This window comes from Rhamphochromis sp. 'chilingali', assembly GCF_963969265.1.
Source record: "Rhamphochromis sp. 'chilingali' genome assembly, chromosome: 4".
Lineage (NCBI taxonomy): Eukaryota > Metazoa > Chordata > Actinopteri > Cichliformes > Cichlidae > Rhamphochromis > Rhamphochromis sp. 'chilingali'.
The window spans coordinates 13,888,558-13,960,646 of record NC_137948.1 but is presented as its reverse complement, the minus strand read 5'-3'; the positions used below and the strand labels follow the sequence as shown (position 1 = coordinate 13,960,646).

Genomic DNA, 72,089 nt, shown 5'->3' with positions numbered 1-72,089 from the left:
GTCAATAAACCTGTGAACCGGAAATCGTGTCATCAGAGTCTTGATGTGGGGAAGGAGTTTAGCTGACGGCCCAACCATAGCAGAGGCAGTACAACTGTGTTCCCAGAATCTTGAACAGCACCTGTAGTTGTTTTTTATTTCTTTATTTTTAGCTGGTTTGCTAGAAATTTACCGGATTTATTACCATGTTCATAATTTTGTAAGCATGGTCTTTGTACTAAGAATTTTGTTTTTTATCAATTATCTCATTTAATTCTAGTTTTGTTTTGCGTATTTTGTTCAGTGTTTCCTGATCTTGGTGGGACGCGTAGGTAGAGCTGGGCGATATGACCCAAAATTCATATCTCGATATTTTTTAGCTGGATGGCGATATACGATATGTACCTCGATTTTTTTTTTTTTTTTAAGCCATAAGGTAAGAACAAAAAGAGAGTTTAGTCAAAGCTGTGTCCCAGATGTCAATCAGGCACTTTTATTAACATATAGCATAGATGTACATGAAGAAATTACTCAAAAATAAATTATTAGCATTTATTAAATAGTAATGCTCCATAAATAAAAGAACGCAATGTTGTTTTTGTGCACAACAAAAAGCTCACAATTGTGCAGTCAAAATGTAAACTAAAAGACGCTGAGCATAATAACAAAGACAGACAGATTTCACGGCTGCTCTGTTCCCAAGTTCTACTGCATGACTGACAGCCTGGAGTTTGAAATCCTCTTTGTAACCGTGTCTCTTAACAGGTGCCATTTATGGTCCTTATATACACACAATACAGTAATATTACCTTGAAGCACAATACTTATTACTCCGCGAGGCTCCATTACGGTAGCCGTAATGCTCCGACAATCCATCAAGCGGTGCGGCTCCGTAGCTCACCAAAGTCGTACTAAAACATTTTTTGACAGATTGCACATAAGGTGCACTGTCGAGTTTTGAGAAAATGAAAGGATTTTAGGTCGTTAGCGTGGTTAGCTCGCTAACACGTCGACGCCGTCCAGCCCCACGCACGGGGCGATCCGCGGTAACTCATTAACGGAGATTTGCCGTGTTCATCTTGTCGTTGCCTGCAGGTGAAGCTATAGGGGAGGGGGAGTTGTGCTCAGTGAAGGAGAGGTGAGGCCCAGTAACGCAGCATAGAGACAAAAATGGACGAAAGAGAGGCAAACTTGCGGCTCCACAAGTATAATTATAACGTAACATAGACTATATCGATATAAACGATATTGTCACATCTTATATCTCGTATGAAAATATATCGATATTTTTTAAAAACTCGATATATCGCCCAGCTCTACGCGTAGGCTTCTTCTAGGGATTTGATGTTTTTTTCTAATTCCAGAATATTTTTGTTTTCTTCTTTCTTTTTATGTGATGAGAAATAAATTATTTTACCTCTCATCACAGCTTTCCCTACTTCCCATAGAACAGAAGCTGATGTTCCGGGAGTGTCATTATAGTCTAAATATGAAGTCCATTCTTTTTTAAAATATTTAATAAAGTCTTCATCTTTAAGTAGTGATGTATCCAGTTTTTACTTGGCATAGTATTATTCTTGTTCATTAGTGTTAAAGATACAGGAGCATGATCGCTGACAGCTATAGGGTGAATTTGCTCTCTTAAAATTAAAATAACTTGATATCCACACAGAGTATTTATTCAACTTATACAGTTACTGATAAAGTTAACATCGTCCACAATATCACTGAAGTGCGGTCCTCTGTGGAAATGCAACAAAGCAATGCTATATGTAACTGAAACAATAGACAAACTGCATGCTCAAGTTATCAAACAGATATTTAAAATGTTCAATCTGAAACTGAGTGACTGCTTAAACCAACATCTCACCTTAAAAGTCACTGCAAGCTGCTGGTTTAAAACTTTATGAGTAAAAAGTAAAAATTAACCAAATTTAGGAACACTCTGATTTATTAAAAAAAAAAAAAATCATCTTTATAGCCACTAGCTTTTATTCATCTCACCTAAGGAACCCTCTTTTGTTTTTCTTTCTTATCTTATTCCATCCACCTATTCTCAGTTTTAATCTGCTCCCCCTCTGTTACAGTTAGTTTATCAACAACTCAACATTTTCTGCATCTATTTGCATGTACTAATTTGTGAAGTAACTGACTAATAGGTAGGGATGGGTATCGAAAACCGGTTCTTGTTGAGAACCAGTTCCCACTGTTTCAGTTCCCTGGAATTGTTTGCCATTTTTGCAAACGATTTCCTTATCGATTCTAGTCGCCCCGAATGACGTCACCACGTTGCTGAGTGTCATTTACCTGGGAGGAAACATGGCGGCTCAAACGCTCAAAAGTTTGGTTATACTTCACGAGAACGGATGACAACAGGGCAACTTGCAATACTTGCAAAGTAGATATTTCATTTAAGGGAGGAAACACTACGAATATGCAAAAAGCATTTGCTCACAAAACACACGATGACCTTAAATGAATATCGTGTTTTTAATTCCGCTCCGGACTCGTGAATCTCAACCCAGCAGCGGTAACGTTTGCACGTCCTCTCCCATTAATGCGGCAGGTAAATAATCAACTAACAGTGCACATTATGTTAGGATAGGCGAATGTCACCGAGCAGTGACTAAGTTTGTGGTAAAAGGCTTGCACCCATTTACCACAGCAGATGCCCCCGATTTTCGGTAAGTGAATGTGTTTAATTGTAGGCAGGGACATTACTGGATATTCTTGTGTAATTGCTACAGAATAATTTATGTTATACTTTGTTATTGCTACAGAAGAATATTTATTTTATTGTTTTACAGTTACACTTTTTTTTCCTGGGGACCCTGTGACACCCCATTGAAGAGCCGTAGGCTGTGGATCTCTTAAGATATCACTGCTGGGTTTGTAAAGCCATGTTACTCCTAAATTTCTATCTTGTTCAAAGAGAAGATATAAAACAAAGTTCTAAGCTAATCGACCTTAGTGTTCTCCTTTTTAAAAAAAGAATCGATAAGAGAATCAATAAAGAATCGAACTGTTAAACAGAATCGAAAATGGAATCGGAATCGTGAAAATCTTATCAATACCCATCCCTACTAATAGGTTAATTAATTAATGAGTTTATTACATTAATGAGTCACTGTCATACATGAATGTATCATTGCCTTTTGTTTTTTTTTATTAATTATCCATAAGGACGAAGAAAAAGAATATTATAAAGTATAGTAAAAAAAAAATCCTGGAGGAACCAGGCAAAAAAAGGAAAAAAGAAAAAGGAAGACAAATAATATAAAATAACCCAAGACCCTGAATAGAGACACAAAAGACATATGCAAACAAATAGACAACAATAAAAAGGGAAAGAAGATCTTAAACTTAACCTTCACCTAGTTTCCCAAATGTGCACCTAAGGGCTCTTAAGGTTCAAACAACAGTTAGCCAGCAGTAATTGTGCCAATTTACTCTAAGACTACTCTAAGATGCCCAATACAAGTCACTAATAGTTTGGCCAAATTCACCATTTTCCCACATTTAATCTGTTAACTACCATGGATTATTAATTATCTTTTTTTTTTAATATTACAGTAACAATAAATTAATGTTTTTTATATACAAAAGAATACTGTTAAACACATACCACAGAGTTTTGATTGTTTTGGTAGCAGCCAGTCCAGTTTCTTGAATAAGACTGTAGCAGACGTTTGCGTGTGCAGTGTGCATCAGTGTGTGTTTGTCTTTGATGGCTTACTTTTATAAGGAACACTTCTATATCCTCATTCTTTCCCTAAAGTATTTTTTTACGTGTTTGATCATTTGCTTACGTGATGTAGACGTTACTTACCGTTGACTGTGCTGATGATGGCATGTTTGGCATGTGTTTTTGCTGTAAATCACTGTAATTCCTTTGCTAATATATGGGATGTGTCTATGTCTCCATTCTTCCCTTAAAGCTCTTTGACATGTTTATTTATTAAACTCATGACATTGGCATAGTTAGAATGTTTTACTTCTGTGAATTAAAAAATAATAAAAAAAAAAACTTCTTTAAGTTTCTTGAAACTTAAAGAAGTCCAGATGCCTTTCTTTCCAAGCTCCTTAGACTACAATGACCTGGATGACTGAGAACCTTCACAGACATCCATCCATCCATCCATCTTCATCCGCTTTATCCGAGGCCGGGTCAAGGGGGCAGCAGCCTAAGCAAAGAGGCCCAGACCTCCCTCTCCCCAGCCACCTCCTCCAGCTTATCCGGGGGAACACCAAGGTGTTCCCAGGCCAGCCGAGAGATATAATCTCTCCAGCGTGTCCTGGGTCTCCCGGTGGGACATGCCTGGAACACCTCACCCAGGAGGCGCCCAGGGGGCATCCTTGTCAGATGCCCGAACCACCTCAACTGGCTCCTTTCGATGTGGAGCAGCAGCGGCTCTACTCTGAGCCCCTCCCGGATGGCCGAACTTCTCACCCTATCTCTAAGGGAGAGGCCAGCCACCCTTCGGAGGAAGGTCATTTCTGCCGATTGTATCCGCGATCTCGTTCTTTCGGTCACTACCCACAGCTCGTGGCCATAGGTGAGGGTAGGGACGTAGATCGACCGGTAAATTGAGAGCTTCGCTTTTACACTCAGCTCCCTCTTCACAATGACGGACCAGTGCAGCGTCTGCATTACTGCAGCTGCAGCCCCAATCTGTCTGTCGATCTCCGGCTCGCTTCTCCCATCACTCGCGAACAAGACCCCGAGATACTTGAACTCCTCCACTTGGGGCAGGAACTCATCCCCGACCCGGAGTGGGCACTCCACCCTTTTCCGGCTGAGAACCATGGCCTCAGATTTGGAGGTGCTGATCCTCATTCCCGCTGCTTCACACTCGGCTGCGAACTGTTCCAGTGCGAGCTGGAGGCCCTCACAGACAACTTGATAAATTAACACTAATGATAGCTATTCTTCTTTTTCTTATTATTTCAGATTATGTTAGATACTCAACATTTAAAAGGTAATCAAATTTGCTATGTTCAGACTGTATGGATACACTTCTACAGGGAGTGCAGAATTATTAGGCAAGTTGTATTTTTGAGGAATAATTTTATTATTGAACAACAACCATGTTCTCAATGAACCCAAAAAACACATTAATATCAAAGCTGAATGTTTTTGGAAGTAGTTTTTAGTTTGTTTTTAGTTTTAGCTATTTTAGGGGGATATCTGTGTGTGCAGGTGACTATTACTGTGCATAATTATTAGGCAACTTAACAAAAAACAAATATATACCCATTTCAATTATTTATTTTTACCAGTGAAACCAATATAACGTCTCCACATTCACAAATATACATTTCTGACATTCAAAAACCAAACAAAAACAAATCAGCGACCAATACAGCCACCTTTCTTTGCAAGGACACTCAAAAGCCTGCCATCCATGGATTCTGTCAGTGTTTTGATCTGTTCACCATCAACATTGCGTGCAGCAGCAACCACAGCCTCCCAGACACTGTTCAGAGAGGTGTACTGTTTTCCCTCCTTGTACATCTCACATTTGATGATGGACCACAGGTTCTCAATGGGGTTCAGATCAGGTGAACAAGGTGGCCATGTCATTAGTTTTTCTTCTTTTATACCCTTTCTTGCCAGCCACGCTGTGGAGTACTTGGACGCGTGTGATGGAGCATTGTCCTGCATGAAAATCATGTTTTTCTTGAAGGATGCAGACTTCTTCCTGTACCACTGCTTGAAGAAGGTGTCTTCCAGAAACTGGCAGTAGGACTGGGAGTTGAGCTTGACTCCATCCTCAACCCGAAAAGGCCCCACAAGCTCATCTTTGATGATACCACCCCAAACCAGTACTCCACCTCCACCTTGCTGGCGTCTGAGTCGGACTGGAGCTCTCTGCCCTTTACCAATCCAGCCACAGGCCCATCCATCTGGCCCATCAAGACTCACTCTCATTTCATCAGTCCATAAAACCTTAGAAAAACCAGTGTTGAGATATTTCTTGGCCCAGTCTTGACATTTCAGCTTGTGTGTCTTGTTCAGTGGTGGTCGTCTTTCAGCCTTTCTTACCTTGGCCATGTCTCTGAGTATTGCACACCTTGTGCTTTTGGGCGCTCCAGTCATGTTGCAGCTCTGAAATATGGCCAAACTGGTGGCAAGTGGCATCTTGGCAGCTGCACGCTTGACTTTTCTCAGTTCGTGGGCAGTTATTTTGCGCCTTGGTTTTTCCACACGCTTCTTGCGACCCTGTTGACTATTTTGAATGAAACGCTTGATTGTTCGATGATCACGCTTCAGAAGCTTTGCAATTTTGAGACTGCTGCATCCCTCTGCAAGATATCTCACTATTTTTGACTTTTCTGAGCCTGTCAAGCCCTTCTTTTGACCCATTTTGCCAAAGGAAAGGACGTTGCCTAATAATTATGCACACCTGATATAGGGTGTTGATGTCATTAGACCACACCCCTTCTCATTACAGAGATGCACATCACCTAATATGCTTAATTGGTAGTAGGCTTTCGAGCCTATACAGCTTGGAGTAAGACAACATGCATGAAGAGGATGATGTGGACAAAATACTCATTTGCCTAATAATTCTGCACTCCCTGTATACGATTTAACTGACAATGGCTTGCAGTGTAAACAAATAGTTTCATAACTGTCATTAGGCCACTAAGGCAGTCAACATGTGGTGGGCTGGCCTCAGCAGAGGGTGTCAAAAGGGTAGAAAACCTAACACCAGAATTTTTACAGTGAAAAACCAGAACCCTGGTTCACTGATACAGCTGTCTCAGGGTCTCCTGGGGACTTTTGCAGTTAACCTCATGATAGTGAAACCTAATGGAGGAATGTAAAAAGAAAAAAATTCTATTCTTCTCCCCTCTGTTCTTTTTCCCTTTTCTGGAATGCAATGGGGAGGTAGAGCTTACAGCCCGATCTGGTGGGGAGGTGTGGGATGCCAGATCAGATGCCCCCCTTCTGGTTCTCCTCTCTCTTGTCTCTTTTCTCTCTTGCTTCTGTCTATCACCTTTTCTATCGCTTTGAAATAGAAAACAAAAGACAAATATAAAAGGAAATTTAAAAAGGAATAAAAGTTTAATAATACTAATAAAAATTGATTAATAAGAATATTTTACATATGCCAGAGACAAACTGCAGAGTCTGATCAACCTCAACAGGGTTATCTTTGGATGAGGGTGTCTAGTGATAATGGCCGAAACACCCTAATGTGTTCCTTTCTGTATTTGTGATTTCTCATGTGAAAGGATGTTAAGGCTAGAACTTGAGTTTAGTTTATGTTTCTCCTAGGTCTTCTGTGTCAGGTCATGGATTTCCTATCTGTGTGTTTCCATGTTGTCAAGCCTGGGTCATGTCTACATCTCTCCTTGTTTCCTATTTTATTTCGAAGAGGTCTTGTGTTCTATGTTTATTGTTTTAGTTTCACGTTCCCCAAGGTGTCATGACGTTCATTTGTGTCAGCTGTTTTCCCATGTGTTTCCACTGCCCCTGATCACCTCCTGTGTGTGTATTTAGTATATGTGTTGTCATTCAGTCGTTGTCAGGAATTCTGTTCTTATCACCCAGTTTTGGTACCTCTTGTCTCAGCTCTCATAGTGTCATAGTTATCGTCATAGCCTCATAGCTATCATGGCAATCTTACTTGTTTCACAGTCTCACACTCTAGTCACTGCTTTGTCACGTATTTGGCTTTGCCCAGCTTATGTTTAGTTTAGTTTCGCCCCACGGGCATCTCACATTGTTTTTGTTTCTTGTGTTTCAGCCCAATAAAGGCTTGCTTTTTGTTTGTTCAAATTCTGTTCTCCTGTGTCTGCTTTCATTTCTTCAACTCACGCTCCATACGGTCTGGCTGTGACACAATGAATCCAAGGTCCACTACTGATGATGCGTCTTTAAAAGTTTTATATTTGAATTAAATATTATAATCTCGATCAGATTTCTAATCTACCTAACCAAGGAATTTAAAAAGAAATTGAAAATAAAAATTGGTAGAATAATTTGTGATAAAAGGCCAAAACACCCTGTGAAGTTTAGGCACACAACTGATGATGCGTCCTGCTTGTAAAGCTTCCGGGCTGCCTTTTCTCATTGCAGCCGCCCCTCAAGACTTTCTCCATTTGATGGAATGCAATATCAGGGATTATAAAATCTAGTCCTTTTATTGAATTTGATTCTATTTTAATTGTGATCAATAAAGTGATCAATGAAATGATTGATGCATCATTAAGTAGGACAGCGTGCGGTAGTGCCATTAAATTAAATTGTTTAGTTGTTCCGAAGTTCAGATAAGAACAAGCATCCAGTAAATTTCTAGGCATCTCAGAAAGTACAGAGAAAAACATGCCGTCAACTTTTATGACTGCATACCATTATAAACTAGTAAGAAAATAGCAGAAAAAACACTCCAATAAAATAACAACCTGTTTGGTAGACTGTTGAACACTGTGGGATTATAATATTATTTTATGCCATGTTAGACCCCTAATTAAAGATTGTGAATTATTATGTGGTTTTAGTTTGCATTATTCTCCTGAATTAGAAGGTGATAACTATTGCATTTGTTAAACTGATTTGCATTACATTAGACTGCTGATTTATTGTGAATGAATGATATTGTTTTATGATGCATTATACTGCTGAGTTATAAGAAATACTGTTCGCAGAAAGTCATTGCCTTATTTGTCTGATTAGAAGAGAACAGAACATACTGGAGTTTTCTGCCCCATCTCAGCAGGAGCAGATAAACAGGGAGCCAAGGTCGTAGCTTAGGCGCCGTGTGAGAGAAAGAATGTGAATGTTTAGGCTTTTATGATTAGGTGGGGGCCACTAGAGGCTATAAGAGGTTGATCAATGCTCCACCATTTTGAGATCTGATGCTGTCTGCGTACGGTGTCCATCTCCCACGCGTGTGATCATTAAAATCATTGTTTGACTCAACCCGGCCGGACCAGTGTTGTTATTGTGGTTTTTCCTCTTGTATCCATCCCCAATATTTGAATCCATAACAACACCTGTACTAAACCACATCACAACAATAAGGTTACTGAGAAAATGGCCTCTAGCAACCATAGGAGTATAAGTCAGGGTGAGAGGAAACAATGTACATAGTATTAAGCTAAATAAGTTAATCATAAAATATTTCACGTTTTATTGTGTTTGAAAACACTGCAGAAACACATGCAGAAAACATGCATATGGCTAAGGTGTGCAAAACCTTCTTTGGCAATTTTTGAAAGGTGCAATTATGAGCAAAACATGCCAACAGAAAAGAAACAATAAGCTTGGAATCACATGTCGTAAAGAACTGACCGTAAAATGTAAAGTAAATACCAGGAAAAAAAGAAGCCATAATCACTGTAAAAAAAGAAATGTATGTATCTTGTGTTTTATGTAAGAAATTTTTACTTTTAATATCTGTTAATGTGTTTGGCCATTAATTTGAGTGAAATTGTATTGTATTGTATTGTATCTTTATTTCAGACATATACAGAAAAAACCAATATATACACAAGTACACATACTTGCATTTACAAATACGAATATATATGTAAATACACACACGTATGTGCTCAGATAAAACAACAAAAAATAAAATAAATAAAATAAAACAAAGTCTAAATGACATGAAATGACAATTATTAGGTCTGAAATGGAGTAGGAAGAAGTATAACATACTTATTAATCCCTACCCCATGCTCAACATTCTATTGAATCCCACTATTCACCTAATTCCCATCATCACTTACCCCACACAATAAACAAGGAGAACATGTATAAACATAGCTACAGTGATAGATATAATTTAGATACAATTTAGTATAGTTATATATACAATGGGTGATCAACTTTATCAGTTTCATATTCTTCCAAAAGCAGTTTTCGAAACATCTTTATAAACTGACTAATGCTTGAACATTGCTGTAGGTCCACAGTACCCCATAAATAGTAACACAAAAGGTTTTAACCTTTGGCCGTGCTTTAAGAGTCTTCAGATTTAATTTTCCCCTCAATTCATAGTCCCCTTCTCTGTCAAAAAAACATCCTCTGTACATTTCCTGGTAACATATTGTATCTGGCTTTGTACATAATTTTTGCAGTTTTATATTTTATGAGATCCATAAACTTCAGAATTTTTAATTTCAAGAACATGATGTTAGTATGGTCTCTAAATCCTGCTTTAGTAATCATCCTGATTGCTTTTTTCTGAATTTTACATAGTGGTTGAAGTGAAGTTTTGTATGTATTTCCCCAGATTTCCACACAGTATTCCAAAAATGGCAATATAAGTGAACAGTAAAGTACCCGGAGTGATTTGGAAGGCAAAAATTTTTTAACTTTACTCAGTACAGAGATGCTTCTTGACAGTTTAGCTTGTATATGCTTTATGTGAGGTTTCCAGCAGATTTTGTTATCTATTATCACACCCAGAAATTTTGTATCAGAAACTTGCTCTACTTCAACATTGTTTATTAACAATTTTGCTCCGGCATCTTTTTTACAATTTCCAAATAACATAAATGTATTTTTTTTTTCAAATTTAGTGATAACGTGTTTCTGTCAAACCATGTTTTCAGTTTAATCATTTCTTGTGTGACAATTTCCAAAAACTGCTGTGAATCCTCTCCAGCACAAAAAATATTTGTATCATCTGCAAATAAAATAAACTGTAATATATCAGATGTTTTACATATATCATTGATGTAGAGGATAAACAGCTTTGGTCCCAATACTGACCCCTGTGGAACTCCGCAAACAATGTCCAGGCACTCTGATTGATATTCACCAATCTTCACAAATTGTTGCCTGTCTCTCAAATAACTCCTGACCCACTCTAGCACCACTCCTCTAATGCCATAGTACTCCAGTTTATCAAGTAATATTTCATGATTAATTGTGTCAAAAGCTTTTTTTAGGTCAATGAAAACACTAACTATGCTTTGTCTTTGATCTATATTGTTGGTGATATTTTCAATTAGTTCCATTAATGCCATAGATGTTGATCTATTTGTTCTGAAACCATACTGACTGTCCATTATTATTTTGTGTTTATCTATAAATTTGTCAAGTCTATTAATGAAAACTTTTTCCAGTATTTTTGAAAATTGTGAAAGTAGAGAAACAGGCCTATAATTTGTGAATTGGTGTCTATCTCCATTTTTAAACAGTGGTATTACTTTAGCTGTTTTCATTTGTGTTGGGAATGCACCAGTTTGTAGAGACAAATTGCAAATGTGTTTTAAGGGTTTGGAGATGCCATCTATCACTTTCTTAACGATTTCCATATCAATGTCATTAGAGTCTGTAGAATTTTTTGTTTGTAATTTCCCAAAAATATCAATGATTTCCTTTTCTTCTACCACCGTTAAAAACATTGAATGAGGATTACAGTCAATGAGTTTAGTTTCTTTCTCTGCAGAATCTGTTATATCAGGAATTGTATCAGCCAAGTCTGGCCCAACACTTACAAATAATTTATTGAACTCATTAACCACATCACTCATGTTAGTAATATTTCTATCATTATTAGCGAAATACGAAGGATAATTTGACTGCCTAGAACCATTTTTAATGATGGTATTTAATGTTTTCCAAATCCCTTTAATATTATTTTTATTCATATTTAATAATTTCTCATAATATTCCTTTTTACATGACCTCAAAATACTAGTTAATTTATTTTTATATTTCTTGTATTTATTTTCAACTTCTGTACTTCTGTTCGTTATAAATTCTCTATATAAGGTATTTTTCTTTTTACATGCATTTTGTAATCCTTTTGTGATCCATGGGCACGCTGCATATTTTTGTTTTTTACTATATTTCTTTACTGGGTAACGACTATCATATAACAGTTTAAATTTTCCTAAAAAAATCTCATAAGCTTTATCAATATTTTTTTCCTTATACAGCATCTCCCATTCTTGCTTAAGTAAATCACTTTTAAATGCATTTATGGACTCCTCTGTTCTCACTCGTTTGTATTTTGTTGTATTTTCCTGTTTGACCTTCCTGTAATTGCTGTTATACACTACAAAAACAGGTAGATGATCACTGATGTCATTAATTAGGAGACCACTTATAGATCTGTTTTCTATTTCATTAGTAAATATATTGTCTATTAAGGTTACTGACTGTGCTGTAATCCTGCTGGGTTTAGTGATCACTGGACAGAGTCCCATGCTATACTTTGTATTAATAAACTCATCTGTCATAGTATGTTTGTTTGGATTTAATAGGTCTATGTTGAAATCCCCACAAATGAACATAACTTTTTGATTTGTCCTAATAAATGTTTTATCTACCCACTCCTTAAATATTTCAATATTAGAACCTGGTGTTCTACATATACAACTTACAATGACATTTTTCTTTTTTTCCATACTAATTTCTATTGTTACTGTGTTGCCCTTAAGGCATTTCTCTGAATAAGTGGGTTCATAAGTTTGAAATAAATAATTCTAAAAAGATTTGCCATTAAAAAATTAATATGTGTTGTTAAAATGAATAATTCATGCTTTACATACGTTTTAGTTAAAAGGAAAATATCGCTAAAATGTATTTCCTGTTCTGGCGGGGCACTTCCGTTTCCGGTCAAGCACTTCCGGTTTTGGTCAAGCGCTCGGTTTTGCTGAGAAACAGGCTCCTCATGCTAAAGGCAGTATGGAGATGTAATCAAATGCCATCTTCTCCGAATTATCAGGGTGGAACGCCGTAAGTTACTTTATATGACAGTTTATATAGATAACTTTGGATATTAATGTATATTTTGCTAACATGAATGTTTTAGTGAGAGTAATGCACTTTATTGATGTAAACATGCTTCTGTCTGTTGAGATGGAGTTTATTTTCTGTCATTTCAGTTTTCACCACATGTTCATGGAGACAATTAAACAAGCTGCAACTAAACTCCAGGGTCTTCATTTGTGGTTTAACTCGGTGTCACCAACATCCTCGTTGAAAACACTACAGTTACACACTCTAAGGCTGCGTTCACACTGCAGGTCTTAATGCTCAATTCCGATTTTTTGATCAAATCCGATTTTTTTGCCTGCTCGTTCACACTACAAATAAAATGCGACAGCAAACGCGCTCTAGTGTGAACGCTCAAAGCGGCCCGCATGCGCAAAAGAAGATGTCACACACAACGCGCTCTGTTTAGACCCAGAGCAACAGTATTGTTTGACTGATGGCCCTTAATATAAAGACTTTGGACTTCACGTTTCCCAATTTTTGCTTTAAGTTATTTTGTTATTTACATAATAATGTAAATAACCTAATAATGATCCTTATTGCTGTTTAAGAGAGGAGCGGTGCTTCAAAGGATAGCTGCAGATTTCTGTCAGAATCTGCAGATTATACAGTACAAATAAAATGTTTACGTTGTCTTCCCAACAGTTTCACTGACATCTACACTGGATGGCCAGGAAGCGTTCACGATGTCTTCTCGGGCGCTTCTCTGGCGCTGATAATTGGCTTCAGTCTTGTGTCGGTGACGTAAAAGGCGGATTTAATGCGACTTGACCGTTCAAACAGCAGTCGCTTTCTAAAACATCGGATATGTATCGGATTCAGTACCATATACGAAAGTGACCCAGATCGGATTTGAAAATATCGGATTTGCGCCGTTCACACTGTCATAGCATGATCGGATATGGGTCGCATAGGGTCAAAAAAATCGGATTTGATGCGCTTTCGCCTGCAGTGTGAACGTAGCCTAATATGTTATCATTTTTTCCCACCACCCTGTATTTTAAATTTTTGTCCACAAACAAAGCCACACCCCCACCATTCTTATTCTTTCTGTTCATAAAATTTAATTCATATCCGTCTATTTCAAAGTCCACTCCTTTCTCCATATTAATCCACGTCTCAGATACTGCAATCACACTGAATGGATGTGCAAATTTGCTTAAATATTCCCTTATTTTGTGAAAATTGGCATATAAACTTCTACTGTTAAAGTGGATTATGGACATTTTGCAGTCAGCCTTGACAGTTTTATTGAATTGTTCTTCAGTATAATAGCAGCAGGTGTTTCTGATGTTAAAAAAGTTCAATTCTGGATCAATGTCCTGCTCTGTGAAGTGTGTATTGTATTCCGTGTTTTGTGGTGAATTTAACTCCAGATTCTCATGATTAGCAATCCTCTGTGATAGCAGTGTATAATTCCCAGATGTTAAATTAATTGATTGTTTCATGATTTAATATGTTGTGCTTTAGCTTCCGTTGTTATCTTCTATTACCTGCTTTGATGGATGTAGATTGTTTGTTCAGCTCCTTGCATTTGTAGTCATGTGACTTGTTAATATTTTTCCAGATCCTGGATGCATTTGATGACCAGCACTTTGGCTTCCTCCGGTGTGCCGTTGAGTTTAATAAATATTTTACAGTTTGCAGTCCAGGTATTTTGAATTTTATCCAGTTTCTTTAGGTGTCGTGCTTTCTTAGCCATGTCAGCGTTGTATTTGGTTAGATGGTCATTCATGTAGACGTTCGATCCCTTTAGTTTTCTCCCCTGCTTCAGCAGTGCATTCTTGTGTTTCCTGTTTACAAATCTTATGATGACAGCTGGTTTATCACTAGCGTTTCTCCTGGGCAAAGGGTGGCATGCCTCGATGTTATTACAGTCCAGGTCGATCCCTTTTGACTGCAAGAAACCAGCTACCTGTTGCTCTGCAGAGCTAACATCCAGTTCTCCATGCTCCTCTTTGCTGTCAGCAGTCACAGCCCGAGCATATGACTGGGGTTTTATTTGTAGCCCTGTGATGATCACATCGTTCATTCTGGTGTATTGCTCCAGGTCCACGACCCTGCTCTCCAGATAGACAATCCGTTTCTGCTTCTCTGCATTCTGATTGCGAAGCGACCTTATCTCCTCGACAATGTCCAGGATATATTTCTGCTGTAGCTTGATAGCTGATGTTTCTTCAGTTAAAAAGTCCAGTGACTTTTTGATGTCCTCAATTTCCTCAGCGGTCGGTGTTCTCTTAGGCCCCATTTAGTTTGCTGTCTCACTTGCTCCGTTCACCGTTGTGGGCGTTTTCCTCGCTGTTGCTGACACTGCAATGTCCAGAGGTTGCCCGATCTCTCCAGTCAATCCAGTCTCAGTTCGGCGCTCTCTCCTGCTGCGGCTCGCCGAGCTCCGGCGCTCTCTCCTGCTGCGCATTTGAGTGAAAATGCCACGACATTGGCATGTGCTGATTTTTCCTGTAAGGATAAGCTGATCTTTTCTGGTAAAATTAAATGAAACTAAAGGAATATAACTAAAAAACAACAAAAAATAACTGAAAACCTGTTCAAATGATGCCTTCTCGTTCAATATCTCTGTGTCTGACCTCACAAATGCACTTCTGGAAGAATGATCAAAAATTCCCACAGACACACCCCTAAACTTTGTGCAAGTGTCACGGACCCGGCTCTGGGGACTCGGGGTCCGTGGGCAGTGGGGACTATGACTGTTGTTGTTGTTGTTGTTGTTATTATTATTATTATTGTTGTTGTTATTATTATTTGGTGTGTTGTCTGCACTGCCCCTGTGCACATCTGTATGTAGGCAGGTGTGTGTGTGTGTTGCCTTTCTTCTGTGGCCAAGTTACAGGCACCTTCAGCCCTGGGGGCGTGGCCTGACTTGAGGGCTGGCCACACCCGAAGTTCTTGCCGCACACCTGCTCCTCATCTGGGCTCATCGGGGGAGCTATTTAGATGAGCGATGGAGCTTCCACCGACGCTGGATTATTGCGTTTGACTACACGTCAATCTTCAAGCATAGTCAAGTGTGAGTGTATGCCCGCTGGGACAAGTGTGTAACGGCTGCCTCTATTGTTTTCCCCTCAGGAGGAGTGTGGGACGAGAAGGAGCAGTGAGCACGGGGAGTGCAGGGACACTGGGGCAGAGAGCACTACACGGGGACTTTTGGGAAGAAGACACTACACGGGAGTCTGGGAAACTGGGGATTTATTGTTGTTTACTTCACCACCTTGTAAATAAACACTGTTGCACTGAATAGTCCGGCGGTTGGGTCCTATTTCCCCATCTCCCCACGTGTCAGGATCAGGAGAGACTCGGAGGCAGACCGTCACTTAAGTTCACAATTTATTTACACACAGACACCAGGTGCGGATATATACAGGTGAGGGGGCACAGGAAGAGGGTCTCCGGGGAACACAGGCACGGGAAGGGGATGGCTATGTACACAATCCTTCACTGAAGCTCAGGTAGCTCGGACTCCGGCTTTTAGCTCACCAAACGGCGGTCCTCAGGCTGGCGAGAAATCTGACACAGGGAGGAAAAACAGGTAAGTTGCGGCACGAAAGAAACTCGGGAAAAAGCTCAGATTGGCGATGACACTGACGAGTGTTACACAATAATCCAGCGAAGAAGCACTCTCAGCAGCCGCCTTAAGAAGTGGATGAGATGATTGTTTGCAGGTGTCCGAGCCAGGGGCTGGAGCCGTCATGACTCCGCCCCGGTAGAGCGCAGTGGGGAAAGAGATGCAGCACAACAAAAACACTTGTAGCCATACAGAGTCAGCCGAGAAGGCACAGGGTCATGACACCACGGTCTGCCAGCCAGACCGTGACAGAATAATCCAGCCATTATGGGCCCAGCGGACTCAAGGACCGTCTCACAGGAGGAATTGCTCGCCCAGCTCTGGAATTACTGTCGGAGCATTATCCAGGCGGCAGACCCACATCAGAGACACATACAGGTCGTATTTTTTGATACTTTCCTGTCTTCAACCACCTTTTCTGTAAGCTTTTTGGACATTAAGAGATTAATTTCGATTATAACCATACTGAGGGCAAGTTCCAGCTTTGAGCTTTTTGGTTTGGGCTGTCCGGGTGAGGCGGATGTGGCGACCTCCCTGGGAGCCCTTGCTGCCTGTTTCTTTTTTCATAGGCAGATAGCTTCCCCACCGTCGCTTGCAGCTCACTTGTTGGACCCTCCATTGTGGGGGAAACAGTTCCCACGCTCTCTGCACCTCACCACATCTCCACTCACCCCCGCGGCATCTGCTGAGTCAGCAGACGAAGGACCGGCAGCTCAAAACCACACAGCTGCTGTCCTGCCCGGCCGGCTGGTGGAACCTTAGTCAGACACCGGCCCCGGCATTGTTTAGGAAGCGACGTTGGCGCCGCCGGCGTGCCTCACCACTGCCAGGTTCCCTGACTTTTCCTCAGCCAATTGTGTCGGAGGTCGATACACCGGCTGGACCCACTCCACCAGCGTCCCATCAGTCTGCAACGAGTGCAGCACTCTCGGCTTCACTATCCACATCACCTACTTTACCATCATCTCCACCGCCTGCGGATGCCGTATCACCATCTTCGCCACCGGCTCAACCATCCGTAGCTGCAGTGCAGCCGGAGGAGCTCGGCGAGCGGGACGAGCCCGCGCCGCCTGCAGAGGAGCTCAGCAAATGGGAGGAGCCCGCGCCGCCTGTAGAGGAGCTCGGTGAGCGGGAGGAGCCCGCGCCGCCTGCAGAGGAGCTCAGCGAGCGGGAGGAGCCCGCGCCGCCTGCAGAGGAGCTCGGCGTGCCGCAGCAGGAGAGAGCGCCGGAGCTCAGCGAGCCTGCACCGCCGCTGAAGGAGGGACCTGCGCTGCCAACTGTGGAGCTCAGCGAGCAGGAGCCCAGTGAGCAGGAGCCAGCGTCGCAGCCGGAGGTACTCGGCGTGCAGGGGGGACCCGCTCAGCCAGAGCCGGAGGTCGGTGTGCAGGATGTACCTCCACGTCCAGCGCGCCCACCACAGCGTCCACGTCCAGCACGTCGGGGATTATGGGCCATTCTACTCCGTCGCTCAACAGAGCTGCAACGCCGCCGCCATCGGACCCGTGGCCGCCTGCCGGAACTGTTGCGACGCCGCCACCACCGGGCCTGTGGCTGCCCGCCGGAGCTGTCACACAGCTGCCACCGGATCCGTGGCCGCCCGCCGGAGCTGCAGCGCCGCCGCCATTGCACCTGTGGCAGGCCGCTTGAAGTATTCTGTTGCTTTCACGGGACCCGAGGTAGGCCACCTGAACTCTTGTGTTATAGTTACTGGCCGCCTGAACTATTTTTCTCCCGCCACAGTTTTGGGGGGTTATTGAACTGTTTTGTGCCTCCGCTGGAGTCGCGGTTGAGCCTCTGGGACTTTTGAGATGGACAGTTTGGTCATATGGGGGTTGGTTTTATTACTATGTGCATATTTGTATTGTACAGCACTTTTGTCTACCAGGTGTGTTTTTAAAGTGTTATTTACATAAATGATGATGATGATCTGGGCAATGATAATTGATTGTTAAAATCCATTTTTATGGTAGTGTTTTAAACACTAAAGTAACTATATAAAAATGCTTTTGTCCGGGTCCTGGGTCGGAGCGACCCAGGGTCCCCGAGCAGTTATGAATTATGTTGTGATATGTATTTGTAATTCTATGCTTCTGTTCGGTGTTCCACTTATTGTATGTGTAGCCGTGTGTGTGTATGTGTGCGTATATATGTGTGTGGATGTCAAGCACCTGCAGGCCTGATGGGCGTGGTCCTGCTAGAGGATTGGCCACGCCTGCTGCTGATCAGGCTCGTCGGGGGAGCTATTTAGGAGACCGATGGAGCTCCCACCGACGCGGGATTATTGCGACACGACATGTCACGGGAGAGCACGGGGATTTATTGTTGTTGGTTTCCATACATTGTAAATAAATGCACTGTTTACACACAGAGCTCCGCGCCTGGGTCCTCCTTCCCTGCATCCTCACGGTTTGCCCTGCCAAACCGTGACAGCTTTAATTGATTTTCTATTCATCATATGTTTGTTTTTTTATGTGCCTCCCATTTCTATACATGGTACGAATATGCAGAAGAGTTGCATTGTTTGGTGTGTGACGTGCAGAACAGATAATATATGTCAGTTGTGGGCAGGGCTGGACTGGGACAAAAAATTGGCCCAGGCATTTTGACTAGAGACTGGCCCCCCCAGGTATTATAGGAAAAGCCATAAAGCCTTTGAATGAAAACAGACGCTGTTGTAAAAGTGATGTACACTGTCTTGTTGGTATATGTATGATTTCCATACATTTTAGGTCAGATAAAAACTTTGGTTGTAATCTTCAGATAATTATTTAATAAAAGCGAGACATTTTAAATGAGAATAAGAACGTATTTATTTGCGCCCCCTTTTCCCTGTTAATGCCCTACCTGGCCCCCTGGCAAAACTTTGCTAGATCCGCCCCTGCACAGTTACCAGCTGTCAGCGTAAAAAAGGATCCTGGTGTTATTTGTCTCTCAGAAACAGTTCATAACTTCCCTTTAACTCATTCCTGTCACCTAAAAGGTAAACCTGTTTGTCCATCACCTGTTCAGCTCTGATGATTCAGTAAGGACATCTCCTGGTTTCATCTTCATGTTTCCCTCTCACCACATATCAAACCGACATCATGACCAGCAGCTTAATAGCTGTGGCTCCAGCAAACATCAGCTGATACTTGAAATTGATATTAAATCAATTCTAAAAACAGCTGATCAAGCTTAAACGTGCAGCTGTTGTTTAACGCGACATCCGCTGGTTTCCTCTTTCTGGCGCAAAGTGGGCGATAAACAAACAAGAGAGAAAAGCTGATCATTGATCAGATTCATGATCATGTTCATTGAAGTAGAAACAGGTGAGGGAGGGGGAAAAATGAGCGAAGAAGAGGCAGCTGACAGCATAAAGACAGAATAACTCAAGCTTTGTGTCTTTTCCATTGTAGCTGAAGTCCGGGACAAACTGTGCTCCTTTTTTAGCTCAATACAAAACGCGTAATATTTTCTCTGAATGCGGGACGATTCCGTCTTTTTACGGGACGGTTGGCAACTCTACTAACAAACCTTATGAATTAAATAAAGTTCACTATCAGTAACATCATAGCACCCACCCAGCTGTATAGAAACTCCGTCATGCTAGCTAGTACGCAGTACGAGTTATTGTAAACTGACTGTAAAAAACAAAACAAAAACTGACAGCACAACAAAAATAAACTCCACCTAAACTTGGTTTATATCTGACCCAGATAGACTGCAGGTCATAACCGGCGGCTGCCTCTGGTCTCTCCTTCTCTTGCCTCCTCTTTCTCTCATCCACCTGCTGTCCTCCACCACTTGCTAATGTTACTGAATCTGTGGAAGCATCGCGATAGCCATCACCAAACAACTGAGTTATTTTTACACACCAGCTAGCATCTGACCAATCCACCACCTTTCATTGTTTATACCGTTACCAGAAAAAAATAAAAAATCATCGGCCCATAAAAACGAAAAATCACCATCGGCCCACCGGGCAAATGCTTGTGGGAAAAAATGTTCAGTAGTAACACATTTCTCTTAAATGCTACAGGAAATAATTCAAACGGCCAGGAATGCAGTTTCAAAAGTGAAACAACAATCTGAACTAGAAGGCTAACCTCACATTTAACCTTTAATTTCAACTATAAAAATGTAGAACTGAACTAATAACCAGAATTATACATATAATAGACATGTATTATCTTATTTAATAGCGAAACCACATCACAACAATAAGGTTACTGGCTGATCTGGGCAATGATAATTGATTGTTCAAATCCATTTTTATGGTAGTGTTTTAAACACTAAAGTAACTATATAAAAATGCTTTAATGGATTTTCTATTCAACATATGCTTTTTTGTGTGCCTCCCATTTCTATTCATGGCACAAATATGCAGAAGAGTTACATTGTTGGGTGTGTGATGTGCAGAACAGATAATATATGTCAGTTGTGGGAAAAAATGTTCAGTAGTAACACATTTCTCATAAATGCTACAGGAAGTAATTAAAACGGCCAGTAATGCAGTTTCAAAAGTGAAACAACAATCTGAACTAGAAGGCTAACCTCACATTTAACCTTTAATTTCAACTAAAAAAATGTAGAACTGAATCAGTAACCAGAATTATTCAATTCAATTCAATTCAATTTTATTTATATAGCGCCAAATCACAACATAAGTCGCCTCAAGGCGCTTCATAGATACAGAGAAAACCCCAACAATCATATGACCCCCTATGAGCAAGCACTTTGGCAACAGTGGGAAGGAAAAACTCCCTTCTAACAGGAAGAAACCTCCGGCAGAACCAGGCTCAGGGAGGGGCGGCCATCTGCTGCGACCGGTTGGGGTGAGAGAAGGAAGACAGGATAAAAGACATGCTGTGGAAGAGAGACAGAGGTTAATAACAGATATGATTCAATGCAGAGAGGTCTGTTAATACATAGTGAGCGAGAAAGGTGACTGGAAAGGAAAAACTCAATGCATCATGGGAATCCCCCGGCAGCCTATGTCTATTGCAGCATAACTAAGGGAGGATTCAGGGTCACCTGGTCCAGCCCTAACTATATGCTTTAGCAAAAAGGAAAGTTTTAAGCCTAATCTTCAAAGTAGAGATTGTGTCTGTCTCCTGAATCCAAACTGGAAGCTGGTTCCACAGAAGAGGGGCCTGAAAACTGAAGGCTCTCCCTCCCATTCTACTTTTAAATACTCTAGTAACAACAAGTAGGCCTGCAGAGCGAGAGCGAAGTGCTCTAATAGGGTGATATGGTACTACAAGGTCATTAAGATAAGATGGGGCCTGATTATTTAAGACCTTGTATGTGAGGAGCAGGATTTTGAATTCAATTCTGGATTTAACAGGAAGCCAATGAAGGGAAGCCAAAACAGGAGAAATATGCTCTCTCTTTCTAGTCCCTGTCAGTACTCTTGCTGCAGCATTTTGGATTAGCTGAAGGCTTTTCAGTGAGTTTTTTGGACATCCTGATAATAATGAATTACAGTAGTCCAGCCTGGAAGTAATAAATGCATGAACTAGTTTTTCAGCGTCACTCTGAGACAGGATATTTCTAATTTTAGAGATGTTGCGCAAATGGAAGAACGCAGTCTTACATATTTGTTTAATATGTGCATTGAAGGACATGTCCTGGTCAAAAATAACTGAAGTCCGGGACAAACTGTGCTCCTTTTTTAGCTCAATACAAAACGCGTAATATTTTCTCTGAATGCGGGACGATTCCGTCTTTTTACGGGACGGTTGGCAACTCTACTAACAAACCTTATGAATTAAATAAAGTTCACTATCAGTAACATGATAGCACCCACCCAGCTGTATAGAAACTCCGTCATGCTAGCTAGTACGCAGTACGAGTTATTGTAAACTGACTGTAAAAAACAAAACAAAAACTGACAGCACAACAAAAATAAACTCCACCTAAACTTGGTTTATATCTGACCCAGATAGACTGCAGGTCATAACCGGCGGCTGCCTCTGGTCTCTCCTTCTCTTGCCTCCCCTTTCTCTCATCCACCTGCTGTCCTCCACCACTTGCTAATGTTACTGAATCTGTGGAAGCATCGCGATAGCCATCACCAAACAACTGAGTTATTTTTACACACCAGCTAGCATCTGACCAATCCACCACCTTTCATTGTTTATACCGTTACCAGAAAAAAATAAAAAATCATCGGCCCATAAAAACGAAAAATCACCATCGGCCCACCGGGCAAATGCTTGTGGGAAAAAATGTTCAGTAGTAACACATTTCTCTTAAATGCTACAGGAAAGCAGCAAACTATTTCTCCAGGCTAAATGATGATCCTCTAAATTTGTGACACGCCATTTCCTCTCCAGATTACGAGTCATCTGCTTTAGGGTACGTGTTTGAGAATTAGACCACGGAGTCAGGTACTTCTGATTAGAGACCTTAGTTTTCACAGGAGCTACAGTATCAGTATTATACATATAATAGACATGTATTATCTTTTACGACAAACAATAACAACCATTATATAATGGTTCCACAGTAAAAAAGAAAAAACAAAAAAGAATGGTATTTGTGATTAACAACAAGTTTTTTTTTTTAAATTTAAAGTAATTTTATTGCTGTGTCTGGTTTTATTACTATGTGCATATTTGTATTGTACAGCACTTTTGTCTACCAGGTGTGTTTTTAAAGTGTTATTTACATAAATGATGATGATGATCTGGGCAATGATAATTGATTGTTAAAATCCATTTTTATGGTAGTGTTTTAAACACTAAAGTAACTATATAAAAATGCTTTTGTCCGGGTCCTGGGTCGGAGCGACCCAGGGTCCCCGAGCAGTTATGAATTATGTTGTGATATGTATTTGTAATTCTATGCTTCTGTTCGGTGTTCCACTTATTGTATGTGTAGCCGTATGTGTGTATGTGTGCGTATATATGTGTGTGGATGTCAAGCACCTGCAGGCCTGATGGGCGTGGTCCTGCTAGAGGATTGGCCATGCCTGCTGCTGATCAGGCTCGTCGGGGGAGCTATTTAGGAGACCGATGGAGCTCCCACCGACGCGGGATTATTGCGACACGACGCGTCACGGGAGAGCACGGGGATTTATTGTTGTTGGTTTCCATACATTGTAAATAAACGCACTGTTTACACACAGAGCTCCGCGCCTGGGTCCTCCTTCCCTGCATCCTCACGGTTTGCCCTGCCAAACCGTGACAGCTTTAATTGATTTTCTATTCATCATATGTTTGTTTTTTTATGTGCCTCCCATTTCTATACATGGTACAAATATGCAGAAGAGTTGCATTGTTTGGTGTGTGACGTGCAGAACAGATAATATATGTCAGTTGTGGGCAGGGCTGGACTGGGACAAAAAATTGGCCCAGGCATTTTGACTAGAGACTGGCCCCCCCAGGTATTATAGGAAAAGCCATAAAGCCTTTGAATGAAAACAGACGCTGTTGTAAAAGTGATGTACACTGTCTTGTTGGTATATGTATGATTTCCATACATTTTAGGTCAGATAAAAACTTTGGTTGTAATCTTCAGATAATTATTTAATAAAAGCGAGACATTTTAAATGAGAATAAGAACGTATTTCTTTGCGCCCCCTTTTCCCTGTTAATGCCCTACCTGGCCCCCTGGCAAAACTTTGCTAGATCCGCCCCTGCACAGTTACCAGCTGTCAGCGTAAAAAAGGATCCTGGTGTTATTTGTCTCTAAGAAACAGTTCATAACTTCCCTTTAACTCATTCCTGTCACCTAAAAGGTAAACCTGTTTGTCCATCACCTGTTCAGCTCTGATGATTCAGTAAGGACATCTCCTGGTTTCATCTTCATGTTTCCCTCTCACCACATATCAAACCGACATCATGACCAGCAGCTTAATAGCTGTGGCTCCAGCAAACATCAGCTGATACTTGAAATTGATATTAAATCAATTCTAAAAACAGCTGATCAAGCTTAAACGTGCAGCTGTTGTTTAACGCGACATCCGCTGGTTTCCTCTTTCTGGCGCAAAGTGGGCGATAAACAAACAAGAGAGAAAAGCTGATCATTGATCAGATTCATGATCATGTTCATTGAAGTAGAAACAGGTGAGGGAGGGGGAAAAATGAGCGAAGAAGAGGCAGCTGACAGCATAAAGACAGAATAACTCAAGCTTTGTGTCTTTTCCATTGTAGCTGAAGTCCGGGACAAACTGTGCTCCTTTTTTAGCTCAATACAAAACGCGTAATATTTTCTCTGAATGCGGGACGATTCCGTCTTTTTACGGGACGGTTGGCAACTCTACTAACAAACCTTATGAATTAAATAAAGTTCACTATCAGTAACATCATAGCACCCACCCAGCTGTATAGAAACTCCGTCATGCTAGCTAGTACGCAGTACGAGTTATTGTAAACTGACTGTAAAAAACAAAACAAAAACTGACAGCACAACAAAAATAAACTCCACCTAAACTTGGTTTATATCTGACCCAGATAGACTGCAGGTCATAACCGGCGGCTGCCTCTGGTCTCTCCTTCTCTTGCCTCCTCTTTCTCTCATCCACCTGCTGTCCTCCACCACTTGCTAATGTTACTGAATCTGTGGAAGCATCGCGATAGCCATCACCAAACAACTGAGTTATTTTTACACACCAGCTAGCATCTGACCAATCCACCACCTTTCATTGTTTATACCGTTACCAGAAAAAAATAAAAAATCATCGGCCCATAAAAACGAAAAATCACCATCGGCCCACCGGGCAAATGCTTGTGGGAAAAAATGTTCAGTAGTAACACATTTCTCTTAAATGCTACAGGAAATAATTCAAACGGCCAGGAATGCAGTTTCAAAAGTGAAACAACAATCTGAACTAGAAGGCTAACCTCACATTTAACCTTTAATTTCAACTATAAAAATGTAGAACTGAACTAATAACCAGAATTATACATATAATAGACATGTATTATCTTATTTAATAGCGAAACCACATCACAACAATAAGGTTACTGGCTGATCTGGGCAATGATAATTGATTGTTCAAATCCATTTTTATGGTAGTGTTTTAAACACTAAAGTAACTATATAAAAATGCTTTAATGGATTTTCTATTCAACATATGCTTTTTTGTGTGCCTCCCATTTCTATTCATGGCACAAATATGCAGAAGAGTTACATTGTTGGGTGTGTGATGTGCAGAACAGATAATATATGTCAGTTGTGGGAAAAAATGTTCAGTAGTAACACATTTCTCATAAATGCTACAGGAAGTAATTAAAACGGCCAGTAATGCAGTTTCAAAAGTGAAACAACAATCTGAACTAGAAGGCTAACCTCACATTTAACCTTTAATTTCAACTAAAAAAATGTAGAACTGAATCAGTAACCAGAATTATTCAATTCAATTCAATTTTATTTATATAGCGCCAAATCACAACATAAGTCGCCTCAAGGCGCTTCATAGATACAGAGAAAACCCCAACAATCATATGACCCCCTATGAGCAAGCACTTTGGCAACAGTGGGAAGGAAAAACTCCCTTCTAACAGGAAGAAACCTCCGGCAGAACCAGGCTCAGGGAGGGGCGGCCATCTGCTGCGACCGGTTGGGGTGAGAGAAGGAAGACAGGATAAAAGACATGCTGTGGAAGAGAGACAGAGGTTAATAACAGATATGATTCAATGCAGAGAGGTCTGTTAATACATAGTGAGCGAGAAAGGTGACTGGAAAGGAAAAACTCAATGCATCATGGGAATCCCCCGGCAGCCTATGTCTATTGCAGCATAACTAAGGGAGGATTCAGGGTCACCTGGTCCAGCCCTAACTATATGCTTTAGCAAAAAGGAAAGTTTTAAGCCTAATCTTCAAAGTAGAGATTGTGTCTGTCTCCTGAATCCAAACTGGAAGCTGGTTCCACAGAAGAGGGGCCTGAAAACTGAAGGCTCTCCCTCCCATTCTACTTTTAAATACTCTAGTAACAACAAGTAGGCCTGCAGAGCGAGAGCGAAGTGCTCTAATAGGGTGATATGGTACTACAAGGTCATTAAGATAAGATGGGGCCTGATTATTTAAGACCTTGTATGTGAGGAGCAGGATTTTGAATTCAATTCTGGATTTAACAGGAAGCCAATGAAGGGAAGCCAAAACAGGAGAAATATGCTCTCTCTTTCTAGTCCCTGTCAGTACTCTTGCTGCAGCATTTTGGATTAGCTGAAGGCTTTTCAGTGAGTTTTTTGGACATCCTGATAATAATGAATTACAGTAGTCCAGCCTGGAAGTAATAAATGCATGAACTAGTTTTTCAGCGTCACTCTGAGACAGGATATTTCTAATTTTAGAGATGTTGCGCAAATGGAAGAACGCAGTCTTACATATTTGTTTAATATGTGCATTGAAGGACATGTCCTGGTCAAAAATAACTGAAGTCCGGGACAAACTGTGCTCCTTTTTTAGCTCAATACAAAACGCGTAATATTTTCTCTGAATGCGGGACGATTCCGTCTTTTTACGGGACGGTTGGCAACTCTACTAACAAACCTTATGAATTAAATAAAGTTCACTATCAGTAACATGATAGCACCCACCCAGCTGTATAGAAACTCCGTCATGCTAGCTAGTACGCAGTACGAGTTATTGTAAACTGACTGTAAAAAACAAAACAAAAACTGACAGCACAACAAAAATAAACTCCACCTAAACTTGGTTTATATCTGACCCAGATAGACTGCAGGTCATAACCGGCGGCTGCCTCTGGTCTCTCCTTCTCTTGCCTCCCCTTTCTCTCATCCACCTGCTGTCCTCCACCACTTGCTAATGTTACTGAATCTGTGGAAGCATCGCGATAGCCATCACCAAACAACTGAGTTATTTTTACACACCAGCTAGCATCTGACCAATCCACCACCTTTCATTGTTTATACCGTTACCAGAAAAAAATAAAAAATCATCGGCCCATAAAAACGAAAAATCACCATCGGCCCACCGGGCAAATGCTTGTGGGAAAAAATGTTCAGTAGTAACACATTTCTCTTAAATGCTACAGGAAAGCAGCAAACTATTTCTCCAGGCTAAATGATGATCCTCTAAATTTGTGACACGCCATTTCCTCTCCAGATTACGAGTCATCTGCTTTAGGGTACGTGTTTGAGAATTAGACCACGGAGTCAGGTACTTCTGATTAGAGACCTTAGTTTTCACAGGAGCTACAGTATCAGTATTATACATATAATAGACATGTATTATCTATTACGACAAACAATAACAACCATTATATAATGGTTCCACAGTAAAAAAGAAAAAACAAAAAAGAATGGTATTTGTGATTAACAACAAGTTTTTTTTTTTAAATTTAAAGTAATTTTATTGCTGTGTCTGGTTTTATTACTATGTGCATATTTGTATTGTACAGCACTTTTGTCTACCAGGTGTGTTTTTAAAGTGTTATTTACATAAATGATGATGATGATCTGGGCAATGATAATTGATTGTTAAAATCCATTTTTATGGTAGTGTTTTAAACACTAAAGTAACTATATAAAAATGCTTTTGTCCGGGTCCTGGGTCGGAGCGACCCAGGGTCCCCGAGCAGTTATGAATTATGTTGTGATATGTATTTGTAATTCTATGCTTCTGTTCGGTGTTCCACTTATTGTATGTGTAGCCGTATGTGTGTATGTGTGCGTATATATGTGTGTGGATGTCAAGCACCTGCAGGCCTGATGGGCGTGGTCCTGCTAGAGGATTGGCCATGCCTGCTGCTGATCAGGCTCGTCGGGGGAGCTATTTAGGAGACCGATGGAGCTCCCACCGACGCGGGATTATTGCGACACGACGCGTCACGGGAGAGCACGGGGATTTATTGTTGTTGGTTTCCATACATTGTAAATAAACGCACTGTTTACACACAGAGCTCCGCGCCTGGGTCCTCCTTCCCTGCATCCTCACGGTTTGCCCTGCCAAACCGTGACAGCTTTAATTGATTTTCTATTCATCATATGTTTGTTTTTTTATGTGCCTCCCATTTCTATACATGGTACAAATATGCAGAAGAGTTGCATTGTTTGGTGTGTGACGTGCAGAACAGATAATATATGTCAGTTGTGGGCAGGGCTGGACTGGGACAAAAAATTGGCCCAGGCATTTTGACTAGAGACTGGCCCCCCCAGGTATTATAGGAAAAGCCATAAAGCCTTTGAATGAAAACAGACGCTGTTGTAAAAGTGATGTACACTGTCTTGTTGGTATATGTATGATTTCCATACATTTTAGGTCAGATAAAAACTTTGGTTGTAATCTTCAGATAATTATTTAATAAAAGCGAGACATTTTAAATGAGAATAAGAACGTATTTCTTTGCGCCCCCTTTTCCCTGTTAATGCCCTACCTGGCCCCCTGGCAAAACTTTGCTAGATCCGCCCCTGCACAGTTACCAGCTGTCAGCGTAAAAAAGGATCCTGGTGTTATTTGTCTCTAAGAAACAGTTCATAACTTCCCTTTAACTCATTCCTGTCACCTAAAAGGTAAACCTGTTTGTCCATCACCTGTTCAGCTCTGATGATTCAGTAAGGACATCTCCTGGTTTCATCTTCATGTTTCCCTCTCACCACATATCAAACCGACATCATGACCAGCAGCTTAATAGCTGTGGCTCCAGCAAACATCAGCTGATACTTGAAATTGATATTAAATCAATTCTAAAAACAGCTGATCAAGCTTAAACGTGCAGCTGTTGTTTAACGCGACATCCGCTGGTTTCCTCTTTCTGGCGCAAAGTGGGCGATAAACAAACAAGAGAGAAAAGCTGATCATTGATCAGATTCATGATCATGTTCATTGAAGTAGAAACAGGTGAGGGAGGGGGAAAAATGAGCGAAGAAGAGGCAGCTGACAGCATAAAGACAGAATAACTCAAGCTTTGTGTCTTTTCCATTGTAGCTGAAGTCCGGGACAAACTGTGCTCCTTTTTTAGCTCAATACAAAACGCGTAATATTTTCTCTGAATGCGGGACGATTCCGTCTTTTTACGGGACGGTTGGCAACTCTACTAACAAACCTTATGAATTAAATAAAGTTCACTATCAGTAACATCATAGCACCCACCCAGCTGTATAGAAACTCCGTCATGCTAGCTAGTACGCAGTACGAGTTATTGTAAACTGACTGTAAAAAACAAAACAAAAACTGACAGCACAACAAAAATAAACTCCACCTAAACTTGGTTTATATCTGACCCAGATAGACTGCAGGTCATAACCGGCGGCTGCCTCTGGTCTCTCCTTCTCTTGCCTCCTCTTTCTCTCATCCACCTGCTGTCCTCCACCACTTGCTAATGTTACTGAATCTGTGGAAGCATCGCGATAGCCATCACCAAACAACTGAGTTATTTTTACACACCAGCTAGCATCTGACCAATCCACCACCTTTCATTGTTTATACCGTTACCAGAAAAAAATAAAAAATCATCGGCCCATAAAAACGAAAAATCACCATCGGCCCACCGGGCAAATGCTTGTGGGAAAAAATGTTCAGTAGTAACACATTTCTCTTAAATGCTACAGGAAATAATTCAAACGGCCAGGAATGCAGTTTCAAAAGTGAAACAACAATCTGAACTAGAAGGCTAACCTCACATTTAACCTTTAATTTCAACTATAAAAATGTAGAACTGAACTAATAACCAGAATTATACATATAATAGACATGTATTATCTTATTTAATAGCGAAACCACATCACAACAATAAGGTTACTGGCTGATCTGGGCAATGATAATTGATTGTTCAAATCCATTTTTATGGTAGTGTTTTAAACACTAAAGTAACTATATAAAAATGCTTTAATGGATTTTCTATTCAACATATGCTTTTTTGTGTGCCTCCCATTTCTATTCATGGCACAAATATGCAGAAGAGTTACATTGTTGGGTGTGTGATGTGCAGAACAGATAATATATGTCAGTTGTGGGAAAAAATGTTCAGTAGTAACACATTTCTCATAAATGCTACAGGAAGTAATTAAAACGGCCAGTAATGCAGTTTCAAAAGTGAAACAACAATCTGAACTAGAAGGCTAACCTCACATTTAACCTTTAATTTCAACTAAAAAAATGTAGAACTGAATCAGTAACCAGAATTATTCAATTCAATTCAATTTTATTTATATAGCGCCAAATCACAACATAAGTCGCCTCAAGGCGCTTCATAGATACAGAGAAAACCCCAACAATCATATGACCCCCTATGAGCAAGCACTTTGGCAACAGTGGGAAGGAAAAACTCCCTTCTAACAGGAAGAAACCTCCGGCAGAACCAGGCTCAGGGAGGGGCGGCCATCTGCTGCGACCGGTTGGGGTGAGAGAAGGAAGACAGGATAAAAGACATGCTGTGGAAGAGAGACAGAGGTTAATAACAGATATGATTCAATGCAGAGAGGTCTGTTAATACATAGTGAGCGAGAAAGGTGACTGGAAAGGAAAAACTCAATGCATCATGGGAATCCCCCGGCAGCCTATGTCTATTGCAGCATAACTAAGGGAGGATTCAGGGTCACCTGGTCCAGCCCTAACTATATGCTTTAGCAAAAAGGAAAGTTTTAAGCCTAATCTTCAAAGTAGAGATTGTGTCTGTCTCCTGAATCCAAACTGGAAGCTGGTTCCACAGAAGAGGGGCCTGAAAACTGAAGGCTCTCCCTCCCATTCTACTTTTAAATACTCTAGTAACAACAAGTAGGCCTGCAGAGCGAGAGCGAAGTGCTCTAATAGGGTGATATGGTACTACAAGGTCATTAAGATAAGATGGGGCCTGATTATTTAAGACCTTGTATGTGAGGAGCAGGATTTTGAATTCAATTCTGGATTTAACAGGAAGCCAATGAAGGGAAGCCAAAACAGGAGAAATATGCTCTCTCTTTCTAGTCCCTGTCAGTACTCTTGCTGCAGCATTTTGGATTAGCTGAAGGCTTTTCAGTGAGTTTTTTGGACATCCTGATAATAATGAATTACAGTAGTCCAGCCTGGAAGTAATAAATGCATGAACTAGTTTTTCAGCGTCACTCTGAGACAGGATATTTCTAATTTTAGAGATGTTGCGCAAATGGAAGAACGCAGTCTTACATATTTGTTTAATATGTGCATTGAAGGACATGTCCTGGTCAAAAATAACTGAAGTCCGGGACAAACTGTGCTCCTTTTTTAGCTCAATACAAAACGCGTAATATTTTCTCTGAATGCGGGACGATTCCGTCTTTTTACGGGACGGTTGGCAACTCTACTAACAAACCTTATGAATTAAATAAAGTTCACTATCAGTAACATGATAGCACCCACCCAGCTGTATAGAAACTCCGTCATGCTAGCTAGTACGCAGTACGAGTTATTGTAAACTGACTGTAAAAAACAAAACAAAAACTGACAGCACAACAAAAATAAACTCCACCTAAACTTGGTTTATATCTGACCCAGATAGACTGCAGGTCATAACCGGCGGCTGCCTCTGGTCTCTCCTTCTCTTGCCTCCCCTTTCTCTCATCCACCTGCTGTCCTCCACCACTTGCTAATGTTACTGAATCTGTGGAAGCATCGCGATAGCCATCACCAAACAACTGAGTTATTTTTACACACCAGCTAGCATCTGACCAATCCACCACCTTTCATTGTTTATACCGTTACCAGAAAAAAATAAAAAATCATCGGCCCATAAAAACGAAAAATCACCATCGGCCCACCGGGCAAATGCTTGTGGGAAAAAATGTTCAGTAGTAACACATTTCTCTTAAATGCTACAGGAAAGCAGCAAACTATTTCTCCAGGCTAAATGATGATCCTCTAAATTTGTGACACGCCATTTCCTCTCCAGATTACGAGTCATCTGCTTTAGGGTACGTGTTTGAGAATTAGACCACGGAGTCAGGTACTTCTGATTAGAGACCTTAGTTTTCACAGGAGCTACAGTATCAGTATTATACATATAATAGACATGTATTATCTATTACGACAAACAATAACAACCATTATATAATGGTTCCACAGTAAAAAAGAAAAAACAAAAAAGAATGGTATTTGTGATTAACAACAAGTTTTTTTTTTTAAATTTAAAGTAATTTTATTGCTGTGTCTGGTTTTATTACTATGTGCATATTTGTATTGTACAGCACTTTTGTCTACCAGGTGTGTTTTTAAAGTGTTATTTACATAAATGATGATGATGATCTGGGCAATGATAATTGATTGTTAAAATCCATTTTTATGGTAGTGTTTTAAACACTAAAGTAACTATATAAAAATGCTTTTGTCCGGGTCCTGGGTCGGAGCGACCCAGGGTCCCCGAGCAGTTATGAATTATGTTGTGATATGTATTTGTAATTCTATGCTTCTGTTCGGTGTTCCACTTATTGTATGTGTAGCCGTATGTGTGTATGTGTGCGTATATATGTGTGTGGATGTCAAGCACCTGCAGGCCTGATGGGCGTGGTCCTGCTAGAGGATTGGCCATGCCTGCTGCTGATCAGGCTCGTCGGGGGAGCTATTTAGGAGACCGATGGAGCTCCCACCGACGCGGGATTATTGCGACACGACGCGTCACGGGAGAGCACGGGGATTTATTGTTGTTGGTTTCCATACATTGTAAATAAACGCACTGTTTACACACAGAGCTCCGCGCCTGGGTCCTCCTTCCCTGCATCCTCACGGTTTGCCCTGCCAAACCGTGACAGCTTTAATTGATTTTCTATTCATCATATGTTTGTTTTTTTATGTGCCTCCCATTTCTATACATGGTACAAATATGCAGAAGAGTTGCATTGTTTGGTGTGTGACGTGCAGAACAGATAATATATGTCAGTTGTGGGCAGGGCTGGACTGGGACAAAAAATTGGCCCAGGCATTTTGACTAGAGACTGGCCCCCCCAGGTATTATAGGAAAAGCCATAAAGCCTTTGAATGAAAACAGACGCTGTTGTAAAAGTGATGTACACTGTCTTGTTGGTATATGTATGATTTCCATACATTTTAGGTCAGATAAAAACTTTGGTTGTAATCTTCAGATAATTATTTAATAAAAGCGAGACATTTTAAATGAGAATAAGAACGTATTTCTTTGCGCCCCCTTTTCCCTGTTAATGCCCTACCTGGCCCCCTGGCAAAACTTTGCTAGATCCGCCCCTGCACAGTTACCAGCTGTCAGCGTAAAAAAGGATCCTGGTGTTATTTGTCTCTAAGAAACAGTTCATAACTTCCCTTTAACTCATTCCTGTCACCTAAAAGGTAAACCTGTTTGTCCATCACCTGTTCAGCTCTGATGATTCAGTAAGGACATCTCCTGGTTTCATCTTCATGTTTCCCTCTCACCACATATCAAACCGACATCATGACCAGCAGCTTAATAGCTGTGGCTCCAGCAAACATCAGCTGATACTTGAAATTGATATTAAATCAATTCTAAAAACAGCTGATCAAGCTTAAACGTGCAGCTGTTGTTTAACGCGACATCCGCTGGTTTCCTCTTTCTGGCGCAAAGTGGGCGATAAACAAACAAGAGAGAAAAGCTGATCATTGATCAGATTCATGATCATGTTCATTGAAGTAGAAACAGGTGAGGGAGGGGGAAAAATGAGCGAAGAAGAGGCAGCTGACAGCATAAAGACAGAATAACTCAAGCTTTGTGTCTTTTCCATTGTAGCTGAAGTCCGGGACAAACTGTGCTCCTTTTTTAGCTCAATACAAAACGCGTAATATTTTCTCTGAATGCGGGACGATTCCGTCTTTTTACGGGACGGTTGGCAACTCTACTAACAAACCTTATGAATTAAATAAAGTTCACTATCAGTAACATCATAGCACCCACCCAGCTGTATAGAAACTCCGTCATGCTAGCTAGTACGCAGTACGAGTTATTGTAAACTGACTGTAAAAAACAAAACAAAAACTGACAGCACAACAAAAATAAACTCCACCTAAACTTGGTTTATATCTGACCCAGATAGACTGCAGGTCATAACCGGCGGCTGCCTCTGGTCTCTCCTTCTCTTGCCTCCCCTTTCTCTCATCCACCTGCTGTCCTCCACCACTTGCTAATGTTACTGAATCTGTGGAAGCATCGCGATAGCCATCACCAAACAACTGAGTTATTTTTACACACCAGCTAGCATCTGACCAATAAAAACGAAAAATCACCATCGGCCCACCGGGCAAATGCTTGTGGGAAAAAATGTTCAGTAGTAACACATTTCTCTTAAATGCTACAGGAAATAATTCAAACGGCCAGGAATGCAGTTTCAAAAGTGAAACAACAATCTGAACTAGAAGGCTAACCTCACATTTAACCTTTAATTTCAACTATAAAAATGTAGAACTGAACTAATAACCAGAATTATACATATAATAGACATGTATTATCTTATTTAATAGCGAAACCACATCACAACAATAAGGTTACTGGCTGATCTGGGCAATGATAATTGATTGTTCAAATCCATTTTTATGGTAGTGTTTTAAACACTAAAGTAACTATATAAAAATTCTTTAATGGATTTTCTATTCAACATATGCTTTTTTGTGTGCCTCCCATTTCTATTCATGGTACAAATATGCAGAAGAGTTACATTGTTGGGTGTGTTATGTGCAGAACAGATAATATATGTCAGTTGTGGGAAAAAATGTTCAGTAGTAACACCTCTCTCATAAATGCTACAGGAAGTGTTACGATCCGGCTCGAAATGACCGTAACAAGAGCGGTGTGTCCGTGACTTCCCACGCCCAAACAGACACAGTTTGTAGGCGGGGAGGATGGCAACAGCGCACACCGGGGGCGCTGTTGTATTTTGCTTACAGGGATAGAACAGTTTCAACGTATTCACATGACAAACCCTGGTTTTTCGCCGCTGATCTGGAGTGCAAATCACATAATGGTTATTGTCGAGTTTACATTCAACACTGTAAGGACCAGCAAACTGTGTTAGTAAACTGGACCCTACTACAGGCAGTAACATCAACACCCTCTCCCCTGGTTGAAAACTTCTATCCACAGCTTTTTTTGTCAAAACGAGCCTTCATTTTAGTTTGCACTTGCTTTAAGTTTTCCCCGGCTATTTTCCACGCTAGGCGAAGCCTATCTCGAAGCTGAGTCACATAGTCAGGTACACTACACGGCTCCTCCGGGGCCTCCGACAGCCATTTTCCCCTCAAAAGTCGGAGAGGGCCTCGGACCACATGTCCGAAAACCAACTCCGCAGGGCTAAATCCCAGCGACTCCTGTTTAGCCTCTCTAATGGCAAACAACAATAGGGGCAACCCCTCATCCCACTCTTTACCAGACTCCAAACAGAACTTACATAACATAACTTTGAGAGTTTGGTGGAACCTTTCCAAAGCACCTTGACTTTCGGGGTGATATGGACTTGATGTAACATGCTTAGCATGTAGTACTTTAACAACCTGTGCAAAGACTCTGGACATGAAGTTGGTGCCTTGGTCCATTTGAATGATTTTTGGCAACCCAATCACAGAAAAAAATTTGATCAAAGCTTTAATTACTGCTTTGGCTTTCACCGTACGCAGCGGAATGGCTTCCGGAAATCCCGTTGCTGAACACATTACAGTAAGAATATACTGATGACCGGCTTTTGTTCTCGGCAACGGTCCCACACAGTCTAGTATTACCTTTTCAAAAGGTTCACTCATTATTGGAATAGGAGTTAACGGCGCAGGTGGAATGGGCTTATTGGGTTTGCCCACCAACTGGCAGGTGGCACAAGATCGACAGTAAGCAGCTACATGTTTTTTAAGCCAGGCCAAAAGAAATTGCCCAGCACTCGGTAATAAGTTTTATTTATTCCGAGGTGCCCAGCCATGCCGGCATCATGTGCTAAGCTTAGCACCTGATCACGATGCTGAGATGGTACCACCACCTGTGTAACACTTGATGTTCCACTCTGATCAGAAGACCACCGCCTCATTAACACGTCATCCTGCAGGAAAAAACGGGGAAGGGTGCTTTCCCCAGCCGTGACAACGGCTGCAAAACAGGAACTCAAAGACTTGTCGTTTTCCTGAGCTCTTACCAAAGTTTCTTTATTCACATTGCCGCTCAATGCCGGTATTAATTTTAGCACACTGCATTTATCCCCCACACTGTCTTTCTCCCGTACAGAAGGTTTTTGCTCCCCAGCCACAAACGTATCTGCGATACTAACCACATCAGCAGAAATCACCGTAACAAGAGCGGGGTGTCCCGTGACTTCCCACGCCCAAACAGACACAGCCACAGCATCGGACTTTTAACAATAGTTTATTGACAACAATGGCACTCACGGTAGTGGGAGTGTATAATTTCGGGGTGAGCTAAGGCCAACACAACAAACAAAACTCAACCTAGGCTTCGGTTCCCCTCTGACCTGTTTACGGAAAAGAAAAGAAAGAAATAACACAGTCTGACCTCCCTGGTCTAAAAACACAGGAGAAAAGAAGGCTTCCCAACATAATCGGCAGCTCACCCCTACTTGCTCCGCACTTCACACACATACCCGACCTTTTAACCAAATAGCTATTGCTACGGCTGCTCCATCTGGACCTGAGGCAAGTGCACGGGAAGTCTGCCACACCCCCCGCACCGCTGCTCTTCGGTCGCCCTTTTATAGTTCATGTCCACAGCAGGAACCAGTTACATCAGGCCGCTCCTTCGGTCCACCAATCACAGCCGGGCCCCTGCACAGGTGAATTTGCATACACACATTAAGAAACAGATAACCCACCAACACAGGTCAGGAATGCAGTTTCAAAAGTGAAACAACAATCTGAACTAGAAGGCTAACCTCACATTTAACCTTTAATTTCAACTATAAAATTGTATAACTGAACTAATAATCAGAATTATACATATAATAGACATGTATTATCTTATTTAATAGCCCTAACTGAGGGAAACAGAAAAAGCACGAGTTTCTTCAAAAAACGTAAGCATATGATTTAAAACAAAAACAATCTGAATTCATGTTGTGTCTCAAAATAAAATTAATACATTTCTAATGACGATAACGTAAACAGAGTAACGATAGCTATTATTGTTAATACAGGTATTTTTTATTCAGCATTTAAAAGGTAAACAAATGACCTCAAGATTGTATTGATTAGAATTTATCACAGTTTACTGACAGTGGGTTGCAGCATAACAAAATAGCTTCACAACTGTAATCAGACTCTGTTTCAAATGCTGCTACAGTGATCGATGAAATGACTTTTAATTATTTAGTTGTTCTGACCTTTATGTAAGAACAGCTTACATCTTAGGTATTTTCATATTTGGCATCTCAAAGGTGCAGAAAATTTACACAGAAAAACATAACATCAACTTTTCTAACAGCACCCCATTATAAACTAGAAAGACATGAGGAGACAAAAACAAATACAAAAATACTGGTGGCCGACAGTGCTACACCTCAAAGATTCTACTTCTGCTGGCAGAAGAATCTTAATAGAGCATCTTTTCAAGAGCTTGAATCACATAACGAGACAGTATCGTCGTTTCAGAGAGTCGGGGCCTCGTTTGTATTTGGTCAGGTGACATTCTGAAGAACCATATGGGCCTTGACACAGGCTTCATGTGGACACGTCCACATCCGTGTGGACGCTTGTCTCTGGAAGCTGCTTGAAGTGGACCTGGAAGTGGACCTGGAAGTGGAGCTGCTGTCCTCTCCTTTCAGGATAAGCACAAATTCACCTGCTGGGATTCCACTAAATGTCACCAGGAAATCGTTGCTTCCTAATGACTGCATGAGACCAGGAGTAATATGCACTGTCAGCAGATTGACAGTCATGACAAAATAATATATAACTAAATCTTTACTGCAGAGTAGGGCAGGTGCAAAGACTATTTTTGCGGGATATTTAAGATATGAATATTACCTTCCATGAAATACCTTCAATGAAATATTATTGCAAGAAATGGCTGCCTTCAGGGTGTTGAATTAATTTCCTTGGCATATGATACAATGTTAATTAAGCTCTGCAGTGCTAAATAAATCTATATATTTGGCTATATGCTAAAATTTTAACTTTTTAATAGACCTTCCTTCCTTAAAAAGGAATCTGATCAATCTGAAGGCATTTGAAAATGAAAGTTTTTATGTGACTCAATACAGGCTTGTGGAAAACTACCTAAAGCCCATGGCTCGCAGAACTATTTTTAACAAAAATATGACGCAGTTGTTTTCTTATCAGTCCCTCATATCTCCGTGAAGGAATTTTGCCTGTCTAAAGCATATTGTTTGAGAAATCTTGTGGTTTGTTCAGATGCAACTTTGCAGATCTAATCTGTGCTGACATGTTCTTTTTAGAGATCAGATGTTTTCTCTGTCTTGAACTTTAGCATTTAACTCATTCACTGCCATTGAAAAACTTACGTTGACTGCCATTGACGTCTATAGACGTCAATTACGTTTTTCAATGGGAGGGGCTAGAATACAACCTCGGGCAGCTTGTCAGTGAATTTTATTTTTACATATATTTGTAAATAAATTGTTTTGATAAAACATAACCTTTCTCAGTGTTATTTCTGTTTTATAGAAGTGAAAAACTATTTTATATGTTAGAGGTGTCACAAAGCAAGAAATATTAGTGTCAAAGGCACTTTTCTGCTTGAAATGTATTTTTCACAAAAAGCTCGTTTTCTCCCTTTTTTTGGTCAAGACAGGCATTTTTGGTGGAACCCACCTCTCTTCTACAGCTGATTACTAAAGAATGGAAAATGGTAGAAACAAGCTTTTTTTTTTGGATGAAAGAAGAGAGTCTGTTCTTCATTTTGGTAGGTTCAGCGTTTATATGATCATAACACACAGTTTTCTGTGGCTCTTCAAAAATGAGTAAAAATGCTCAAAAACCCTGGCAGTGGGGAGTTACCTGATTTGAAAATGGCTGGCAGTGAATGAGTTAACATGCATAATGAGGCCTGTAGAGTCTGAGGTTTAGAACTCACATTATTTGCAGTTTTAGTCAGACCTTGAGGTGAATTTGCTTGTTTATTTGCTACTAGGAAGACTCTAATTGCACTGACACACAATTGAATGTTCCAGACCAGCCAACTGCCAAACCTTACGCTTGTATAGAAGGGGTTACAACTGCTGATTAATCTCGTGCATTTGTACAGTTGTACCTGGTTGGAATTTAATTCCTCTTAATTCCTTTGGAAGCAGTAAGGGTGTACTCAGTTTGTCACAGGACTGCATAGAGACCTGTGAAAACTTTGTTTTTCACATGATACATTATATACACAACAGTGACGGTATTAATATAAAAAATTCTCACTGCACAGAAAATGTGAGTGCATTGCTGAACCAAGTGAAGCGGTCCCTTACCCACTGGACACCACTCTCTATGTCTCTGGTAGGACGTATCAACTCGATTAAAATGACCATTCTACCCAAATTTTTATACCTTTTTATACCTTTTCCAGGCCATACCCAAAGTAAGTGAGGAAAAGTGATTACCACAAGAGAACTTTACAAACTATAAAAATGAACAAACAATCGCCATAAAAGTACCCTGACCTGAGCGAGAACGTCCTTCCTTAAGACTAAAGTCCCCATGGGCTCCGGCAGACTCTTCAACGAGGTTATAAATGAAGTTTACTGAACTTTGACCTGAGTATGAAAGCACAACAGTAGACACAGACAAATAAAATCTTTGAAAAACATCTCATATAACTCAGTGGTTAAAAGTTAACAATAATGATACTGTTGTGGCCATTTTTGTTGAATGTTTTTAGAATGCAATTTGTATTCATTTTTTGTTTTTTCCTTGAAGGTGTAAGAATTTACTGACCTTAATTTGTAATAAATTTTATTGGATAAGCATTTGAAAAGTGATTGGTTTATTAGTTTATGGACCCTCCCATTTTTTACGGTTGAAAGACTTGCCTTGGTTTTCTGCTTGAGCTAGTCACCAAACAGGATTAGCTAGTATTACCACCTGTAGGACGTCCCTCTTTGAATGTAAACAGTGATACTGACAGAACAAGTGTGCAGGAAAGTTTTCACCCACACGTAGTAAGTACATGTGAATGTGAATCTGCTGCAAACTGAGAAAACAGTTCAAAGTAAAAATTAAAAAAAATTGTAAAAAGCCATTCACTGAATGCGAAGAAGTTAATCAACAAACACAAAATACTGCGTAGCTATCTCATGCAATCTAAGATCCATTTTAGCTCTCCAACCTTTGTGAGAGTGTAGAAGAATTTGCACACAGCATCAGATTTCTTTCATACTTTTTTACACGTGCTTGCACTTACTATTGTATAATATTTATCGATATTCAAACCTCATATTACTTCAATAAGAGTTTCTGTCCTGATGCATGCTCAGTCATCCAGGCAAGGAAATCCCAAGAAGGGACGCAGCGTCATCCAATTGACTTCTTCAGTCTTAGCTGACTGCAAGTTTCCCCACCCTTATAAACAGTACCTTTGCACAATGACTGAAACTAGCACCAGTGGCGAACAAGGGGCTGTGAGGTCATTACTTCAGCAAGAGTAATAAACGTAGATCCAGTGGCAGCTTGCCTTACATGCTGGGCTTCCATCAGTTTACTATGAAAGACCAGAGGTTTATCCATACTGTGCATGCATAAACAAGAAAAAAAGCTTCTGGCTTCTCAGCTTGCCAAGCTTAAGTCATTGTTAATTGGAGATGGAAACACCAACAAAGCAGAGACAGCTACACTCTCCTATAAAATAAGTAGAGCTTTCATCTTATCCTGTCAGAATGTCATTGTTTTATATGTGAAGCAGACTAAATAAGGGTTATGTTTATATGTGCAGATTGTGATCCTCTAGTTAGGGTGATGTTGAAGCCTAGAAAAAAAGAGCCATGTATCAGTGTACTGGCAGTTTAGAAACAGTGCCATCGAGTGATCATAACACAAATGTACTCCCATTTGTTTTTCATTTTTGTATGCCATTACATTAGAAACAGCAATTTTATTTTTAAAAAGCCACCGAAATACAACAGCAACAAAAACAAAACAGTTTACTTCATACTATCATTCACAGTCCTGTGTATGATCTAAATGAATTGATGTTGTTAAAAAGAATTAAAGCTCCTAAAACAGAAGAATTTTCCATTCCCGCAAATGTAGAGAAGGAGCTGTAGAAACCCAGTTATTAAAAATAAGCTTATGCAAATGTTAAAGGCACTAGGAACATCAGCAATGAAACAATACAATGGGAAAGGAGCAATTATAAAATTATAATAATTGGCATGATTTTCATCATTCATCTCTTCAGTGTATTATTGTTCTTCAATAGAATAGCAATAGAATAGCATTACAAAGAACAAAAACACATTTTGAAAGAAAAAACCCACATAGACATGCAAAGGGTTTGAATATGTGTACATAGAGTACATGCAAGAAACAGAGGCAATCAGCCAAGCAAACAACTATGCACCACTCTCTACAAGCAACATAACAAGGTGGACAACATTAACATAACACTCAATATAGATTAAGTCAGAAGACCAATGGCAAAATGAATGCTTTGAATCAGCCTAGTAATGTCAGTTTTACAAAAAGGATGTAGAATGAAGGAATAGAAACAAAATATATCTTAGCTATATCTTAGAAGAACATGGTGTCAAAGTGCCTCTGTCTCATTTTGATATTTGCCAAATAACATATACATATACATATAGACCCAGGATATTGTTGACTGCATTGTATGCATTCAGACTATCTAATTTAATTTGGCATGTCTGCAGAAACCCACGACCACTTGTAAGGTCTCTTTTAAGGTTTTACACTGCAGCACACAATAAACATGTCGTGCATACAACACTGCAATACTTACTATAGCAGTTAAGTTTGTAATAAGACCACAAATATTATTAGACTAAATGTGTACAGTGTAGCATTTGATAACACTTCTAGAGTAGTGTGATGACTGATTGCCTCTAACGCTTGAACATTTGCATATGGGGGTATGGCCGTGCTTCATGTCTGCATGTGTGAGGTCAAGAAATGGCTTTTGGCAAATACTCTTATCCTCAATGATAAGAAAACTGAAATTATGATTTTTGGTAGTAATGCCCTTCGTGCCAAACTTCGGGATGCCTTTGGTTTTCTCACTAGTTCTTTCTCTGACACTGTTAGGAATCTGGGTGTCTTATTTGACAGCTCATTTAAACTTGATAAACAAGTGTCTGCTGTTGTCAGATCCAGTTTTTACCAGCTTCGCCTTATTTCTAAGACCAGGCACTATATCCGGTATAAAGACCTAGAAAAGCTCATCCACGCCTTTGTAACGTCAAGGCTTGATTACTGCAATTCACTTTATTGTGGTCTCCACTCTTCCCTTTTACATAGATTACAGACAGTTCAGAATGCTGCAGCACGCATTCTAACTAAAACCAAGAAGTTTGCCCACATTACTCCTGTCCTTGCTGATCTGCACTGGCTGCCTGTCAAATATCGTATTCAATTTAAAATTTTGTTGTTTACTTTTAAAATTACCAATAACACTGCACCAAGCTATCTTAAGGAACTTTTAAACCCATATGCTCCTGCTAGGGCTTTAAGGTCATCCTCACAGTTACTGTTGGTTCAGCCCAGATCTCGACTGAAATCTAGAGGTGATCGATCGTTTGCTCTAGTTGCACCGGAGCTGTGGAACAATCTCCCGATTGGCATCCGGGCGTCTGATTCTATTCATTCTTTTAAATCACGGCTAAAAACATATCTTTTTAAACTTGCCTTTTCTACCAGTTAAATGCTGGCTTGCTTGCAGTGACCTATTGACCTATTGTATTGTATTGTATTAAATTCTCTGCTATCTTTCCATTATTGGTGTCTTTTATCATGGTGGTACAGTCTTACCTTGCTATAACCTATGTGCTGCAGTTTACTGTTATTGGTGGCTTTTATCTGTGAACATAATCCGTTACTTTTATGTATTTGATGTTAATGTGTGAACTGTTTTATTTTTTATTGTTTTATGTAAAGCACTTTGGTATGCCCAAGGCTTTTAAATGTGCTCTATAAATAAAGATTGTTGTTGTTGTTGTTGTTTTGTTGTACCTTTGGGTAATTTGTCATGCAAATCATCTAAGCAAATTGAATGCGTGTCCTATGACCCAAATTGGAAGTTAAAGGTAATAGCTTAAAAAAATATACAGTGAACAATAAAGGTAATCATTATTATTAAATGAGAAAGTTTATCTTTCTTTTTTCCCTCTGCTGATAAGGTTCTCCTGCCACTCAGATCCTTGACCAGAAAAAGCCAAAGAGAGCATCAGAGAGAAAAGAGGAAAAAGAAATAGGCTTTTTGTTTACTGAATGAGGTCCCTGTAAACCACATGAAAAAACTGCTGTAAGAGATGTTGTATGATGCAACATATTAATTAATTTCCTCTCAAAACATTATTATTTATGTAATTAATGTTATCTAAGAGGACATTACAAATGACTTGCATATTGTTCGAAATGAAAACAAATACTTCATTCGTTTCTAAAATGGTACTTCAGTTGTTAGCATCCTTTGATGCTAGATTAACTGGTTTGACTGGTTAGATTTACTGGAAAACAGAGAAAACAAAAGTGTCCATTTGAAATTCCATGAGCAGATGATAAATTATTATAAGAAGATATTAGAAAACAAAATCACAAACACACAGAAACAAAACAATAACAAAGACACAGCACTTTCGCTAAATATAATGTAAAATTGATTGTTTTTAAGTACAGCAATGAATACCAAATAATAATAAAAGCTGTTATAACATAAAATGTAGCACATGCTATGCTTAGGACACGTGTATCTGTCTTTTTTAATGACTGACAGACTGCCCCTAATATTAGCAAATGACAAATTCAGATTTTTTTTATTATTAGCATCCTGTCGAGCTGCATCACTGTGTGGTTTGGAGCCTGCAATGCGTCCTGTCATAGAACCCTCCAACGCATAGTGAGAGCTGCAGAGAGGATCATTGGTGTCTCTCTCCCCTCCCTCCAGGACATTTACAGCACCCGTCTCACTAAAAAAGCCCTTTGCATAGCGGCTGATCCCACGCACCCAATGCAAAGCTTCTTCAAGCTGCTGCCGTCGGGGAGGAGACTGCGGAGTCTCCAGGCCAGGACCAGCAGGCTGAAGGACAGCTTCATCCATCAGGCTGTCAGGAAGCTTAACTCCCTCCCGATTCTGCCCCCTCTCCCCTCTCTCCTCCACGGTCTCACTGAACTCTGTCACACACACACAAACACACACACTCTCTGACTCACTCACTGGCCTGCACCAGTTACCAGTCACTTTGTGGAGCATTGGACTGCCATTACCTCATAAGACTTTGTTGTTACACTTTCTCTTACCGTACATTACTAAATCTCCATTTGCACTATTTGCCTATTTGCACTACTCTGCCTGGTTTACACTCAATGTCACTTACCCATTATATTGTATATTGTATAGCTTTCTTGTTATATGTAAAATTGTATTTATTTAAATTTTTACTTTTTAATTATTTTACTTGCATTTTTAATCACTTTTATATTTAAATATATTTAAATGTTCATTTGCTATTTATCTAGGGATTGAGAGTAACGCAATTTCTATTCTCTGTATGTCCTGTACATGTGGCAGAATCGACAAATAAAGTTGACTTTGACTTTGACTTTGATTATTATTATCTAACCCTAGTATTTTTCTCTAAGCAAATATTTGTAGATTTATAGCATTTCTACATTTAATACATTAATTCTAGAAAGTTTTACCTTAAAACGCATTTATAATTCAAAGTAATTTAACGTCCCGTGCTGACCAGTGGTTCAATTTCTTACTTTGCAGGAGTGATTTTGAGATGTATCCATGACTCCAGTGATATCAGTTTACATGTGCAAAAGATAGATCACCTTCTGACCAGACTAAGCCAGAGGAAAGATTGTGGCTGGGTGTGGTCAGAGATAATTTGACCCCGTTGCCCCAAACTTGGTCCACATTTGTTGTAAACAGGCAACTGTTTACTACGAAGTTTTCCTGGTGTAAATTTTGTTGTTGTATCCTGTGTATTTTGCTAGTATAACTGGTAGTATATTGTATTTTGCAATGTATGTCATTATTATTTACATATTGTATCGGTGTAAATTCTTTACTGGTAATGGGTAATTTTTGCACTTTTTAGTTAATAAGGCTGTTTTAGCTGGCAGAGGGTAACTGAGGAACCTACACCAAAGCCAGCATACAAAGGCTCGGTAAACTGAGCTTTGAATCTGTGGATAGGTGTCATAGTGCCTGACACTGAGTAAAAGGCCACTGTGTTTCCAGGATAATCTAGGTACACACCAATGCGTGTAGCCCTACCAGCACCAGGAAGGTCTCTGTCTACTTTCTTGTGCCAGGCAGAGTAACCAGAGTCTGAGCAAAGGAGACTCCAAGACTTGTCATTGTAGCCAAGCAGGCTGTGTGAATTCTTCCCTTTACGGCTGATGCTCCTGTAAGCCACCCCTATGGAAAATTCTCCACTCCATTCAGCTTCCCAGTAAAACCTGAAACCAGTGAGAGGCTCCTTGCACAGAACTTGGGAGTAGCCATCAAAGCGATCTGGATGATCTGGGTAAAACTGGGTTGTTTTCTTCCGGGTGACCTTCTGATTCCCATCTGTCAAAACCAGCTCTTTATAAACTGTGTTAAGATCAAAGGACAGCTTGCAGGCATCTGAAAACACAGCCACAACATACATTTATAAATGTCTTCTGTTTAGATAACATTAAAATGTTGCTCTTGAGCACTAATTCTGAACCATAAAATTTACTTACATCTCAAGAAGTCTGTTCTGTTTTTTGGCTCCTGAAAATCTACATTCGAAGGAACTGTTTAAATATAAAAACATAACATATGTTATAAAATGTGCAACAATATTATGTTTAAAAAAAATTGCCAGCCATGTACAAAATAGCACGAATGAAATTATTCAGCTCACTTACCTTTGAGTCGTTTGCTTCCATTTCTTGGCAACAATATGTACACGGGAGTTTCGCTCACTGTAAAAATATAAATTCAAGTATATATGGATTGCAGCAAAAACTAGTGAGCCAGTAAAAGGTAATTGAAGTGTTAACAATGACTACTGGAACAAACCTGTCTTGGAGAGTTTACCCATTTCCTTTTTACAGATGTCATCCAGATTTTCTTTCATGTCACTGGCCGTTCTGCTCATCTCTCCAAAGGAGAACTGAGGGTTAATTAGCACTTTGGGGACCATGGCCTCAGGAGCAACACACAGGGTTGGGAAACTCTGTTTTTTATCGAGAAAAAGAAGTGTAATGATTTTTTACTAAAAACATAAATATATACATAAAGAAGTCGTGGTGTTGTTTTGTGTTAGTCAGTGTAACGAGGTAGCAAGAAATGCTGAGCATGCTATAGCAACAGGCGCTGGAAGTGATAAGTACATTAACTGTTTTTTCTGTGCTACATTACAAAGCAAGAAAGACAGAGATGAATTATTGTAGCTCTGGCTGATTTTCCAGTACCTGCAGGAAGTAAATGTTGTCCTCCGTCTCGAGGATCTGCCGTAATTCTGCATCTTGACGTTGTAGCTCCATTATCTCCTGCTCCAGACGATCCACATAGCCTTCAGCCTGTGACATTGCTGATTGCATGTTGGCCATTATCATCTGATTGATTTCAGACTTCCAGCGTTCAACTGCCTGCAGCATTTCATGGAAGGTCTTGTCACTTTCTGCCTGTGCTCGCTGGGCTGCACTCTGAAAGGTAAAGACAGTTTTTTCCAGGAGCTTTTAGTTACAATAGTCATCCTTGATATTACCACTGGATTCCTTTATATAGTGGTATTAACATGTAACAGTTCTGTAAAAAAAAAAAAAAGAGACCATGTCAAATTTACTATGAAGAAAAGTAATTTATGTTGGACCAGGCTATGATCTTACTTTTAGAACATCAATATTATGCTTAAGTTCCTGGAGCTCCTTCATCCTCTCTTGAATGATGTTCTGGACTTCAGTTTGGGTGACCACCAGGACTTTCTGATAAAAGACAAGAATACAGGATTTTATCACTCTAGAGCAGGGGTCTCAATCTTTTGGCCCGGGGGCCACTTGCGGCCCGCGTCACCCCTACTTGTGGCCCGTATATTGACGTGAAGAAATATAATGCAATTTGGCCTTTGAAGTTACTTTTATCATTAGGGAGGATTTGTATGTTGTTAAGCGTAATGTTAAAATAAGGTATTCAAAGGGCAAAAAATGATTTAATATGAAGGCAATATAAGCAGAGAGTGCAAACATGTTGAGGGATTGGCTGTGTTAGTTCAGTGAGAGAGTTATTTGTAAAGAAAACAATTTTCAAAAGCAGTTAAAACTAAAGTGTACACTTGTGTCTGCATTTTTATTTTGTTAAATATGAACAAAATTATAGCAGAAATGCTGCCATGTGTCTGGCCAGAAAGAGGGTAAAAGTTTGTTATTTGGTTGTTCAATGAAAGGCTTCAGTTAGTTAAGAGCGAGAAAACAATTTGCGGTCTTGTTTGCAGTTTTGTCTTGTTATACAATATTTGAAATTTTGAAAAAAATAAAAGACTACATATTTGTCAGTGTTTTCTTCTTTGTTTTTTTGTTTTTGTACTTCTCAAACACTAAAGCGGCCCTCCAATGAGATGACAGTGACAGCAGTGACCCACAGCTCATTTGAGACTCCTGCTCTAGACTCCAGAATGACTCTTTTCATCATCTAATGTATGCAAAAACTGATGAAAACGTCATATCAAAATAAAAAGAGTATTAAAAGATTTTGAGATAGACTCAGCAATAACAACAATAAAAAAAACCCTCACTTGTTTCTCATTGCGTTCGTCTTCTGCCGAGGTAATGTTGTGGCTGCGGTGCTCTCTGACAGTACACAGCACACAAATACACATCTGGTCAGTGCGACAGAACAGCTCCAAACCTTTCTCGTGTTGTGGGCAAATCTTTCTGTCCAGATGACCCATCTCATCTACGAGTTTGTGCCGCTTGAAGGTAGATGACTCATAATGAGGCTTGACATGTGTTTCACAGTAGTATGCCAAACACATCAGACAAGACTTGACGGCTTTGTTGCGACGGCCAATGCAGAAGTCACAGTAGACTTCACGATTCAAGTAGGGGAAAGGAGTAAGCTCTGGAAGCTCTCGTTGTGGCTCATGGTATACATCTGGCAGGTTTCGCTTCAGGACAGGCCGAGGTGTGAATGTTGCACGGCACTGTGGGCAGCTGTACACACCAATGTGGTCGAACTGATCCCAGTAAATCTTGATGCACTCCAGGCAGAAAGTGTCACCACAGGGGATAGTGACTGGATCTCTCACTGTGTCCGCACATAGAAGACAGAAAGCCTCTGGTGGTAATGGGAACCCAGAATCAGCCATAATGCTCAATAAGATCAATATGGAAAATTATTAAGAATTCTTTGTGTTGACTAGAAGTCCATCAAATATTGGACTGGTAAGTCCAGTGTTGTCAGTCAGAATGATGTCCAGAAAACGTCCATCCAGATAACCTGCTGTGATCCTACCTCTCTTCAAACCAGATACTGCTGCTTTCTGCTGACATTTAAAGGGAAGGCTTTGTTTCTACAGTAAACAACCTGATAATGTCTTCCCACACAACACCTTTCCCAGCATGAGTGAAATCACTCTGGTCTTCACTATACACTGGAATTGGCCTACCAAGCAGGGATTTCAGGTCACACAGTGAGGTCAAGTTGTCAGCAAAATAAACTTTACCGTTGGCTATCTGTCACGGTTCTGGGTCTTTCTGACCCAGCTTTTTGAGTTCAAAACATAAGAACAAGAAGTTCTTGTTCTTATGTTTTGAGTCCTTTGTTGTACTGTTTCTTATTTCCCTAGGTTTCAGTTATGGTCATCATAGTTTAGTTCTTAGGTTTTGTAATATGGCTTCCCTGTGTTCCATGTTGTGTCTACTGTGACTTTTTGTACCATGTTTCGGGTTCCTATGTTCTGTCTCCCCAGTTGCTGTTAAGTTTACGTGTCTAGAGTTCAGTCAGTGTGTTTCCTGTTTTACTTTGAAGGTCCGTGTATCATGTCAGTGTTTCTAGTTTTGCTTCCCTTTTCTCGTCTAGCCTGATTACTCCCAGCTGTGCTCTTCTTCTGTCTTTCATTCCCTTGTTATCCCTCAGTGTATTTAAGCCCTGTGTTTCTCTTTGTCAGTGTCGTAGTCTCCCTCATAGCTCTGTGATTTTCCCTGTGGCTCCTTGTGCTAAAAACGAGCCTCGGAAGTTCTAACATCCTCAATTAAAATGGTTTAATTAAATCAATAGGCTTAGTCAAATTTCCAAATATTTACTGCTGAACTAATTTCATTCTTTTGTCAAACTTACATGTTTCAGACCAAATAATTTTAATATTGGAAAAAAACAACCAGATTACATGTAAAATTCAGTTTTCAATAGCTCTACATGAAACATTTATTGCTTCTGAAACCTAATAACTGGTTATACCACCCTTGGCAGCAAGAAAGTGCAATCATGAGTTTGTGATAACTGGCAATGAGTCTTTCACTTTGGTGTGGAGGACAAAGAGAAGTTAAAGACAAAGCTAAAATAAAAATCACACATGTCAGGATCTGTAGAACCTCAACAACAGATGAGACCAAACTCACTGACAGCTGTCCATCTGGAAAGGTTTTCTAGGCCACTTCTAAACCTTGTGCATGGTGACGCATGGACAAATGTGTCACTGTGGAGAGACGGTGAGAGCCACCATCCACAAATGAAGAAAACAGTAGCAAAGCCCCCCAGGAGTGACTGGCCTACAAAAAGTACTCCAAGAACACGTCAATGAATCATCTGACTGGACGAAAAAAATTATCCATGGGAAAGTCTCCACTGACCAAAGAACTCATTTGAGACTTGAGACCTTTGTCTCAGATCATTAAACAAAACATGTAAAGTCCTTGCACCTTTTCCATTTGACTGAGCACTGAGTTTCATGATGGTGTGTGATGTCAAAACAGTTTTCTCTGTTATTGCTGTGAACAAAATACAAAACGTGGGTTCCCACATGCCTCCATTGGCACGTCAACAAAAAGGTGAAAAGAAAACAAAAACAGTGCTGACATAACAATATATTAATCTTTAATTTTTACATCATTATTGTAAAAAATATATATAAATATGTAAGATTGGGGCCTTTTTATTTGAATTTGAATATGTTTTCTCTTCCCCCTGTGTGTACGTTATGTCTGTGTACACTATCCTCCTCCCACAGTTTGTAGACATCCATGCAAGCCAAATAGTAATTATAAATTGGCCAAGCATGTGAGAATGCATGTGTGTGTGTGTGTATCTGTGTTAGCCTGTCTAACCAAGCACTGCCTAACATAGTTAAGGCTATAGGCATGCCTATAGCTAGGATAAACCCAGCCTGCCTGTGAAACACTAAGAACAATGACTGAAATAAAATTAAACCTTGAAGTTATGGGATATCTCCAAGTGGCCAAAACAATCGAATGAGCTTTCACACAGTGAAAGCCAGCAGCCTCAAGCAATTAATCATCTGCACATTTATTGTATTTTTGTGTCAAACTTTGGTGGCATAAAAATTGCTACTGTCCAAAAAATTTCCAGTCATAGGTATAGTTTTGAATCTTCAGGCACGTTATTATGCATTATATTTAATACAGAACCATTATTCTATGTGGTTGATATGACATTGCGAGAGAGAATAGTTATTCTTGTAAAGTGTCAGATTTATGTTGTCACTGGTCTTTGTTCTGTCAAGGGGCACTCTCATCTTTGCTCAAACAAGAAGGCTATTGTGAAAATGACAGCAAGAGCACGACAGATATATATCTGTGAGTTGAATTAAATATTCCAGTCAGAAAAAGAGCATGGTAAAAAATCATTTTGGGTAAAAAACTGAACAGCAAAATGTATTTGTGTACAAGAGAATGTTGGTAAAGGTTTAACTCCACAGAATGTTGTATAACATAACAAAGCCTTGAGCAAGTCTGTGAGAGAGGCAGGAAGCTAATAACAGTGAGCAGACAGAAGAGAGGCTGAGCACCCATGATGTCATTGACTGTGCTTGTCGGTACTCTCTCCCCCTCCCATTGCCTCCCATTTCTCCTTGCCTCTCTGCATCCTTCCATCCTTTACGTAACTGTCAGACAGCCTGGGAGTGGCAGGAAGGAGGAGAGGCAGAAGCGGAGAAAGAAGGAGGAGAGGCAGAAGCGGAGAAAGAGATCAAGCAGCTGTTAGCAATTCCGGATTTGGCTAACTATCCACACGGCATCCTTCCATTTAGCAGGTACATCTTATATTTTTGTGATTTAGTGCTTTACTGTTGTATCATTTAGTACCTGCAGTGCTGCAGTGAGAGGGCAGTAGAAATAATCTTGAAAAAAAATATATGAAAAGATTACATGTAATAATAGTTTGATGTATATTTTTACACCCACCAGCACTGGTAATTATTATTATTATTATAATTATTATTTTTTAGGATTATTCGTAAACTGAGATGACGCCATACTAAAATGCATTAGTTTTAAAGTGTTCATTGAAACATTTTCTGTGCTATTTGTTTTTATGGTTATTTTTATATGCAGTGAATATTTAATATAAATTTCATATCAGTGTAGCTCGATCAAAAGCCACATTTGGTAACACTTAACTCATGAATAAGTAAGTGTCAGTGAGTGTGATGGAGAGACGGGGCAGAAGAGAAGGAGAAGGAATGTGTTTGTTCATTCACTATAGACTGAACAGCAGAGAAGCCATTTGGAAATTGAGTTGATTGAATTAAATGGGCTTGAGCGCAGTTTTAGACACACTAGCATAATGATGGATACACAGTAAAAGTGTGTGTGTAAGACAGAGAGAAAATTAGATGCACTATCTTGGCAGCTATGTCTTGGCAGGCCAGCAGCCAGTTAACCTATAGTTATTACTTTAATTTTTTTTTACAAAATGTCTTCACAAAGGATATTTTATCCAAGCTATTTAAGGGCCTTTTTTTAGATTATTATTTTAATCAGGAGAACAAAGTGTTACAATCTTTTGTATTTGAATTGACTAAAAACTGCATGTGTTCATCTGTCAGCATGGCCGAGGGTTCGGTGTCTCTAGAAGAGGTCAAGACTTCCTTCCAGAAGTTTGCAGTCCACGGAGACACAAAAGCTACAGGGAAGGAGATGAACGGCAAGAATTTTGCAAAGCTCTGCAAAGACTGTAACATCACTGATGGGAAGAATGTGACTACCACAGACGTGGACATCGTTTTTAGCAAAGTCAAGTAAGATTTCATTTTGACTTTGCACAGCAAAAACATAATGGTTTGAATGTATGTCACAATGTGGTTATTGGTTTTCAGTAACTGAACAGTCAATTTTTAGTTAGTGACTCTCTGTTGTTTTGGGACTACCTTACAGAATAAACTTCATGATTCATGTAAATGCAAAGGGTTTAAGACATCTCATAATCACATTATAGCATTGTAGCATCTACTCATTGCTTGTCCCTTGTCAGTATACACTGCTCAAAAAGAAAGGAACACTTTGAAAATGCATCAAATTTCACATCATTGTGTAAATGATCAACCTACAGAGGACTGAATTCAAAGACACCATGAAAGTCAAGGTAAAAAATATGATGTAGTAGTTGAGTCCATTTTGCAAGTTCATTGCAGCAATTATTGTAAGAATGGTACTCAGTAGTTTATTTGTCCCCCATGTGCTTGTATGCACATCTAACAATGTTGGGCTATACTCCTAATGAAACAACAAATGGTATCCTTGGGAAATATGCTACCAGATCTGGACCAAGGCGTCACTGAGCTCTTGGACAGTGTGAGGTCCAACCAGAGAGCATTGGCTGGACAGAAACGTAATGTCCCAGAGGTGTTCTATTGGATGTAAGTCAGGAGAGTGTGAGGTCCAGCCAGTAGTATTGATTCCTTCATCCTCCAGGAACTGCCTGCATACCTTCGCCACATGAGACCGAGCATTGTGTGTGACAGTGGGTCCAAAGATTTCACCTCGATACCTAGTGGCAGTCAGGGTGCTGTTGCCTAGTCTGTCGAGGTCAAGGTGAAGTTTATTTATATAGCACATTTCCAACAGTTCATGCTGCACAAGGTGCTTTAAAAACTAAAATGTAACTAAAATAAGTAAAATGCATGACAATGATGCAATAAAATATGAAAGAAGAGGAATAAAACAGTAAGACATTAAATGCAACTAAAACAACTACAGCTAAGGTGGTTAAAAAAAATAAAATAATATATGGGTCAACGTGAGCTAAAAGCCAGTCATTAAAAATGGGTCTTTAAAGATTTAAAATGTTCCATTGTTTCTGGATATCTTATATTTAGAGGCAGACTATTACAAAGTGTGCGACGTGCCACAGAGAAGGCTCTGTTGCCATGAGATTTATGTGTAGACTGTTGGATAACATTAGTTTTGAATTAGACTTCATGTTTCTTTCTGGACCATAAATAAATAGGAACTTAGATAGGTAAGAGGTAGCTTGGCCGTTAAGTGATTTTAAAGCAAAAAGTATGATTTTAAATTGGATCCTGTAAGGAACAGGAAGCCACCAGCATGAAGAGGCCAACACTGGGGTTATATGCTCGAGGTCTTTGCGTCACATCCGTAGATCAGACAATCACTGATCCTCCACTAAAGCAATCATGCTGAGTGATGTTAATTCAATTCAGTTTTAAATAACGCTAAATCACAACAGAATGTTGCCTTAAGGCAAGTTTTATATCGTAAGGTAGAGATCCTACAATACTACAGAGAAAACCCCAACAAATGACCACCTCTGAGCAAATACTTGCCAACAAAGGGAAGGTGTGCACGGGGTGCCTGCCAATCCTGGTATTGTACTGGAAAAATACCAATTAGGCTCTAAGGTGACAGACAGTGCACACAGGGGCCACTAGAGGATGTTGTTTCCTCTCATGGTTCCTCTTCAATCTCATGAAGACTATTTCTGATTGTTTGATCAGACAGGCAGGTATTAATGTGTGATCCTGGAGGAGTTGGAGTACCTGTGGAATCTCTGTAGGATCTAGATATCACCTCATGCTACCAGTAGTAACCCTGACCTTAGTCAAATGGAAAACTAGTGAAGCAAAACTCAAAAAAAGATGACGAGAGAAAAAATGTCAGAGGTGTCCACCTGAAAAGCCATTCCAGTTTTGTGGGTTGTGTCATTGTTACCCATCTAGTGCACCTGTTGTTAATTTCATCAACACCAGAGCAGCTGAAACTAATTAACAACAACCTCTGCTGCTTAACTGACCAGATTAATATCCCTGATTAAAAGGTTTTCTGTTCATTATTTTGAGCAGTGTATATTATATTATTCATTTTGTTATTTCTCTCAAAATATAGTTGGCAACACTCTGTGTTTCCTCAGGGCAAAGTCAGCTCGTGTAATCACATTTGAGCAGTTTAACCAGGCCCTGACAGAGTTGGCTCCCAAACGTTTTAAAGGCAAGAACAAGGAAGAGTCACTTCAGCAGCTTTATGGTCTCGTTGTTGGTAAAGAACCTGCCAACATTGGTGTTACTGTGAGTATTAAGTCATAATAAACTCAAAATTTGCTGCTTAGAAGTCGGCAGCAACCAGCTACTACACTTATGCATCCCTTTAAACTTATATATGTAGTAGTAGTTTGACCCTCAACCATACAATTAAATTTAAACTGTAAAACAGATCATCTTAGGTAAAATTTGTTTAAGTGAGATTAATGTATTAACATGTTTTGTTCTCTTGTGTTGCACTTCCTATTACAGCTTGGTAATACAGTGGTAACAGTAGGGTAGCAAGGTGGAAACAAGACTGTAATAATGTGGTAATTTCTACCTTATTACAACTCAATCATCATAGTAATAACCACTTAAATTCCAAGTAATATCATGATAGCAGCAGTGGTTACATGTATTACACTGAAATTTATGTAATTGGATAATAAGTGCCCAAAAACTAGGGGCAAGATTGTGGAAATACACCTCAGTTATAAGGTGATAATGATGCTACCATGATATTACAAGGATAGTAATTGGTTATTACCTTGGTAATTGAGTAGTAATAATGTAGAAATGACCACATTATTATGTTCTTGTTTCCACCTTGTCACCCCACTGTTATCACTTTATTACTGAGCTGGAATAGAAAGTGCTACTTGTTTTTGATGACCAAATCTTTGTGTAACTGTTTAGGTCACAAATCAGAAAAAATAGTTGACTGTCAGTGTGTTATTTTGGATCTAAAACTGGATTACCAAAGAAACTCTAGATACAAATCATTGCATCTTGAAAAAGACACTACAATACAGAGTTTTTGTTTTACTGGGTTAAAAGGGGAAAAAATTAAAAAAAAAAGTTTATTATATCAGTATTCTGTCTTCCATTTTTTTAGAAAGCTACCAAGGCAGCAGCAGTGGACAGATTGACTGACACCTCCAAGTACACTGGTTCACACAAGGAGCGGTTTGATGACACAGGAAAAGGCAAAGGAAAGGCTGGGCGTGAAGACATCCCAGACACCAGTGGTTATGTGGCAGCTTACAAGGGCAGCGGCACTTACGAAGACAAAGTGAAAGAGGCATAACACTGCTAGCCATTATTATGTTTCACCAATAACTTAGATAGGGGTACTAAACAGAAGTTAATGCCTGTTTTATTTAGTTAAACAAAACAAAGTGGGAATTTCATGATGTATACAGCATGTACAAGTAAAAGTGTTCTGTGTATTTTCTGCTGGAACCAAAAAAGAAACTACATGCTTCATATTGTTACTCTGCTTTGCTATACACTGTGCCTTACTAAACATATAGCCGTTAGTGTGAATACTATGATACATTGCTATGCTCTGTTAATCATAATGCAAAGGATAAAAACATAGCTGGTATCAAGAATGGCGCTATCTCAGTAGCTGCTCTGCGAGCTTTTCATTTTATATTTCAGTGCCTTTGTTACATGACCAATCAGTGCCCATTATTTTCATCATAGTTTCATAGTATGAAATTAATAGTTTTTAACAGTTTATTTAGAAAAATGCAATAGGCATGAAAGAACACAGTGCAATACTCTTTGATTATTAATAAAAACAAAAAAACAAAAAACACCAAGCAGCGAAGAACAACGAGTTAGATTCTGGTACTGATGAAGCTAAACATATGAATTACTTAAACAGTTTTTTTTTTAACTTTCTTTGTAATCATAATGGGACTTTAAATCCTCCTATTACATCTCTTTTCACTATGTTTTGTCTTTTTAAGTTTAATGAATAAAGAATGCCCATTTTCACCATGAATGGAAATGTAATTTAAAAGAAGTGATTGCAAATATCTAAATAAATATCTAAAATGCAAAATTTGATCATACATGGGAAAATAGTTCCTTGTTTTACATGTCCTGTAATGTAACATTAGAAAACAAACAAACGAAAAGTCTGTAGGATCCTTTAAATCACAATTGGAACATATAGTACTCAGGAAGTTATAATACGTACACTACAAATGCAATATAAGTGATATGTAAAATATGTATATTTTACAGCATGTTTCTAGAAGAGTATGCCTGTGTGTTAAATAAAAGCAATATTGAGTAATGTGCTAGTCATTTAAATGTTTGAATAGCAAACAAATACAAATCCATACAAATGCAACACACACACACACACACACACACACACACACACACACACACACACACACACACACACACACACACACACACACACACACACACAAGCCCATTCAGCTATCTTAGTGAGGACCTTCATTGACATAATGGTTTCCTAGCCCCCTTACCCTGAACCTAACCATAATCTAATTGTAACCCTGACACTAAAACCACATTTTGAGCCTCAAAAAGCCTTTAAACTTGTGAGGACCAGTGAGTGTGTCCTCACAAGTGACTGTTGGTTCTCACAATATAGTAGAATGCAGCTGTCAGTCCTCACAAAGATAGCTAGACAGGAACACACACACACACTCAAAAGCTCTTTGTGAGTTTTCCAGCTCTGTGGAGGTAGAAGACAGGATAAGAGCCTCCAAACCAAATCATTAGAACATAACTTAAGGGCTTCCAGATCCACAGTGTATCCCAAACTATGTTCCAAGACATGTAGGATATAGTAATCAGTGGTAAATGACCAATAACTGTAATCACCTGTAGAATCAAGATTATGTATATAAAACACCCAGCACGCCCCTGCGGGCGGTTTATCCTTCAAGCTCGGGTCCTCTACCAGAGGCCTGGGAGCTTGAGGGTCCTGCGCAGTATCTTAGCTGTTCCCAGGACTGCGCTCTTCTGGATAGAGATCTCCAATGTTATTCCCGGGATCTGCTGGAGCCACTCGCCTAGCTTGGGAGTCACCGCACCTAGTGCTCCGATTACCACGGGGACCACCGTTACCTTCACCCTCCACATCCTGTCGAGCTCTTCTCTGAGCCCTTGGTATTTCTCCAGCTTCTTGTGTTCCTTCTTCCTGATATTGCTGTCATTCGGAACCGCTACATCGATCACTACGGCCGTCTTCTACTGTTTGTCTACCACCACTATGTCCGATTGGTTAGCCGCCACCATTTTGTCCGTCTGTATCTGGAAGTCCCACAGGATCTTAGCTCGGTCATTCTCCACCACCCTTGGGGGCATCTCCCATTTTGACCTCGGGACTTCCAGGTTATACTCGGCACAGATATTCCTGTACACTATGCCGGCCACTTGGTTATGGCGTTCCATGTATGCCTTGCCTGCTAGCATCTTGCACCCTGCTGTTATGTGCTGGATTGTCTCAGTGGTATCTTTACACAGCCTGCACCTGGGGTCTTGCCTGGTGTGATAGACCCCAGCCTCTATGGATCTTGTACTCAGAGCTTGTTCTTGTGCTGCCATGATTAGTGCCTCTGTGCTGTCTTTCAGTCCAGCTTTGTCCAGCCACTGGTAGGATTTCTGGATATCAGCCACCTCCTCTATCTGCCGGTGGTACATACCGTGCAGGGGCCTGTCCTTCCATGATGGTTCCTCGTCTCCCTCCTCTTTCTTGGGTTTCTGCTGCCTGAGGTATTCACTGAGCACTCGGTCAGTTGGGGCCATCTTCCCAATGTATTCTTGGATGTTCCTTGTCTCATCCTGGACTGTGGTGCTGACACTCACCAGTCCCCGGCCCCCTTCCTTCCGCTTAGCGTACAGCCTCAGGGTGCTGGACTTGGGGTGAAACCCTCCATGCATGTTAAGGAGCTTTCTTGTCTTTATGTCAGTGACTTCTATCTCCTCCTTTGGCCAGCCTATTACCCCAGCAGGGTACCTGATCATGGGCAGGGCGTACGTGTTGATGGCCCGGATCTTGTTCTTACCATTCAGCTGACTCTTCAGGACTTGCCTGACCCTCTGCAGGTACTTGGTGGTTGCAGCCTTTCTAGCGGCCTCTTCATGGTTCCCATTCGCCTGCGGGATCCCCAGGTACTTGTAACTGTCCTCTATGTCTGCAATGTTGCCTTCTGGTAGTTCAATCCCCTCAGTTCTGACTACCTTCCCTCTCTTTGTTACCATCCGACTACACTTCTCCAGTCCGAACGACATTCCAATGTCATTGCTGTATAGCCTGGTAGTGTGGATCAGTGAATCGATGTCTCGTTCACTCTTGGCATACAGCTTGATGTCATCCATGTACAGGAGGTGGCTGACAACTGCTCTGTTCCGTAGTCGGTATCCGTAGCCAGTCTTGTTAATGATCTCACTGAGGGGGTTCAGGCCTATGCAGAACAGCAGTGGGGACAGAGCATCTCCTTGGTAGATCCCGCACTTGATGGTGACTTGTGCTATGGGCTTGGAGTTGGCCTCTAGTGTTGTACGCCACATCCCCATTGAGTTCCTGATGAAGGCTCTTAGGGTCCCATTGATCTTGTACAATTCTAGGCATTCCAGTATCCAGCTGTGGGGCATTGAGTCATAGGCCTTCTTGTAATCAATCCAGGCAGTGCACAGGTTGGTCAGTCTGGTCTTGCAGTCTCGGCTGACTGTTCTGTCTACCAGTAGCTGGTGTTTTGCGCTGCTGGTATTCTTGCCAATTCCTTTCTGTGTCCGGCTCATGTATTGACCCATGTGCCTGTTCATCTTAGCCGATATGATGCCTGACAGGAGCTTCCATGTAGTACTGAGGCAGGTTATTGGTCGGTAGTTGGAGGGGACCGGTCCCTTCTTGGGGTCCTTGGGGATCAGGACCGTCCGACCTTCGGTTAGCCATTCTAGGTGTCTCTCGTTAACTAGCAGCTGGTTCATTTGTGCTGCCAGACGCTCGTGGAGTGCAGTCAGCTTCTTTAGCCAGTAGGCGTGAACCATGTCAGGCCCTGGTGCTGTCCAACTCTTCATACTGGAGACCCTTTCTTGGATATCTGCCACTGTGATGGTTACTGGACCCTGTTCAGGGAGGTCGCTGTGGTCTGCCCTCAGATCCACTAGCCACTGAGCATTGCCGTTATGGGTTGCGTCCTTCTCCCATATGCTCTTCCAGTATTGCTCCGTCTCCAGCCTTGGTGGTGCTGTTCTCTTATTATTATTGTTCCCTTGCCACTGAGAGTACACCTTTGCTTGTTCTGTGGAGAACAGCTGGTTTATTCTCCTGCCTTCTATCTCTCTGGTGTACCTCCTCAAGCGGCTGTGAGTCTTTGCTTGGCAGTTTCCAAGGCCTCAGGTATGGACAGCTTGCTGTATTTCTTATGCACCTTCTTTGTCGCACCTTTCTGCAACTCCGTTAGTTGGCTAACCTCCCTCCGTGCTACTTTGATCTTGCCCTCTAGCCTCCTTCTCCATGGAGGGTACTGCCCCCTGTGGCTGTTCAACTTGTAGCCAAGCATCTCACTGATCACTGCTGCCGAATTGTAGATCAGCTTGTTAGTGTCGGTAATCGTGGTTGTAGGTATTGTCCTTAGGGTATATATACACCCAGCACGCCCCTGCGGGCGGTTTATCCTTCAAGCTCGGGTCCTCTACCAGAGGCCTGGGAGCTTGAGGGTCCTGCGCAGTATCTTAGCTGTTCCCAGGACTGCGCTCTTCTGGACAGAGATCTCCAATGTTGTTCCCGGGATCTGCTGGAGCCACTCGCCTAGCTTGGGAGTCACCGCACCTAGTGCTCCGATTACCACGGGGACCACCGTTACCTTCACCCTCCACATCCTCTCAAGCTCTTCTCTGAGCCCTTGGTATTTCTCCAGCTTCTCGTGTTCCTTCTTCCTGATATTGCTGTCATTCGGAACCGCTACATCGATCACTACGGCCGTCTGGGACAGATATATATCACTCACGACCCATGTTTGGTCTTTATTGGACCTATTTCTTAAGGATCCGACTTTCAGATACTGTTCACCTGCTTTTGATTTCCTGCCTGCTCTTTCTTCTTCTGTCTTCCATTTGTCCAGGTTCCTAAGAGTCTTTTTTATTTTATTTTTTGGAAAAACATGCTGAAATATGCCACATTTTTAGCTAATAGTTCTTTGGTGCAAAAATACTATTTTAGTCATTTCATGCCATTTTATTCTACATTTTATGTGGATTTCCTGTAACTGAATGAGAGAGTTTTGTAACAGGCTGTTGGTAAAATTCCTAAACATCCAATTAAAAATTGCTTCTTTGTCAAGTTGTTGGTTGTACAGTGTAGGGACCGTTACTCAAAAAGTAATACATTGCAAATTACTTGTTACTCTAAAAGTAGTGTAGTAAGTCACTTACTCACCAGACAAAGTCATATGTTACACTTCTCATAACATTACTTTCTTGCTAACTTGTAATAAAACCAACAACTCATTATCACATAATTACTAATTAAAATCATAAACCTTAGGCTACAGTCCCTATGATACAAATCCCTATTATAACACAAGTAACGACATATCTCGACGACTTTATGTAATTAATTACTGAATTACAGTATGAATCGAAAATGTAATGTGATTACAACCAACACTGGTTTTGTAAAAGCAACACAACCTTTTTCATGCTTTATTCATTTATAGGTCAGTATTTGGCTTAACAAACAAAAAACATATTTCTGAATATGGTCAGGTGCAAGTGCTGGACTGACAATAAGTGAAAAGGAAGCCAATGTTCAAGGAATATTTTTGAAAGAACTTTAGAAAATCCAAGAGAACGACTGCTCAAGATCATTTTACAAATTGAAAGAAAATGCAGAAAATGCAGGATGGAAGCCACATATAAAGACATTTATTTGTTTCTAGTTGCTTCCTAGAAAGACTGATAGGTACAAATAATTGAAAGTACAAACCTTGTCTAGTTCTTGAAGATTATTTAACATGTAAAGTTGGAGCTGCATCTTTTATAATATAAGTGGGGAAAAATGCGCTGAACTGCATCCAAATAATGGCTATGAGTACCTTCCTGGCATGCAAAGCCTGTTGATGTGAGAACATAATTTGAATAAACAGGGTTTGGTGTTTTCAGACTTTGGCATAAGTGGCCACTTATAATTTTCCATAGAAGTATGTAAACGTGTGCAAGGGTTTAGATAAAACAATGAAAATACATGGATTCTTAGTCAAATTAAATTCTTTGCAATATACTCATAGCAACTCTCCGTGAAATAGTCTCCTACATCAGAATGGGTGAGGAAATACAAGAAAAATACTTGTGGTTCAATACTACCACAATGTAGGGACAAAAAACACAAACAAACAAAAAACAGAGTGAACAGATGAACCAGTTGAAACAGTTAAAATATTCATTCATCTTTCATGAGTCCAGCAAGTCAAGATGCTGCAGAGATGCAACAGTACTGCGTAATTATAATTTTGTGCATGTTTTCCCACTTAACTTAAGACATGCATTCAGAATTACGATGTGTTAAAAGTGATATGTAAATATTATCTTTTTCTGACTTGGTAAACTTGCCATTGTGACTTTTACAGAAAAGTGACCAAGATTGGCAACTACACATGAAGTTGACACATTAAGATGCCATCAGATAAATAGAAAGGAGTGCAGGTCTGAAGAAGTCTATAGTGAAACTAGTACATGAAAGATCCAAAGAAGTGTACTTCATATAATTACAAAGCACTTATTTGTCCTCCTTGTTTTCCTTTTGAAGAAATATACCATGTGGTACATAATTCTATACAGTATAACTGGTATAATTACAGTCTCAGGGGTCATTATATCCTCCCTTAGTTATGCTGCAATAGACATAGGCTGCCGGGGGATTCCCATGATGCATTGAGTTTTTCCTTTCCAGTCACCTTTCTCGCTCACTATGTATTAACAGACCTCTCTGCATTGAATCATATCTGTTATTAACCTCTGTCTCTCTTCCACAGCATGTCTTTTATCCTGTTTTCCTTCTCTCACCCCAACTGGTCGCAGCAGATGGCCGCCCCTCCCTGAGCCTGGTTCTGCCGGAGGTTTCTTCCTGTTAAAAGGGAGTTTTTCCTTCCCACTGTTGCCAAAGTGCTTGCTCATAGGGGGTCATATGATTGTTGGGTTTTTCTCTGTATCTATGAAGCACCTTGAGGCGACTTATGTTGTGATTTGGCGCTATATAAATAAAATTGAATTGAATTGAATTGAATTATATGTGAAAAACAATGTGCAGAAATTTTATTTTTTTTCTTGAGTTTTTGAGTTCTGCTGAGATTGTCGAGAAGACTAACACATGCAAGCCAAATCATTACAGAATTCCCTTGGTGTTTCAGGGCTTTAACACTGTTGAACTGTAACCAAATTAATGGCCAAAGGTAATCTAGAACCTGTATGCAGATAATTTGAATAAAGATGATGTTTCTTAGCTTTTGTAGTGCCAAGATTTAAATTATAGTTTCCATGGAAAGTTTTAGAAGCATGGGGATAAAAATGCAGAAGAATATAATGAAAATAAATTTAAGTGAAATTTATATTCTTGAATGTATATTTTCTGTCTTCCCTGACTATACGCCCGCTCCTTCTTTAGCAACACAGAGGTTGATTGAGCAGATGAGTGGCCATATTAGAAGAAAAACTCCTAAAAACATGGACAATCAAGAAAAGACCATTTTAGAAATGTTTTTAAGTTTCTGTTACAAGAAAAAGAGAATGTAGGGGTTTATGATGATGATGTCATGATTGAACATATCCGTTGGGATACAAGAAACTGTTTGTCTATTTGGCACATAGATGATGTTTTAAATTAAGTCACTTCTCATCCAGTCCTCTTTTGCTTTATTTCCAGTCCTAACCCTGTTATGCCTAATTTACCATCACAGTATGGTAGATTTCACATATTGTATCTCAGTATTAGGGCTGTTCGATATAAAGATATATATCGGATGACGATAAAAAAAACATCTATTGTTTCATTTTACGCTATTGTTTGTTTCGTGGTGTCGCAAAATAAACTGTTTACGGCATTATTTTTTCATCGTTTTGATGGTCACTGTAGTGGCTATATTAATTTCTTAAAGTTCTCTCTTTCTCTCATATTTAATATAACCACACTACAGACGGACAAGCGCCTATTTTTATACGTTTACATTAGCAGCAATGACGGTAAAACCATCAGGTGTCTGCTTGTTTATTTTCCACATAAACCTTTCACAATAAAGCTCAAGATCCTGTTGAGACTTTTCAAGATAAATTAAATCACGTGAAAGAGTATGCGGAGCAATTACGGATGAGAAGCAAAAAATAGCCGTGAGGTGCTAAAAAAATAAACCTTAGACTCAAACGTTAGAACAGGCTTTTCCCCGCAGCACGCCGTGTAATAAATACTCACAAAGAAAACGGCGGCTGTTACAACTTATGTCTGAAAATGTATAGTTTCATCTGTAAAATCACTCAACTGCAGGTACACGACGCCCAAATGGAAACGCTTCATGCAAGTCGAGCTGCCCTAGATTCACAAAATTTACAGAAAATATTAAAATTTGGTGATTTATATCGTTATCGGGACGGTAGATGTTTTATATTTGCATATGAGATTTTGGTCATATCGCACAGCCCTACTCAGTATCATATCACACTGGCCCAATAAGTTTACCTTTCGAGATCTGTGAAACACTTCTTTTGCCTCAAATCATTTGGCTACATAGCTGCTCTGCTGCAACTCGTTGTAGCATTCCTTTTAGTATTTGCACAATAAATTATATATCTGAATGTACTTATTATTGCTTTGGATTCCATCATAGTAGCCCAGTATCCACATACATATCCATCTATTGTAGTTATTTATTCTATTTTTCTAGTAGTAATAATACAGAATACAGACTACTATGTAGTTTTTGTATTAATTTTTTAATCAACATATCACTATGTCACAATCACATCTACTTGAATACATTTCTTTGGAGTATAAAATATTTGTTTGTATAAGTAAAACAATGCAACAGACCTCAGAATACACATGTGCAATTCTTTTAATTGCAAAATACCAATGGAAGCTCACCTAACATTAAATAACTAAAATACAATGTTGCTGATTTTTCCACACAGCACCCAATTTTTAATGCAACCTAGAGGCTGGCTATTCTTGGGTCAAGTTTTTACTTTGAAAACTAAATGCCAAACAAATAGTACCAAGAATACTAACTATTCAATGCCATGTATTTCTAAAACAAAGGAATTGAAATGCAAATTTTACAAATAAAAGAAAAGTAGCTTCAAGTGTAGCTATGCTGAAAACAATTTGCAAATAAATAATTTCTTGTGAGTTTCCCAGCTCTGCGGAGATAGAAGAGAGCATAGAAACCACCAAGCCAAATCATTAAAGCATAGGTCAAGGGCTGCCAAATACATAGTGTGTTCCTGTCCAATTTCCCAGCTAAGTAGAACACAGTGATCAAAGGTACATAGCCAACAATTGTAGTCATCTGGAATATCAGGACTATATTGAAAGCCCTTCTCTTTACCAAATTGGATCTCTCCCTCTCTCCCTCGCCTGGTGATGGCTGTTTCAGTGCTTTAAGAACTGATATGGAGCAGAACGAGTTGATGATGACGATAAACACAACACAAGTGGTATAAATGCCCATTGTTATGCGATTGCACAAGTATATTTCTGATAAAACAGGCAGGATGGATTGCAACCACATTACACAACAAAAGCTCATCCTATACCTTAAAGGTTTATACCTGAGATACAACAAGGGATGCACCACTGCAATATAGCGTTCTATGCAGACACTGCACTGAAACTGAACCCTAGCTGTAAATATTGTGTTGATGGCTTTGTATTATTTCGGTATTAAAATAAAAACTTATAATCAATAAGGGTGGCCCCAGGAATCCAAAAAGTAGCTCTGCAAGGACCAAGTGGAACTCAGAGACTTCCATCTGATCTGTCCAGAAGACAGGAGATGATTTCATGAGCCATAGCACCCAGCTGTTAGCAGGCAGAGAGATCAAGACATAAGGAATGACTGCAGAATTAAATAGAAGAGGGTTCAAACAGAAACCACACTCAAAATCTGTGACGTTTTGTTTGCCCGGTGGTAGGTTTTTCATGGTTCCTGTAAATTGTGGTGGAAAAAACAATAAATGTAGTGCAGAGGAGTTCTTTTTAATCATGAGACTGATTTGACAAATGTATAAAACCAGTCATTATGTTTTTGACTATATCACTAAATTTAGTTAAAACAAATCTACAATAAAACACTCAAAGTAAATTTTAAATACACAATGATAAGAAAACACGATTAAACAAAGAATTTAATAAAGTGACAATTGTCTGTTTAATATGTAAACAAAAAGTTATACTGTTAAAAAAAAAGCTACCTAAGAGAACAATTTCATAATTTGTTATTGCTTTACTGAGTAGATTTCAAAAGATGTAGCATAAAAAAAGGAAAACTTTGTCCTACCTAGAATTTGTTTGAAGTTTATTATTAAATGTATAGTAGGAGTTCCATCAATGACTTTAGATGTGTTGAACTGTAACCAGATAATGCGCACGAGTTCTTTACAGGCATGCAAAACCTATGGATATGCCGTACAAATTTGAATGAAGAGGGATGGGTCCTTTTACCTCACATGCTAAATAAATTGGGAATGGAACTATGCAAAATTATGTAGCAAAAAGATATATTCAGACATTGTTTAATTTATAAAATAAGGCTATTTTTATTCATCTCTATTTTAGAGATGAAATTACAATTGCACAGGACAGATCCTTTAAACTGGACAACATCCTGGGTTTTTTAGACCAGGTTTACTAGGAAGAGAAACAAACGTGACTAGGATCTTAAAATTAAAAAAAAAAAATCTATGGACAGTGAAGTCAGTTTTTCCTTTAGCACCATCTGATGGTAATATCAAGAATGGCATTTAGTTATACACAATTGTCGATAGGTTTATACTTAAATTCATATCCAGTCAGAAAAGTTGAGTTTTTGGAACTACTCTTGTATTTTTTTAGGAAGGTCAAACACCATCTTACTAGTTATCTGATAATGAAGCTGGCATTGTTTTCCATCTTATCAGGGATTGTGCCACAGCCCATTCCTCAAAACAGAATCAAGCTTGAGTGATTACACACAATTTCTGTGAAGGTTCTCAGACATCCAGGTCATCGTAGTCAAAGGAGCTTGCAAAGAAAAGCGTCTGGACTTCTTTAAGTTGCTTGAAGACGTTTCACCTCTCATCCGAGAAGCTTCTTCAGTTCTAAGGTCAAATGGTGGAGAGTCCCAGATATAAACCTAGTGGGAGTATTCCCCCACAGAGGGACAAAAGGACCCCCTGATGATCCTCTACTCGCCTGAGCCAAGGTGTGAAACTGGGTGTGGGTCCCAGTCAGCCAGAGTTTCGGGTGAGTTCATTGTGAAACCTGGCCCCACCTTATGCGAATTCCTGAGATCAGATGGCCCAGGATGTGAGTGGGCGTTAAGGCGTCTGGGAAGGGATCTCAAAACTGGATTATAGATGGCAGAGAGTTTGTGTTTTAAACCACCGCCTCTGTTCAAAGATGGTCGCTCACAGTGGACATAGATGTCTTCTTTCACTCCTCTTTCAAACCATCTGTCCTCTCTGTCCAAAGTGTGAACATTGGCATGTTCACATTTTGGACAGAGAGGTGAAACGTCTTCAAGCAACTTAAAGAAGTCCAGACGCTTTTCTTTGCAAGCTCCTTTGATTACACTTAATGTTTACAAGGTCATTAGGATTCTCTCTCTGCCTGTGGGAGAAGTGCAGAGTTACTTCACCTCTGCAGAAATTCTCCAGGACAAAGCTGATTTTGACTTAAGGAAGTTACTTTTTAGACGAACATTTTTTTTCTTTTGCTACCTAAAGCTTAAATTGCTAGCAGTTTAAACATACATAAATTTTATCTCCAGATTATCTCTTAAAAATTAACATGATCAATCCATGCTAATATAGGTGAATGCATGTTAATATATTAATATTAATATAGGTTAATAAAATAACAACAAAACAAATCAAAAAAGCTTGTGACCCAAAAATACACTTTTTTTGTTGTACATAATAATTTCAATGCTGACAGAAGCAACATGAATGCAATAAAACTCAGTGGATGGCATTTCATTATTCAGAGAGACATAAACCTACAACAAAAGCAACCAAAGAGATTTTCATGGTGGTAGAGTACCCTTGACTCTCCCATTCAGTCGTTTGATCTCAGCCAACCTGAGCTGTGTTCTGCTGGTTTAACACCAGACTAAAAGCCTGATAAAAGAGAAAGAGACAGTGAATAGGTAGGTCGTGAGAAGATAGCATTTAGTGCAAACTGCCAAGGTATTTCCATAAAATATAAAATGCAATGTAAATAACATCAACGGCCAAAGAAAGAGAATAGCTTTAGAAAACATTATTTGTGAAAGGGAGCAGTTAATATATATATAATATTTATATATAATATATATATCATTAATTACCAGTGGATCGATAGTTAATGAATAGCTGAAGAGGAAAGTAAGCATGCGTGTGTGTTAATGTGCTGCAACTGTGATAACTGAAGGCTGTGTGTGATGCTTCTGTTGAAAAAAAGGAAAATGGAAGAGGGCGTTTGCATGTTCTCCTCATGTTTGCTTGGGTTCTCTCTGGGTACTCCAGCTTCCTCCCACAGTTCAAAGACATGCACTCATTGGAGTTAGGTTAATTGGAAACTTTAAATTGCCCATAGGTTTGAATGCAGGAGTGAATGTGATTGTGAATAGTTTTCTGTGTCTACGTGTAAAACCTGTGACAAACTGGCGACTTGTCCAGGATGTACCCTGCCTCTCGCCCTAAGACAGCTGGGATAGGTTCCAGCGACCCTGAAAAGGATAAGCGGAAGCGAATGGATGGATGGATGGATGGATGGATGGGTGGACTGTTGTGTTTTGAGGCAGTTGTGGCTTTGGAGCCAAAGCACGTCATCTGTCATGGTCCGGGTGAGTGGCATGTTGGTTTGCTGTGCTCTAGGTCTCCTCCCCTGGGCGGAGACCTTCATTCCACGTAGGATTCACACCTGAGGCTGATTATGCTGGCAGTATTTAAGACCAGCGTTTGAAACCACTTGTCACCTGAATGTCTGCTAATCACCATTAGTGCTAATCTGTTCATGTCTCTTGCTGTTGTTTGTATTTGTGCTAGCCTAATTCTCTGTCCTCAGATAAATCCATGGACCATGCCTGCAAACTGTCACTGTTAATTCAGTCTGGTCGCTAGTCGCTTCTGCCAACCCACTCCATTCCTGGCCAGGTACGGATCTCTCTACTTTTCCTCACCTGCCTGCTCCCCCCGCCTCAGCGCTCGACCCCATTTGGATTCACGACGTTGCAAACTCACCTGGACCTAGCCTCCCTCCGAAGCAATCTCCACCTGCTCACAAGTAAGCCTGAACACACTCACTACAGAAAAATCCTATCTTCAAAATCCACCCAGCTACCTTTAACTCTCCTCTTCTGTGATTACAGAGGACCAGCGCCCTCTGTCTTCCATTGGACTTTTAGATCCCTGCTCAGAAGATAAGAACCCCTCCAAGCCTTAGTGTCATAGTTCCAGTGTTGGAAAGGTTACTTTTAAAATGTATTCCACTACAGATTACAGAATACATGCCCCAAAACGTATTTTGTAACGTATTTCGTTACGTTACTCAGTGAAAGTAACGTATTCTGAATAATTTGGATTACCTATTATATCATGCTTTTTACAACTACATGAATGTACTATTGCTGTGTGAATTATTACTTTTACTAAAGGTTACTCGCCATAGCAATACCGACTAGATTTTTAAATCTTAATATAAAATGAGTTACAGCAGGTTGACATTAAGTAAGGCTGCACTTTTTGCAGCGATCTCGTATGGAGATCTGTTTCACACATATATAAAACAGGTCCGCGGCTCTGAACTGTAGTAAAGGGACCTCTAGCTAATACGTCGGGTTCTGTGTCGGGCTTGTAGCCGAAAACTAGCTTTACTTTGTTTGTGTGGGTCAACTTTGCTAGCGAGAGACAGAGAGAGGCGTTGAAAGGCTGCTGCAACGGAACTTATTGTTTCGGAGAAAAACACGAAAAAAGTGTACAGTCGAGTCTTAATAGCTTACTTACAACTGGGCTCGTCAGACACTCTTTTTGGCTGCAGTGGTTATTATTATACATGTATTTACATGCTTCTATCTCCCGCTTCTGGTCGGTGATGACTTTTCGACTCCTTTTTCTCTCTCCCTCGTGCTCACAGACACATAACAGGTATGGCAGTCCATTCTCCCTGCAGCACGGACTACACTGCCCATGAGGCTACATTCTTTAGGGCTATGCCTGTAACACTCTGCCTATTACCTTCATATTAAATAATTTTTGTGAATAATTTTTTTAAATATTTCTTCACGTCATTATGCGGGCCGCAAGTAGAGGTGACATGGGCCGCGAGATTGAGACGCAGGGATTAGAGCCTCTTAATGCGTGTTTTGTTTGGGGTGTGGAAACCAAAAACAAAGAGGGCAGAGCCGAACATATGAAACAGGAAAAGACTGTGGTGTCATCCCTTTATTTCAACAAAGTAACTGTATTCTGAATACCACCTTTTTAAACGGTAACTGCAACAGAATACAGTTACTCATATTTTGTATTTTAAATACGTAACGGTGGTACGTGTGTTCCGTTACTCCCCAAACACTGCATAGTTCCCACAGTCATAGTCTCCAAGCCCCTGTTCATAGTCAAAGTCTACTGCTAGTGAATTTTATAGCCCTTCATTGCCTGTTTCCTTTCCAGGTGTCAGTCAGAGCAGTTCCAGGACACAGTGTGTGGTTATCAGCCTTAACCTTTGTATATCCCCAGCCCAAGTGTACTCGTGTAGTGTCCCCACGTTTCGCTGTCCACACCGCAAAAGCACCGTCTTCGAATGTATTCTTTTTCGAGAGCGTTTTGTAAACGCTGCGTATTCCTTCAGGGAAAACGCTGTCTCAGTGTGGTTGGGAGGCCAATACGGAGAGAAAACGATGTTTTCAAACGAAAACCAATTAGTGTGGACGTAGCCCAAAAATCCACATTAGTGTGTATTCATGTTTTTGTCACTTGCTGTAATAAATTCTTGTCACGTTCACCCGGTGTCTGTGTTGAATCAGTTTAGAGTCCAGTTCGCCCTATACAGCCCGCGCCGTGACATCATCTACCAATCACAAAGTTTGTGTTTTGATTTCTGACTCCTCTAGTCTGAATATCTAAGTGTCTTTAATGCCTCTGGCAATTTGAACCACAATTGTCCAAATGCATGAGCATGTGACAGTGGAGATTTTCAGTTTGTTTGTTTTTAACTTAAAAGACTGAATGGATCAGTGCTTTTCTATCTTCAAAAACACAAAAACTGGACCCTGATGTTACAACAGCTAAATGGAACTGATCAATCACTATTCGATTATGTAATGCAGTGCAGTGATATCAAATAATCTTCTGTGAAAACTATTGACTTCTTAAGATATGTTCTATCAACAAATTCCAGTGGATGGCAGCATTGCCAATGATTTGGCCTCAAATCACTGGGCAATGCTGAGATGTTCTCAACACCTACCGCTGTTTGTTAGTGCCCAGATTCAAGTTTCTCTGTGTGCATTTGTTGGTATATCTTGGTCCTACTGCATTTTGATAACATTTCATTATTCTCAGCAGAAAACAGATAGTAAGAGGTGGTTGGAGAAATGTGGAGAGCAGAGAGAAAGAGAGAAATTGCAAAGCCAATAGGAGGGAGAAGGGATGTAAGATGCTCTGAGTGCTGATGTAAGGCAAAACACAGAAATACTGCAAGTGAGGGAGTTTTTTTAATTTTTTTTATTTTGGAAGAGAAATGATAAGTCATGAAAGCTAGAGAGAGATATTCAACAGGTATCAGAAAAGCTTTGAGTGTTACATACAAGGCCCAGTAGAGACAGAAGTGCAAAGCCAGGAAGACCAGGTATGAAGACTGAGCTGAAATCAAGCTAACAATGAAGGTAATCCTTGTGAGAAGATTGGAGGGATTGGTGAAGAGATTTTTTTTATCTGTAGTGTTTATGTGATTGAGCTGCTTCATACCTAAGAGAGAAGCAGGGAAACATAGTAATATAGCAAAGGGGAAGAGGAAAAATAAAAACAAAAATAGAGAACAGGAGAATGAGTACAAACAAAGGTAAGAGTATATGTGTGGGTGCAAAGGGTGTAGTGTTAAGTGAATTACTCAAACATTCCCAACAGAGAAAGGGGTTAGTATGGCTGGGAAGGAAGTGAGTGGAGAATGAAAACGCAGAATACATACTGAGTTAGCTTTGGCAGTAAGAGAGAAAATTGATGCTTAGGAAAAGGGACAGCAGCAAAAGAGAGATCGAGAAAACTCAGATGGGCAGAAAGAGACATAAATATGTGAGAATATGAGTGAATGAACAGGAATGAAAGA

The 72,089-nt window shown here is 40.0% G+C and overlaps 2 protein-coding genes across 2 annotated transcripts; one reads left to right on the top strand and one right to left on the bottom strand.

Annotated features, from left to right (window-relative positions):
- Window positions 1-41,229: 41,229 nt before the first annotated feature.
- Window positions 41,230-48,777, bottom strand: ftr84 (finTRIM family, member 84). Its single transcript, XM_080880523.1, has 7 exons — window positions 48,065-48,777; window positions 47,163-47,258; window positions 46,746-46,979; window positions 46,351-46,507; window positions 46,197-46,253; window positions 46,029-46,082; window positions 41,230-45,927 (listed from the first exon to the last, which is right to left on the bottom strand). Exons 1-7 carry the CDS (start codon window positions 48,635-48,637, stop codon window positions 45,395-45,397), a joined length of 1,704 nt encoding a protein of 567 aa, XP_080736649.1. The 5' UTR covers window positions 48,638-48,777; the 3' UTR covers window positions 41,230-45,394.
- Window positions 48,778-51,393: 2,616 nt separating this feature from the next.
- Window positions 51,394-56,808, top strand: tppp2 (tubulin polymerization-promoting protein family member 2). Its single transcript, XM_080880095.1, has 4 exons — window positions 51,394-51,538; window positions 52,334-52,525; window positions 54,655-54,808; window positions 55,659-56,808. The coding sequence occupies exons 2-4, from the start codon at window positions 52,335-52,337 to the stop codon at window positions 55,848-55,850; spliced, it is 537 nt and encodes a 178-aa protein (XP_080736221.1). The 5' UTR covers window positions 51,394-51,538; window position 52,334; the 3' UTR covers window positions 55,851-56,808.
- The last annotated feature ends 15,281 nt before the right edge of the window (window positions 56,809-72,089 follow it).

Coding starts and splice junctions, on each gene's coding strand:
- ftr84 (XM_080880523.1), bottom strand. CDS start 48,637: ATGGCTGATTCTGGGTTCCCATTACCACCAGAGGCTTTCTGTCTTCTA. Junction 46,980..47,162: donor ATAATATTGATGTTCTAAAA/GTAAGATCATAG, acceptor TTTACCTTTCAG/AGTGCAGCCCAGCGAGCACA. Junction 46,508..46,745: donor ACAACATTTACTTCCTGCAG/GTACTGGAAAAT, acceptor GATAAAAAACAG/AGTTTCCCAACCCTGTGTGT.
- tppp2 (XM_080880095.1), top strand. CDS start 52,335: ATGGCCGAGGGTTCGGTGTCTCTAGAAGAGGTCAAGACTTCCTTCCAG. Junction 52,526..54,654: donor ATCGTTTTTAGCAAAGTCAA/GTAAGATTTCAT, acceptor GTGTTTCCTCAG/GGCAAAGTCAGCTCGTGTAA. Junction 54,809..55,658: donor CTGCCAACATTGGTGTTACT/GTGAGTATTAAG, acceptor CCATTTTTTTAG/AAAGCTACCAAGGCAGCAGC.